The 72,089-nt window shown below is 30.2% G+C and overlaps 1 protein-coding gene across 1 annotated transcript; it reads left to right on the forward strand.

Moving 5' to 3' along the window:
* The first annotated feature begins 10,902 nt into the window (after positions 1–10,902).
* On the forward strand, positions 10,903–35,734 carry LOC143251521 (neprilysin-1-like). The gene is made up of 11 exons (XM_076502796.1): positions 10,903–11,058; positions 19,818–19,853; positions 21,595–21,756; positions 25,731–25,814; positions 26,589–26,794; positions 27,106–27,285; positions 27,526–27,612; positions 31,230–31,354; positions 32,153–32,375; positions 34,050–34,148; positions 35,597–35,734. The coding sequence occupies exons 1-11, from the start codon at positions 10,905–10,907 to the stop codon at positions 35,732–35,734; spliced, it is 1,494 nt and encodes a 497-aa protein (XP_076358911.1). The 5' UTR covers positions 10,903–10,904.
* Positions 35,735–72,089: the final 36,355 nt, after the last annotated feature.

Here is a 72,089-nt window from a genome sequence, read left to right on the forward strand (position 1 = left end):
GAAGTGTTCTTCTGTTAACGATATGAGAACAGTATGATCTGAAGTGTTCTTCTGTTAACGATATGAGAACAGTATGATGTGAAGTGTTCTTCTGTTAACGATATGAGAACAGTATGATGTGAAGTGTTCTTCTGTTAACGATATGAGAACAGTATGATGTGAAGTGTTCTTCTGTTAACGATATGAAAACAGTATGATGTGAAGTGTTCTTCTGTTAACGATATGAAAACAGTATGATGTGAAGTGTTCTTCTGTTAACGATATGAGAACAGTATGATGTGAAGTGTTCTTCTGTTAACGATATGAGAACAGTATGATCTGAAGTGTTCTTCTGTTAACGATATGAGAACAGTATGATCTGAAGTGTTCTTCTGTTAACGATATGAGAACAGTATGATGTGAAGTGTTCTTCTGTTAACGATATGAGAACAGTATGATGTGAAGTGTTCTTCTGTTAACGATATGAGAACAGTATGATGTGAAGTGTTCTTCTGTTAACGATATGAAAACAGTATGATGTGAAGTGTTCTTCTGTTAACGATATGAAAACAGTATGATGTGAAGTGTTCTTCTGTTAACGATATGAAAACAGTATGATGTGAAGTGTTCTTCTGTTAACGATATGAGAACAGTATGATCTGAAGTGTTCTTCTGTTAACGATATGAGAACAGTATGATCTGAAGTGTTCTTCTGTTAACGATATGAGAACAGTATGATGTGAAGTGTTCTTCTGTTAACGATATGAGAACAGTATGATGTGAAGTGTTCTTCTGTTAACGATATGAGAACAGTATGATCTGAAGTGTTCTTCTGTTAACGATATGAGAACAGTATGATCTGAAGTGTTCTTCTGTTAACGATATGAGAACAGTATGATGTGAAGTGTTCTTCTGTTAACGATATGAGAACAGTATGATGTGAAGTGTTTTTCTGTTAACGATATGAGAACAGTATGATGTGAAGTGTTCTTCTGTTAACGATATGAGAACAGTATGATGTGAAGTGTTCTTCTGTTAACGATATGAAAACAGTATGATGTGAAGTGTTCTTCTGTTTACGATATGAGAACAGTATGATGTGAAGTGTCTTCTGTTAACGATATGAGAACAGTATGATCTGAAGTGTTCTTCTGTTAACGATATGAGAACAGTATGATCTGAAGTGTGTTATTTTGTTAACAGTATGATCTGAAGTGTGTTATTTTGTTAACAGTATGATCTGAAGTGTTCTTCTGTTAACGATATGAGAACAGTATCATTTGAAATATAAAGGTTGTAATTTAAGATTATATGTTTGAGAACAAATCCAGATTGGACTATCCACTCTGTCCACTGCAGGAAATCGAACCTCGTATTTTATTAATGGAAGTCTGTAAACTTATAGCTATCGCACTGGGGGACCGTTCCTTAATATAAGCGTCGGTTGTCTTGTGATTAAACAGTGCATACAGATAATGTTAAGAGGTGTAATTCGTACTATAAAGTGTTTACAAGCTACCCACTTAACTCACAAAGAATATGGAATTTCGAAACAACTGTTTGTGGTACATTAGATGTGTTTCTGCACAGCGCTTCGTTTCTAACGGTGAAACATGTTTTACCGTTAGAGACGGTACGTTCTACAGAAATAAAATACTTATTATTACTCTATACATGCTGTAGAATTTGAGGTAACAAGCCCAGTGGTTATTACTTACATCCTTGTGCAAATTAATTGAAACAAATGGTCATTTTACAATATTTTCAACATGGCGGCCGGTGTAGGCTCGGTGAATCCATGATTTCCTTTAATAGTCATTTTCTCACACATACGGCGTCATTAGCTGTGTTTTTTGCAGTACAGTGATCTATTTTGGGATATATGATGAAATTTTGAGCAATATTACGTCATTTAAAATTGCGTTAGAAGGGCAAGGAGACCAGTCAAAAAACAACTTCTTACCAACTCAATGAAGAAAAACGGTATCAATGGGGTCTGAAGTACAAGAACTGGATGCAAGAACAATGGAGGAAGGTGTTATTCAGTGACGAGACTCATTTCTTCGCAAAGGGTCAAAGAAGTCTGCATGTTCGCAGATCTTCAGGAGAGAAACTTTGAGAATCTCACATAAATCAGTTCGTAAAACATCCCTTGAAGAAAATATTTTGGGGTTTTTCAGCTACTATGGCGTCGGAGGCTTATACATCGTAGAAGGTATGATGCGAGGACCACAGTACATCGAAGATTTGCAGAGGCGAGTCGTTCCAGAATTAAAAAGAGATTTCCAAACGGATTTAGTATTTTTCAGCAAGATCTGGCTCCATGCCACACATCGAAACTTGTGAAGAATTTTATGACTACAACACGAATAAAGGTGCTGGACTGGCCTGGAAACTCTTCGGACCTAAATTCTTTTGAAAATCCTTGGGCGATTTGTAAAGAAAGACTTCGGTGAAAAAGACTGTACTAGGAAAAGATAAGCTAATTAAGGCCATAATTGAGGTGTGGTACCGCGATCCAGAAATTAGTAAAAATTGTAGTCAACTCGTGGACTCGATGCCAAAGCGGATTAATGATCTTCTGAAAAATAAAGGCGGTCATATCATGTATTAATTTGTGAGTAATTTTTGGATTCTCAGAAATAAAACGCAAAAAAATTGAAAAAATTGTAATTTTCCGTCTTGTTTCAATTAATTTGCACAAGGGTGTATTTCACAAACAACAATACCAAATTTCGTAAGTTTTCTAGTGAAGCTCTCAGAGCATAACCTCAGTTGACTTTGGTTTTAAATGCAGTATATATTGTTTCACCTTTTCACCTGAAAATTAGCTTTAAAGGAACATACCTCATCCTTCAGTTAGCAACAAACAATTAGAAATGGAGATCTCTCACAGATACGGCACCTGATGGCTGAACGATAAGTTTGTGGAGTAATAACGCTAAAAAATCAAGGTTTTGATACCTTCATTGAGTACAGCATGGTTAGCCCATTTTGTAATTCTATGCTTCTGTGCTAATATATATATAACTCCTGGAAATAGGAGGATTCGCTTTGTCTATATGAAGGTGTAAAGTTGTCTCAAACTGAGGGAGAATATTTCCTTTTATTGAGAAAGGTGTTTACACGTGTTACCTGAAGACCTTGGAGGGGGATTCAATACACATCATTTTACACGTGTTACCTGAATACCTTGGAGGGGGAATCAATACACATCATTTTACACGTGTTACCTGAAGACCTTGGAGGGGGATTCAATACACATCATTTTACACGTGTTACCTGAAGACCTTGGAGGGGGAATCAATACACATCATTTTACACGTACTACCTGAATATCTTGGAGAGGGATTCAATACACATCATTTTACACGTGCTACCTGAACACCTTGAAGGGGGATTCAATACACATCATTTTACACGTGCTACCTGAACACCTTGGAGGGGGAATCAATACACATCATTTTACACGTGCTACCTGAACACCTTGGAGGGGGAATCAATACACATCATTTTACACGTGTTACCTGAATACCTTGGAGGGGGATTCAATACATATCATTTTACACGTGTTACCTGAAGACCTTGGAGGGGGATTCAATACACATCATTTTACACGTGCTACCTGAATATCTTGGAGATGGATTCAATACACATCATTTTACACGTGCTACCTGAAGACCTTGAAGGGGGATTCAATACACATCATTTTACACGTGCTACCTGAACACCTTGGAGGGGGAATCAATACACATCATTTTACACGTGCTACCTGAATATCTTCGAGAGGGATTCAATACACATCATTTTACACGTGCTACCTGAAGACCTTGAAGGGGGATTCAATACACATCATTTTACACGTGCTACCTGAACACCTTGGAGGGGGAATCAATACACATCATTTTACACGTGCTACCTGAATATCTTGGAGGGCGAATCAATACACATCATTTTACACGTGTTACCTGAAGATCTTGGAGGGGGATTCAATACACATCATTTTACACGTGCTACCTGAATACCTTAGAGGGGAATCAATACACATCATTTTACACGTGTTACCTGAATACCTTGGAGGGGGATTCAATACACATAATTTTACACGTGTTACCTGATTAGCTTGGAGGGAATCAATACACATCATTTTACGTGCTACCTGAATACCTTGGAGGGGATTCAATACACATCATTTTACACGTGCTACCTGAATACCTCGGAGGGGAATCAATACACATCATTTTACACGTGCTACCTGAATATCTTGGAGGGGGAATCAATACACATCATTTTACACGTGCTACCTGAATATCTTGGAGGGGAATCAATACACATCATTTTACACGTGCTACCTGAATATCTTGGAGGGATTCAATACACATCATTTTACGTGCTACCTGAAGACCTTGAAGGGGATTCAATACACATCATTTTACACGTGCTACCTGAACAACTTGGAGGGGGAATCAATACACATCATTTTACACGTGTTACCTGAATACCTTGGAGGGGGAATCAATACACATCATTTTACACGTGTTACCTGAAGACCTTGGAGGGGATTCAATACACATCATTTTACGTGCTACCTGAATATCTTGGAGATGGATTCAATACACATCATTTTACACGTGCTACCTGAAGACCTTGAAGGGGGATTCAATACACATCATTTTACACGTGCTACCTGAACACATTGGAGGGGGATTCAATACACATCATTTTACACGTGCTACCTGAAGATCTTGAAGGGGGATTCAATACACATCATTTTACACGTGCTACCTGAAAACCTAGGAGGGGGATCAATACACATCATTTACACGTATTACCTGAATACCTTGGAGGGGGAATCAATACACATCATTTTACACGTGCTACCTGAAGACCTTGGAGGGGGATTCAATACACATCATTTTACGTGCTACCTGAATACCTTGAGGGGAATCAATACACATCATTTTACACGTGTTACCTGAATACCTTGGAGGGGATTCAATACACATCATTTTACACGTGTTACCTGAATACCTTGGAGGGATTCAATACACATCATTTTACACGTGCTACCTGAATACCTTGGGGGATTCAATACACATCATTTTACACGTGTTACCTGAATACCTCGGAGGGGGAATCAATACACATCATTTTACACGTGCTACCTGAATATCTTGGAGGGGGGAATCAATACACATCATTTTACACGTGCTACCTGAATATCTTGGAGGGCGAATCAATACACATCATTTTACACGTGCTACCTGAATACCTTGGAGGGGGAATCAATACACATTATTTTACACGTGTTACCTGAATATCTTGGAGGGGGATTCAATACACATCATTTTACACGTGCTACCTGAATACCTTGGAGGGGGATTCAATATACATCATTTTACACGTGCCACCTGAATACCTTGGAAAGGGATTCAATACACATCATTTTACACGTGTTACCTGAATACCTTGGAGGGGGATTCAATATACATCATTTTACACGTTCCACCTGAATACCTTGGAAAGGGATTCAATACACATCATTTTACACGTGTTACCTGAATATCTTGGAGGGGGAATCAATACACATCATTTTACACGTGTTACCTGAATACTTTGGAGGAAGATTCAATACATATCATTTTACACGTGCTACCTGAATATCTTGGAGGGGGAATCAATACACATCATTTTACACGTGTTACCTGAATACCTTGGAGGGGGAATCAATACACATCATTTTACACGTGCTACCTGAATACCTTGGAGGGGGATTCAATACACATCATTTTACACCTGCTACTTGAATATCTTGGAGGGGGAATCAATACACATCTTTTTACACGTGCTACCTGAATACCTTGGAGGGGGAATCAATACACATCGTTTTACACGTGCTACCTGAATACCTTGGAGGGGGGATTCAATACAGATCATTTTACACGTGCTACTTGAATCTTGGAGGGGTGAATCAATACATATCAATTTTTTCACGCTTGGAACGCGTGCTAATGACAGCTGATGCATTGCGTATTTATAAGATGTATATTATTCTGTGTTTCTATCACTGAACCTTGTCGATAAATCAGTTTACAGTTTTGATACCTCTTATGACAAGTGAATAAAGACATTGTTCGGAAACTCACGTGAACCGTTTCAGTCACTTTTCAAAATAATTCATATTAAAATATTTAAAATTCATTTTATTTATATGATTTTCAGTGCGATTGGGATGTAGTTCAAAGAACCAATTTGCTTCTAACTTCACACTTCTTTTCTCCCGTTTGACTGAAAATAATTTATTTATTATTTTCTTCTTAGTTTATGTCTTAAGTCAGAAGTATTAGTTAGCGTATTATTTTTCAGATAAAAATCGAAAGCAGTTTCCACTTTTGTCCTATTTTGTTTTTACTTCTCCCAACAGTTTTTAGCGATCATTCTGAACGCTACAAATCGGATTTCGATCCACGTGGTGGGCACAGCACAGATAGCCCATTGTTAAAGTTTATTATTAAGAAACATTTTAAGTAAGTATTCTAACGTTTGTAGAGTAGGCCCGGCATGGCCAAGCGCGTTAAAGCGTGCACTCCTAATCTGAGGGTCGGGGTTCGCATCCAGGTCGCGCCAAACATGCTCGCCCTTTCAGCCGTGGGGGCGTTACAAAGTGACGGCCATTCCCACTATTCGTTGATAAAAGAGTAGCCCAAGAGTTGGCGGTGGGTGGTGATGACTAGCTGCCTTCCCTCTAGTCTTACACTGCTACATTAGGGACGGCTAGCACAGTTAGCCCTCGAGTAGCTTTGTGCGAGATTCCAAAACAAACAAACAATTTGTAGAGTATGTGATATATAACATTTCTGAAAAAAAAAAAACAGATTTGGTGAAAGAACCAACTAAGATTACTATATGTTGTTTTAATTATAATATATAAACTTAACGAAATAATAAGAGAAAGTCGAAGGTGGAGCTGGCTTTACGTTGAGAAGAATCTGACATGTCACTCGAGTACTTATTTTATCGACTTTACGCTTTTAGCGCCCCTATCGGATAATTTATTAATTTCTTTATATTGAAGTCCAGTCGGACTGTAGAATCGAGATCTTTTGAATCAGGAACTTAAATAAAAACTGTGCGGCCTTGATCGTGGGCGTGTTATAAGAGTGGCAGTCAAATCACACTGTTCGGTCTGAAAAGAGTAATCCAAGAGATAGCGGTTTGTGATTTTCGCCATCTGTCGTCCCTCTAGTTTATTACTTCAATATTAGGGACGGTTAACGCATATACATTGTACCTTCGAACACAAAAAAAAAACCCAAAACAAGTACACTCTGTACTCGATTTATGTACACGGAAATGGCTTTCGATTGACCTTCAGATTTACATACTGGTTTGCATAATTTATGAATTATATTTTTATTACTTCTGTGGTAAAATGTCAAGATTACGATTTTAGCAAAACTGACATTTTGTTTAGTTTATTCCATGATAATAAAGTAAAAATTATTATAAAAGTTTTGGTTAATTTTTACGCAATTTCAATATTTTTGTCTCTAGTGGCTAGATCATGAACTGATAATTAATTTCATTAAGAGTTATGAGCAGTTCTTTTTCTGTTTTATTGTTTCACACAGAATTCGCCAGAGAAGAACCATAGATGTGTTACCTATCGGTAAATTTTGAACAAAAGCTCACAGGCGCGAAAATGAAGGATTCCTGTATCAAAACAGAAAGTAAAAATCGAAATCTTTTGACAATATTCATATCGTCTTTAGGGTGTTTAATAAAGGCTTAGTGGGTTTGTGTTCTGAGACGAAGATTGCTATATTGATTTTTGCTGGAAAATACAATGGGAAAGTGAGATGGGGCAGTTTTTACGAAACACCTGACAGAACGACACCTGCAGCCACATTTCAGTAAAGTGCATTTGTTGTAATATAGAAGACATGTCAAGTACACTTAGTGTCTATATATGTTGAATGTGTATCAAATCATTTTCATTTTCATCATTAGACGAAATCATTTTATGGTAATCTATATAATGTTTATCCAATTTCAACTTTAATAACATTTCTTGAAGGTTTAGAATGAGCTATTGAATATACTATCCATGATTTAACTTACTGTATATGACCTGTAGGATTCTAGTTATATTTATATATATACGCATACCAGGAGACAACTTTCTGTGTATGATCTATAGGAATCTACTTATATAGATTCACACACACCAAGAGTCAAACCTTCCTGTATATGATCTATAGGATTGTACTTATATATAGTCATGTGAAAAAGTTAGGACACCCTATGAAAGCCTGTGTATTTTTGTAACATTTTTGGACATATAGATATTTAATCTCAATTTCGACAACACTGAGAGATTATAGGAATACAACTAAACAATTAAAACTGAAGAAAAGACTTTTCAAGGTTTTCTGTAAATGTAATTCTACAAAAATGCATATTCTAACTGAGGAAAAAGTTAGGACATCCTACCCCCTAATAGCTAGTGTTACCCCCTTTGGCTGAAATAACTGCAGTGAGATGCTTCTTGTAGCCATTTACCAGTCTCTGACATCGGTCTGAAGGAAGTTTGCCCCACTTCTCAATGCAGAATTCTCTCAGCTGTGAGATGATTGAGGGGTTTCTTGCATATACAGCCCATTTCAAGTCACCCACAGCATCTCAATGGGATTAAGATCTGGGCTTTGACTCGGCCATTCCAGGGCTCTCCATTTCTTAGTTTTTAGCCAGTTCTTGGTGGATTTACTGGTATGTTTTGGGTCATTGTCATGTTGGAGGGTCCAGTTCTGCTTCAGCTTTAATTTTCTTACAGATGGACTCACATGATCCTAAAGCACCCTCTGATACACAGTAGAATTCATGATGGATTCTATGATTGTGAGCTGTCCAGGCCCTGCTGCAGCAAGGCAGCCCCAAGCCATGACACTTCCACCTCCATGCTTCACAGTTGGTATGAGGTTCTTTTCCTGGAATCTATATTTGGTTTACGCCAAACATGTCCTCTGTTCTGGTGTTCAAATAATTCAATTTTGGACTCATCTTTCCAAAGAACATTATTTCAGAAGTCCTGGTCTTTGTCTACATTCTCTCTGGCAAACTTCAGTCTGGCCTTGATGTTTCTGTTAGAGAGCAAGGTTTTCCTCTTGCACACCTTCCATCCAAGTTAAACTTGTGCAGTCTTTTCTGATTGTAGAGGCATGCACTTTCACATCAACAGTAGCCAGAGCCTGCTGTAGGTCCCGTGATGACATGTTAGGGTGTTTGGAGACCTCTTTTAGCATCTTGCAGTCTGCTCTCGGTGTGAACTTGCTTGGACGACCAGACCTGGGCATGTTGGCAGTTGTTTTGAAAGCCCTCCACTTGTTGACTATTTTCCGCACAGTGGAATGGCTGATATCAAAATCTTTTGAGATCTTTTTAAATCCCTTACCAGACTCATAAGCTGCTACAATTTTCTTTATGAAGGCCTCAAACAGCCCTTTTGCTATCACAATGGTGCTCACTCTCACTTCAACAGTCAAGAGCACACTAAACTAAATGTCTGAGGTTTAAATAGTGCAAGCCTCATTCAGAATGCTGAGTAACAATCTTCTAATCATGTGCACCTGGTGTGATACACCTGTGTGTGAGTTGAGCCGTTTTAAGTGGGAATAAATGTGGGGGTGTCCTAACTTTTTCCTCAGTTGGAATATGCATTTTTGTAGAATTACATTTACAGAAGAACTTGAAAAGTCTTTTCTTCAGTTTTAATTGTTTAGTTATATTCCTATAATCTCTCGGTATTGTTAAAATTGAGATTAAATATCTATATATCCAAAGATGTTACAAAAATACACAGGCTGTGTATATATATACCAGGAGTCAACTTACTGTATATGATCTATAGGACTCTACTTGTGTATATATACACCAAGAGTCAACTTACTGTATATGATCTATTGGACTCTACTTGTATATATATATACACCAAGAGTCAAATTACTGTATATGATCTATAGGACTCTACTTGTATATATATACACCAAGAGTCAACTTATTGTGTATATTATACAAGATTTATTTCATTGTTTGTCATTTTGGATTCAGTTTAATATTTGTGTTATGCCGTATTGTGCACCACATGTGTATCTTATGGTTGCATTATAAACAGTATACTTGATGTATGTTTAATATCTGGTTTTGACTCATATATTCGAATACCTTAGTATATACTGTCAGCTAACCCGGAGAATATTATTAGTACAAGAAAATGTATCGTGTCCAAAATTAACATAAAATTGTGTAAGTACAGGTTTTACACGTTTCTCTATAATAGATGGCAGTAGTTACCTTAAAATTGACTTTTAACGTGGGGATATAAGTTGGGTTTGAGGCTTAAAAGACTTTCTTCATGTTTCCATTAAATTAACTTATATAAAACAGAGATAGTTTGTTGTACGTATAGAAATACATTACAAATAATGAAAAGGTCTGAAGTTAATCCTTATTGTTCTTCAGATACAAAGCTCTGACGAAGAGTATTTGAAATTAAAATCATTCATTTAGTTTGTTATTTATTTCATATCCAGAAAGAATCAAGAATTACTTTGCGTTGGTGACCATAAAGACATTGGAAGATAAAACGCTGTTTTAAAATAAGTGACTCCGTCAACAGTAATTTTTAACACCTCACGGCAACATATGGAGTCTTCCAATCATTCGTCTCCACCACAATCCGATGACGAGCTCTTAGCGAATGGAAGTATTGGCCAAACACTGAGAAGATCCTCGTCCAATAAGCTGGTGGATCAGCGGCAAGAAACAGTTGTTACAGCCAATAAGCCCTTGCAGAACAGAGAAGGATCTCAGAAGTTGAACATTATCGAAAATCCAGCAAATTTAGAAGATGCGGAAAGACACTGAGAATGGACATGGGGACAATACAACTACATATATCTGATCCTACTGTCCTTCGTCGAAGGACACGTCTTGGCCGATACCTTGTTTTGGCTGTAGTCCTCCTTCTAGCCTTATGTACAATTTTTGTTTACTTGGTGGTCACCGTACCTCAGGAAAAAGGTGAGATTTTGAACTTGTTCTCATGTTTTCCATACTGTGTTTCGGAAATACAAGTTAGCAGGTGTAAAACATATAAGATTTTATTATTATGATGATATTTTCACATTCGTTACCCTTTCGTATCATTTTCTGTAATGTGATGTCCATTCTAAAACGACATACCATTTTAGTTACTCTAAGTCCATTCACTAACAATTTGGTTAAAAATCCTCCATTTACCACCATGACGTAGTGTTTTCGTTAACATTTTTTATCTTTACTACCATAACATGGTGTTTTGATTAACAATCCTCCATTTACTAATATTATATGTAGTTTAGTTGAACACTTTTCTATCTGTTACCGTAAAGTAGTGTTTGGTAAACATTTTTTTATTTACGACCCCAATATAATGTTCGGGCTAATATTCCTCCATTTACTACCATAGTATGTTACGTTGGTTAACATTACTCCATTTACGACCATATTATGGTGTATTGGTTAACATTACTCCATATATTACCATATTATGGTGTTAGGGTTAACATTTCTCCATATATTACCATATTATGGTGTTAGGGTTAATATTTCTCCATATATTACCATATCATGGTGTTTTGGTTAACATTTCTCCATATATTACCATATTGTGGTGTATTGGTTAACATTACTCCATATATTACCATATTATGGTGTATTGGTTAACATTACTCCATATATTACCATATTATGGTGTATTGGTTAACATTACTCCATATATTACCATATTATGGTGTAGTGGTTAACATTATTCCATATATTACCATATTATGGTGTAGTGGTTAACATTACTCCATATATTACCATATTATGGTGTATTGGTTAACATTACTCCATATATTACCATATTATGGTGTAGTGGTTAACATTACTCCATATATTACCATATTATGGTGTATTGGTTCACATTACTCCATATATTACCATATTATGGTTACCCTTCTTCCTACTACCTTCCCTTGACCTCAGATGTTGATTTCTCTTTCTTTCCTTCTTTGTAACTTCCTCTATTGTGTACCAACCTGTATTGTGTACCAACCTGTGTTGTGTACTAACCTGTGTTGTGTACTAACCTGTATTGTGTACCAATCTGTGTTGTGTACTAACCTGTATTGTGTACCAACCTGTGTTGTGTACTAATCTGTATTTTATACTAACCTGTATTGTGTACCATCCTGTGTTGTGTACTAACCTGTATTGTGTACCAACCTGTGTTGTGTACTAACCTGTGCTGTGTACTAACCTGTATTGTGTACCAACCTGTGTTGTGTACTAATCTGTATTTTATACTAACCTGTATTGTGTACCAACCTGTATTGTGTACCATCCTGTGTTGTGTACTAACCTGTATTGTGTACTAACCTGTGTTGTGTACTAACCTGTATTGTGTACCATCCTCCATCTCCTCTTTGCCCATAACGTGACTTTAATTTTTGTGTGTTCCCCAAGTACACCAGACTTTCTTTCTTCTTCTGTCTTATGGTGTCATACTTCCTCTGTGTTATGGTGTCATACTTTAAACTTTTAATTTTTAGATCAAGTATCTTAACAATTTCTTCTAAAAAAATGTTTTTACCCTGATCTTCGGGGCTTACAGACATGGCCAAGCGTGTTAAGGCGTGCGACTCGTAATCTGAGGGTCGCGGGTTCGCATCCCCGTCGCGCCAAAGATGCTCGCCCTTTCATCTGTGGGGCATTATAATGTGACGGTCAGTCCCACTATTCGTTGGTGAAAGAGTAGCCCAAGAGTTGGCGGTGGGTGGTGATGACTAGCTGCCTTCCCTCTAGTCTTACACTGCTAAATTAAGGACGGCTAGCGCAGATAGCCCTCGAGTAGCTTTGTGCGAAATTCAAAAACAAACAAACAAACGGGGCTTACAGAAAGCTTCCTTGTTCATGAATCTGTTCATTCAGTACTGGATCAAACATTTTCTTCAAATCCTGTTTATGGGATGACCAACTGTAGATGTGACGCTTTTTTAATATTTGGATTTTTCTTTTGGATAAATATTTGTCCCTGAAAGTCTTCTTCTGGAAACTTTTTCATTATATAACAAAATGGCCCTCGTGACTTCTGTTGATACAATTGTCTTTCGATCGTCTATACTTTTTGGTTACGAACCAATGTCAAATCTGTCAAATTTCATCCATCTTGTTATTATTTTCGTTACTTGTTTCTTTAGAATGTGAAAAAAAAACCTTTTCTGCTATTTCGGTGTCTTTTGATCTAATTGGTCCTTACTTGCTTCCAAAACATTGGTAACTTTGTGTGTTTATTTTTTGCGAAATGTTATGCAATAGGATGCTTGCGCTCTGACCATCACGATGAACCGAACCTTTGGATTTTAAAGCAAAAGTCCGTAAACGTTCCGCTGATTTTCAGAAGGGCATTTGTTGTAGAAAAAAGGTTTAAGAACGATATTGGCAAATGACTCCAAAACAGGTTTTTGAGCTTTAACCACCACGGGAATCGAACTCAGAATTTAAGGTTATCAGCTTACCTCTGAACAACTGTGAGATTGTATGAAGATCTGCCAAGTGTTATTAACTGTATTTTCTTTCTGTTTACTGAGTTTTGTCTGATTGTTTTATCGCTGTTATCCCTATATTTTTATTTTATTAGCCCTTCACTCATTTCTATATAATATTTATTAAAATTATTAACTAATTTCGAATATTGAATAATTTAGTAGTGATTTCATTTCTCCTGACGAAAATATATATTTTCATTTCGATAAATCCGCGTTTTGAATTATTTGCTTTTTGTCTCTTTTGAATCACTTGCTAGCTGTTTACGCGCACGCTTTATTTATAACAGTTCCCCCACCACGGAATGCTTATCGTTATGTGGGTAGTTGTCTCTTACCTCCAATGAAATAGTGTACAATAACAGTTACAGATATATTACGTAGCTTGTGTGGCCTGTGTGGCATGTATGAAAAACACTTTAAACAAAGTAAATATTTGTATATTATACATGAAACACATACTGTTATTAATGATTTCCAACTTACATTTGATCAATCACTACCTTCCCCTTTACCGATTTAATAAAATGAATCAGACACGAGATTGGAATCAATATTTTATATTAAATATACAGAAGATTTAACTCAAACATGAAAGCAGATGTATTAATGACTGCCCTGGTTATTTTCGTAATCCGGACGTAAGTTTTAAATATCATTCTACGACGGTAGGTTGTAATCCGGACGTAAGTTTTAAATATCATTCTACGACGGTAGGTTGTAATCCGGACGTAAGTTATAAATATCATTCTATGACGGTAGGTTGCATTCCGGACGTAAGTTTTAAATATCATTCTATGAGGGTAGGTTGTAATCCGGACGTAAGTTTTAAATATCATTCTACGACGGTAGGTTGTAATCCGGACGTAAGTTATAAATATCATTCTATGACGGTAGGTTGTATTCCGGACGTAAGTTTTAAATATCATTCTATGAGGGTAGGTTGTAATCCGGACGTAAGTTTTAAATATCATTCTATGACGATACGTTGTAATCCGGACGTAAGTTTTAAATATCATTCTACGACGGTAGGTTGTAATCCGGACGTAAGTTTAAAATATCATTCTATGAGGGTAGACTTCATTCCAGACGTAAGTTGAAAGTTTCATTTTGTAACGGTAGACTGTAACCTGAACGTAACTTTTAACTATTCTGTGACGGTAGACTGTAACCTGAACGTAACTTTTAACTATTCTGTGACTGTAGACTGTAACCTGAACGTAACTTTTAACTATTCTGTGACGATAGACTGTAATCTGAACATGAGTTTAATATATCATTTTAAGACAGGTTTTATGAATAATGGATATTCACGGAATGGCGAAAAAAATTTGGTTTCTCTCATTGATTTTAAGGAAGCAATAGGCTCTGATCTATGGAAATGTTAGATACTGTTCAAGGATTACCAGAGTCAATAGACTCTGATCTATGGAAATGTTAGATACTGTTCCAGGATTACCAGAGTCAATAGGCTCTGATGTATGGAAATGTTAGATACTGTTCAAGGATTACCAGAGTCAATTGGCTCTGATCTATGGAAATGTTTGATACTGTTCAAGGATTACCAGAGTCAATAGACTCTGATCTATGGAAATGTTAGATACTGTTCCAGGATTACCAGAGTCAATAGGCTCTGATGGATGGAAATGTTAGATACTGTTCCAGGATTACCAGAGTCAATAGGCTCTGATGTATGGAAATGTTAGATACTGTTCAAGGATTACCAGAGTCAATTGGCTCTGATCTATGGAAATGTTTGATACTGTTCAAGGATTACCAGAGTCAATAGACTCTGATCTATGGAAATGTTAGATACTGTTCCAGGATTACCAGAGTCAATAGGCTCTGATGTATGGAAATGTTAGATACTGTTCAAGGATTACCAGAGTCAATTGGCTCTGATCTATGGAAATGTTAGATACTGTTCCAGGATTACCACAGTCAATAGGCTCTGATGGATGGAAATGTTAGATACTGTTCAAGGATTACCAGAGTCAATAGGCTCTGATCTATGGAAATGTTAGATACTGTTCCAGGATTACCACAGTCAATAGGCTCTGATGGATGGAAATGTTAGATACTGTTCAAGGATTACCAGAGTCAATAGGCTCTGATCTATGGAAATGTTAGATACTGTTCAAGGATTACCAGTGTCAATAAGCTCTGATCTATGGAAATGTTAGATACTGTTCAAGGAGTACCAGAGTCAATAGGCTCTGATCTATGGAAATGTTAGATGCTGTTCAAGGATTACCAGAGTCAATAGACTCTGATCTATGGAAATGTTAGATACTGTTCCAGGATTACCAGAGTCAATAGGCTCTGATGTATGGAAATGTTAGATATTGTTCAAGGATTACCAGAGTCAATAGGCTCTGATCTATGGAAATGTTAGATACTGTTCAAGGATTACCAGAGTCAATAGGTTCTGATCTATGGAAATGTTAGATACTGTTCAAGGATTACCAGAGTCAATAGGCTCTGATCTATGGAAATGTTAGATACTGTTCAAGGATTACCAGTGTCAATAAGCTCTGATCTATGGAAATGTTAGATACTGTTCAAGGATTACCAGAGTCAATAGGCTCTGATCTATGGAAATGTTAGATACTGTTCAAGGATTACCAGAGTTAATTGGCTCTGATCTAGGGAAATGTTAGATACTGTTCAAGGATTACCAGAGTCAATAGGCTCTGATGTATGGAAATGTTAGATACTGTTCAAGGATTACCAGAGTCAATAGGCTCTGATTTATGGAAAAGTTAGATACTGTTCAAGGATTACCAGAGTCAATAGGCTCTGATCTATGGAAAAGTTAGATACTGTTCAAGGATTACCAGAGTCAATAGGCTCTGATCTATGGAAAAGTTAGATACTGTTCAAGGAGTACCAGAGTCAATAGGCTCTGATCTATGGAAAAGTTAGATACTGTTCAAGGAGTACCAGAGTCAATAGGCTATTGCATAACGGATTAAAGCTAAGCCTAATGTTCATTAAAATTTATATTTTTAAGCTTAAACCTAATGTTAATTGAAATGAGTATATTTTTCAAATTAACAGTTATAATGTCAGGTGCAAAATCGAAATTCATCTTCGTCACATCTTGTCAAGGCTAAAATACTCATCTTTCATTTGGTTGGTATATTTGAAATTTGTTCGTATGACTGATTTTCTCAAAATATCAACGACACAATTGTTCAGTAACTAACATGTACAATGGCATAACTACCATGTGGCTACCATGTATTTATATATGCTTCAGCAAACACATCACTTCTACAATTGTTTTAGAGATATGTAATATATATTTCATGTGTAAACCTAAAACACAAATAAAATGTACAGCAAATATTAAGTCATTTGTTAGTCAGGCCACGTTTTGAGTTTAACTCAGGGAATGATAGTTGGTTTAACAAAATAGAATTTTTAATTTGAAATTGAAAAGGTCTAACAGCGTACCAAATGTGGCAAAAAATCCATAGAAGTTAAACATGTATTTTTTCGTACTTTGTTTGTTTGTTTGTTTTAATTTCGCGCAAAGCTACTCGAGGGCTATCTGCGCTAGCCGTCCCTAATTTAGCAGTGTAAGACTAGAGGGAAGGCAGCTAGTCATCACCACCTACCGCCATCTCTTGGGCTGCTCTTTTTCCAATGAATAGTGGAATCGACCGTCACTCACATTATAACGCCCCCACGGCTGAAAGGGCGAGCATGTTTGGTGCGACAGGAATTCGAACCGCGACCCTCGGATTATGAGTCGAACGCCTTAACACGCTTGGCCATGCTGGGCCCGTCGTACTTTCAATGTGAAGAAAAGGAAGAGAAAAAGAGAAATTGAATCAGAATTTGAGATTTTATATCTCGTATATTTCTCAACAAATTGCCTTGTGAATTGGTATGTGACGTAAAGGAGGTCTACTAGTGCACGTCTATTAAAATATGTGATAGTTTGGATTAACACAGGTCAAGCTATAAACGGTGGAAAATCACGAAACTGACACTCTTGGTAATAATACAGTATGTCTGACTCGTTTGTTTAGACTGCGCTACACATTGCCATGTGTCTTTATAACTTTCGTTCGTATTTTATGTAACTGGTGATGTCCTGCGTTATAGGAGAAATACAGAGAATATTTTCACATTAGATGTACGATCGTTCCTTGTTTTAACCCTAGTTCTTACTATTCTAGTTTCGTCATTCATCAGTATTAACCGTATTCATATTTGCATTATACGATACGTTGTATTATATTCATTTGATTTTTTTTATCTTGTAGCTTGAGGACTTATAAAGCTTAAATTCAGGGTTTGATCCATGTCGTGGGCACTGCACGGATAGCCTTTGCGCTTAACGAGACGAAGAAAAGAGATTATTGGTGCGCATTTCTTTTTCGTTTTGTTTTCGTCACTAGTTTCAGAAAGTGCATTTTGTGGTGGATTTCCTGAAAATAAACACTAAAGATATGGAACTCAGTTACACGCCCTAGACATATATAAAACACCACCGTGCATTTATTGTACTTTCAATATTTTCTTTCCTTAAGGCAATATTTACCTTAGGAGAAAATTAGCATACGTCAATTTTACGTTAGTTAATGTCGTAACTGAACCTTGTCCGAGCACTGTTCACAGAGATATCCGAATTTAATATTTAACGAGGAAACTGTTTGCTTAAAATGTCCTAAAACGTTTTTATTCATGAAACTGTTTTAAAAAATGTCAGAACTCAGTCTTTATCGAGAAAACTCTTAATAGAATTTGTTCTAACTCAACTTTTATCGAGAAAACTTTGAACAGAATATGTCCTAACCCAATATTTGCCGAGGAAACTCTCAACAAAATTAGTCCTAACTCAACCTTTATGGAGGAAACTGTTAACAGAATTAGTCCTAGCTCAGTCTTTCCTGAGGACTCTGTCTACTGGAAATATCCTAACTTAGAACGTAAGTTTAGTATATTCGGCAACTCTTCAAAGTTTGAGCAAGTCAGCAGTGATTGTTTAATTCTTCTATTCTATGTACAAATAAGGAGTGCTCTAGTATAAAACTAAAAGTAACATTTTTAAAGATATTACTATAGTACTTATCAATTGATAATTATATCACTTTTCAGTTAATAACTATAGCACTTGTCAGATGATAATTATATCACTTTCTAGTTAATAACAATAGCACTTGTCAGTTGATAATTATATCACTTTCTAGTTAATAACTATAGCACTTGTCAGATGATAATTATATCACTTTCTAGTTAATAACTATAGCACTTGTCAGATGATAATTATATCACTTTCTAGTTAATAACTATAGTACTTGTCAGTTGATAATTATATCACTTTCTAGTTAATAACTATAGTACTTGTCAGATGATAATTATATCGCTTTCTAGTTAATAACTATAGCACTTGTCAGATGATAATTATATCACTTTCTAGTTAATAACAATAGCACTTGTCAGTTGATAATTATATCACTTTCGAGTTAATAACTATAGTACTTGTCAGATGATAATTATATCACTTTCTAGTTAATAACAATAGCACTTGTCAGTTGATAATTATATCACTTTCTAGTTAATAACTATAGTACTTGTCAGATGATAATTATATCACTTTCTAGTTAATAACTATAGCACTTGTCATATGATAATTATATCACTATCTAGTTAATAACAACAGGACTTCTCAGTTACTTGAAGATTTTATTGGGTTTTAATAAGTCCTTAATAAGTATGTAAGTTGATGATAAATTACATAGAGTTATATGAATCTAGTTACAGAATAATTCGAATGCTCTCAGAACGCTTAGTTGTTGTTTTCTTAACGAAGTGAACACTGCCTGAGATGTATAATTGTTTTATTTCAATATAATATACATGCACTCAAAATTACGCCCTTATTTGAAGAAAAAATAAAGTTGAAACTAAAACATAAACATGCCATACATTTGTTGGAATTTATTATACGATATAATTCCAAGAAAATGAGAAATACATATTTCTGATGTGACTATTTTTTAAGTTATATGAAATCAAACTTAAACCCATCAAAATATGCAAGTTGTTTCCTGACTGTAGTAATGGTATTGTTAGTCTATTTCAACTAAATCCGTTTTGTGATAGTGTTTCTGACTCTAAATATTTAATACTGGTAGATTTGAAAAGAGTAGTGTTTGTGAATATTTGAGATTAAACTTTCTGGTCTGTCTTTTCCAGATGACGTGTGTCTTACTGCACAGTGCGTCAAAACAGGTAAGAGGAAAACCGAATCTAAAGAAAACATGAATTCGAAATAAACTTAGGAAAGAAAGAGCAAAGCGTTAGAAACTGAATTTATAGAGTTACTACCAAATGTCAGTCTTAGCTTATAATTAGAATTTCAAGAGCTAATTCTTAAAGCAAGTGTGAAATTTTTTAGAAGATATAAAAACGTTTCAGATCTGAGACCACAAACCTATAGTTCGCAATGCTAGGAATTGAGTTTACATATTAAATGGCAAGAGAATCATAACTGAAAAAAGAAATCAACGTTAATTTTTTTCGACATAAATCAAAATAACGTTTTATAAAAACATTTTATTAATTATTATGCGAGTACTACTTTTATACACTATAGGATTAGGTTATGCAGATAAATCTGAATGTATGGGGAGGGAATTTTGTTGTGAATTCATCAATTTTTATACACGTAGAATCAGCTTCCATGGGTGATCCTGTCTGACTAGAGCATTTGAACCTATAAGTTTGACAAGAACCACTGTTTTAGAGCATGTTGAACCTATGAGTTTAACAAGAACCACCGTTTAAAGCATGTTGAACCTATGAGTTTAACAAGAACCACCGTTTAGAGCATGTTAAACCTATACTTTTAACGAGAACCACTGGTTTTTAAAGCATGTTGAACCTATACGTTTGACAAGAACCACTGTTTAGAGCATGCTGAACGTATAATTTTGACAAGAACCATTGTTTTAGAGCATGTTGAACCCATAAGTTTGACAAAAACCACTGTTTTAGAGCATGTTAAACCTATACGTTTGACAAGAACCACTGTTTAGAGCATGTTGAACGTATAATTTTGATAAGAACCATTGTTTTACAGCATGTTGAACCCATAAGTTTGACAAAAACCACTGATTTGAGCATGTTGAACTTATAAGTTTGTTTATTATCGTAAAGTTAGTAACCATGATTTTGTAGAGCCAGGTTCTTTTTGTGCGTGCTTACTTTAAGTTCCAGTTGATTATAGAACCTTGGATTGTAGGTAAATCATATGGATATAAATATATATATTTATATATTACAGAGCTCTTTATTTACCAAGTTGAATGTGTGTTTTAGTTAGTGTATTTAACGTTTCGCTCAAAAAAGACAAAATAAGTTTGGATCGCTGTATAGCTTAAATATTACATACTCGAAGCGGACCAACTTCCAATCGGAACGATAGTAGACTTTATCGCAGTATAAAGTTGGTTTGGTACTGGGATCGAGAATAAGATTTATACAAATATCGTAGAGAAAGTTAGTTGTGTACTGGGGACGAGAATAAGATTTATACAAGTATCGTATACAAAGTTAGTTGTGTACTGGGGACGAGAATAGGATTTATACAAGTATCGTATACAAAGTTAGTTGTGTACTGGGGACGAGAATAAGATTTATACAAGTATCGTATACAAAGTTAGTTGTGTACTGGGGACTAGAATAAGATTTATACAAATATCGTATACAAAGTTAGTTTTGTACTGGGGACGAGAATAAGATTTATACAAATATCGTATACAAAGTTAGTTTTGTACTGGGGACGAGAATAAGATTTATACAAGTATCGTATACAAAGTTAGTTTTGTACTGGGGACGAGAATAAGATTTATACAAGTATCGTATACAAAGTTAGTTGTGTACTGGGGACGAGAATAAGATTTATACAAATATCGTATACAAAGTTAGTACAAATCATTTACAACAAGGAGAAAATTTTATGGGGTTTCAGCTGCTTCTCTCCTGATGGCCATGGATCAGAAAACCGATCCTTGCGAAGATTTCTTTCAGTATGCATGCGGCACATGGAACAAACGTCACGTGATCCCAGAAGATAGAAGTAGCATTAGCACGTTTGAAGTTCTAGCCGATGAACTACAGATTGTATTAAAAGGTATATTTTGAAAGTTTGATTAATTTCTGAAAAAAACAGTTTTTCTTACTTTAACAGTGAATTGTTACGCTAGTGATTTTTACAGTCTAGGTTTAGCAATGACTTAATAATTGAATCCCAAGGTAGTAACACAACCAGTTTGATGACATGCTGGAAACTACAAGTTTAACACGATAGGAGCTTTAACCATTTAAAGCCAAGCTAGAGATTTCATCAACTTCTCTCGAATTAATTATTTTAACAGTTTAAAGCTAAGCTGGTAATTTTAACAGGTTAATGATTTTAACTATTTTAAAGCAAATCTAGTGATTTTCACTGTTTCTTGCCAAGCTAAAACATACCCTCTAAAATGTGATTTACTTTATATACATATATAAAACATAACCTTAGAACTGTGGTTTACTTTACACACATATAAAACATACCCTTAGAACTGTGGTTTACTTTACACACATATAAAACATACCCTTAGAACTGTGGTTTACTTTACACACATATAAAACATACCCTTTGAACTGTGGTTTACTTTATACACATATAAAACATACTCTTTGAACTGTGGTTTACTTTACACACATATAAAACATACCCTTAGAACTGTGGTTTACTTTACACACATATAAAACATACCCTTTGAACTGTGTCAAAATCTTGTACCTCAGACATTTATATTATTACAACAAGAAGCGTCACCTGTAACCTGAGAAATTTATATTGTCAATACATACATGGAAAATATGGCTGAAAGAAAGCTGATATAATGTAATGTTAGTAGTAATGTTGTTTTCTAAAACCGTTGTTTTCAACGATATATTCCATTTTTCTTTAATGTTAGTTTTATTAGCAGTATTGGTTAAAATGTTTAATATATATTATTATATATGTAATTTTGCGTTTCTTGTATATATGTAGTAAAACTTGTCTAAGCCGAAAACCGCATAGGGCGTAAACCTGTACAAACCGCGAATATTAAAATTTTGCAGCATTATCTTAAGATTTCTCTTATAAAACGCCCTCTATATGGCGGAACCTGCGTAACGCGAACGGAAAACTATCTTTCCCCTAACTCATCTGTCAACAAGTAGAATTAAAACATGAGTATGACGAAAAAAATGTTTTTGATTAAATATTAATTTCTTATTTAATTAATAATTTCTTGAAATATTAATAAATTATTGTTTAATTAATAATTTGTTCAAATATTAATAAATTCTCGGACATTTTGCTACACTAAGTATTGGTTAAAGATATTCTGTTATTTTTTCTGCCGTTATTATTTTTACAGTTAAATTATATTCATGATTTGTAGAAATATATTTGTCTTTTAAATACAAAATTCTATTCTTTAAATAATTCTCAGGAAAAACATAAATTCCTATCTTCTCCAATTTTAAAATTGAGGGAAAATTTACCATGTGTAATAAGTAAAAGTGAAAATTCGCGCTGTTTCAAAAATTTAAGGAAGAATCAAATTCCTGTGGAATGGAAAGTAAATAATAGAGCGTGAAGTGTTATTCGAGGAATTTTTGAACAAATTAAACAAAAGAATGAAACAAGAAAATAGGAATATTTTACTTTTCCTGGATAATGCAACTTGTCAACCAAAAGTTCAACTTTCAAATGTTTGTTTAGTCTTTCTACCTCCATGTACAACATCAGTTCTACAGCCACTAGATAATGGAATTATACAGTGTATGAAATTGAAATACGGTAAACTGATGCTTTAACATATTATTGCAAACATGGACGACTGTAAGAGAGCTTTTGAAATGATCATGAACATTGACCTGTTAGATGAAATTGCATTTTTAAGTCATTCAAATGCATAAAAGATGAATATCTAATAAAGTGCTTTCGAAAGTGTGTATTTATTCTTGATAAAGGCAGAAATTGTGGGAAGTTGTTGTTATGACGTTTCTAGTGAAATCCAAACTGTGATTGAGAAGATTGATGCAGATGATTCTGTGAATGTTGACAAGAATGTTTTAACAGAAACTGATGAAATTGATTTAAAATCTATAATAGAATCACAAGATGGTAACAGTGTGAGAGATTCAGAAGATGAACAAAATGGAAAAGATAGTGAAGAAATGGAAATCCTACTTCATCGCAAGTGTTAAGTTATATCAACACTATAAAATTGTATGCGAAAATGAAAGGGGAATATGAACTTCATGAAAAGGTCATAGAATTGGCTTTCTCTTTTAACCACATGATAAAGGCAATTAAAAAACGAAACAGTTGAAATTGGATACTTTCTTCAAATAAATTTGATTAAAAATTTGTTTACTTGTGTATATTTTGAACGTCCTATTTTTGTTCTTATTCTAATAAATATAGCATAAACAGTATAATAATTTTATTCACAAACGTCTTGAGTCAAGCAATATAACGTTCCGTTAAAAAATTACATATAATTAAGGAAATCCATGTTCACTATGTCTGAGCCGGAAAACTTGCTTAATCCGGATATTTTACTTGGTCCCGTGCGATTCAGCCTTATACAGGTTTTACTGTATTTAGTTTAAAGGTTGCATTACATTGTTAACTTAGTATATGGAATTAAGATTAAGGTAAAGCTTCTCAGTTGGCCAAACTTTCTGAAATATTTTTGGGATCAAAGCCAGAAAAGTGGATATTAACAAGGCAATCCAACATTAATATTGTAATAATTATAAGTTTTTATTCTATGTATTACACATTTCAAGCTAGTCCGAATTACTACATTATTTACACTATTTACCTGGTTAATTGTCGTTCTGATCTCTCGAGACAGTTTGATTAGAAGTTTTTGCTAATTGTCTCTGGGGTATCTGACACGCGTTTTAACATTGTCTGTAAGGTACCTGACACAGATGTTTTAACATTGTCTGTAAGGTACCTGACACAGATGTTTTAACATTGTCTGTAAGGTACCTGACACAGATGTTTTAACATTGTCTGTAAGGTACCTGACACAGATGTTTTTAACATTGTCTGTAAGGTACCTGACACAGATGTTTTTAACATTGCCTCTAAGGTACCTGACACAGTTGTTTTTAACATTTCTGTAAGGTACCTGACACAGATGTTTTTAACATTGTCTGTAAGGTACCTGACACAGATGTTTTTAACATTGTCTGTAAGGTACCTGACACAGATGTTTTTAACATTGCCTCTAAGGTACCTGACACATTATTACTTCTAGTGTTCATGTTTCAAGTTACGGACGTATATATGATACAAACACACATTTACACAATACCAACGTGAACCAATGACTTATGGGTTAATGTTACTGTAATTTGTTATCACATAACAACCGAAAGGTTACCTTCATGGCTTCCAAATACAACAAAACTTCTAGACTAAAGATTACTTTAATGGTTTCCAATAACAATAACACTTCTAGACTAAAGATTACCTTAATGACTACCAATGATAATAACACTTCTAGACTAAAGATTATGTTAATGGATTCCAATGACAATAACACTTCTAGACTAAAAATTACCTTAATGGCTTCCAATGACAACAACACTTCTAGACTAAATATTACTTTAATAGCTTTCAATGACAACGACACTTCTAGACTAAAGATTACCTTAATGGCTTCCAATGACAAGAACACTTCCAGACCAAAGATTACTTTTATTTTTAGCTGGTTTTCATAGCTCTTAATTCAATTGTTTTGAATGTTTGTAATTATCACAAGTGTACAACTCTTTTGTTTGTGTAGAAGCATTTTTACTGAAATACAACTCTTTAGTTAACTCCATTTTGGATGACAGCATAGATTTGTATGGTTGATTGGTTGGCATTTAGTGGGGCAGAACATTTGGACTATCTGCGCTAGATCTGTACGGAAACAGAAAAACTCTTTTTTTAGTACTGATTAATGTTATTTAAAAATATCATCTGTTTTGAATATTTACTTAAAGAAGTTACTGTTTTTTTTTAATGTTAAATGAATATTTAATATTTTAACATTTCAGGCCTATTGGAGGAAGCAGCAAATCCATACGACAACAGCGCCACCATTAAAGCAAAAACATTTTACAAATCTTGTATAAACACAAGTGAGTAATAATACTATGTTTGATGACATAATTTTGACACTTTATCAAACGAGGTGACAGAGAAACAAAACCCTCGCAAGTCTGACCAGTAAATATTTAGAAACGTATTTTAACAGCTTTTTATCATCATTCCAAGTGTGATTTGCTGACATCTACTTTTATTATTTCATCGTTTATATTTTATGTAACTAAAGATATAATTTGACGTGCTAACTATCTATCCATATTTTATCCAACTTACGTTGGATATAAACATTTAGTAAGGACTTTCTTAGATTCTAAGACAATGCTCCCTATATCTTCATATAAGAAAATGAATTTGTTTTTTGTGTAATGAAATTGGACAGGAAATAATGCGTTGTATGTAACCCTTCGCTTTTATATATGTACTAGTTACTCACTTTCTCCAGCAAAGGTGTTTTGTGTGTCTTTCTTATAGCAAAGCCACATCTGGCTATCTGCTCAGCCCACCGAGGGGAATCGAACCGCTGATTTTAGTGTTGTAAATCCGGAGACATACCGCTGTACTAGCGGAGGGCGCTCCAGCAAACCTATCAAATATATGTTGATCTTTCAATACATAAAAACTGGTATAATATAATTAAGAAATGTGCCAAAAAATCAAATTTCACAGACGAAACTTTTGTCGTAGGTAAAAGATGTAAATATGTGTAGGTAATGTCAGCTCGTATCCAACACTTCTGTTCCACTGATGTTTGTCTGTATCAACTTTCGTGTTTGTAGATCGTACATAGTTTTCCTCACGTATTTCAGATCACATCGATGCTATTGGAGACAAACCACTTCGCGAGGTCTTAAAGACAATTGGAGAGTGGCCTGTAACAAACAGTAAATGGAAAGCCCCTTCTTGGCCAATTGAGGAACTACTTGGTGTCCTCCGGGGAAACTACAATCTTGGGATTGTAGTCGAACAGTGGGTTGGTCCTGACGATAAGGATTCGTCAGTGAACATTATACAGGTCTGTTACTTCTGAGAAAAACAAACAAAAATGTAAAGGATGTGACAAAATGTTGACTTAAGAAAACTGAGCAAATCAACTTGTTTTTTAAATACAATAATTGGATTTTGCATTTATTAGATATTGTATAATATATATTTATAATATATTGTATAATATATATTTATAATATATTGTATAATATATATTTATAATATATAGCTTTTTCTCTTCTGTACACTTTATTCTCAAACTGAGATAAAATTACTAAATTCGAAGATTTAATTTTGCTCTTACATTTTACATTTTTTTCTCGTTTCTTCTTCTTGTAGCTTGATCAAACGCCATTAGGTCTCCCAAGTCGCGAGTATTATCTCAAAGCCAGTAGTGAGCGAGAAAGAAAGGCTTACCATAAACTGATGGTAGAGGTCGCTGTTCTACTTGGAGCTGAAAAGAAGTATGCCGTAACAGAAATGTTGGATGTTTTGAACTTGGAAATCAGACTTGCCAATGTAAAGACGCTTAATACATTAGTAGATTCGTGTGTTTTTAAAACTTTCCACTAAATGAAAGCAATGACAAATGTTTTCAGTGACCGAATTGTTTCTTTGTTTCTTTAGTATTGTAGTCTAATAACTTTCACAAACAATTTTAACGGAAGTTCCGATAATAGCTCATCGATACTGTTAGAGTAAATTAAACATTTTCAATGAAGTGATACAAACCTGCTTATTTCTTACCTTGCTTTTCAGGCTTCAATGCCCGAAGCAGACCGCCATGATGCTGGCGCCATCTACAACAAGTTGACAATTCAGGAAATGAAGAACATTGTTCCAAAAGTGAGTAAATATTCGATAAAGAAAATTATGGCGTTTTACAAATACGCGTTTTAACCGTTTAAAACGTAACTACAAAAACTCTCAACCCTTTGGAATAGATCAAACTGACTAATTATCCGTATTCAACTTCTTTATGGACTGACTATATGTGGACTAAAAAAACGTACACATTTTCGGTTCTTTACTGCCATTCCTTATTTGTAACTACTGACCACCACAGTACCTACCATCCACCACCCACATTAAAGGTTGCTCTTCTTATAACACACCCACAGCTTAAATTGTGGGGAACATTTTGTGGTATTACATGGACTGGAGCCTGACTCTCTCTCTATACTTCAACTAGAATATAAATAAAATGTTTTAATTGGATATACTGCCTACAATTTTAACAATTAATACTTCAACTAGAATATATATAAAATGTTTTAGTTAGTATATTGTCTACAATTGTAACAATTAATACTTCAATTAGAATATAAATAAAATGTTTTAATTGGTTATATTATCTACAATTTTAACAATTAATACATCAACTAGAATATAAATAAAATGTTTTAATTGGTTACATTGTCTACAATTTTAACAAATAATACATCAACTAGAATATAAATAAAATGTTTTAATTGGATATATTGTCTACAATTGTAACAATTAACACTTCAACTAAAATATAAATAAAATATTTTAATTGGTTATATTGTCTACAATTGTAACAACTAATACTTCAACTAGAATATAAATAAAATGTTTTAATTGGTTATATTGTCTACAATTTTAACAATTAATACATCAACTAGAATATAAATAAAATGTTTTAATTGGTTATATTGTTTACAATTTTAACAAATAATACATCAACTAGAATATAAATAAAATATTTTAATTGGTTATATTGTCTACAATTGTAACAACTAATACTTCAACTAGAATATAAATAAAATGTTTTAATTGGTTATATTGTCTACAATTTTAACAAATAATACATCAACTAGAATATAAATAAAATGTTTTAATTGGTTATATTGTCTACAATTTTAACAATTAATACACCAACTAGAATATAAATAAAATGTTTTAATTGGATATATTGTCTACAATTGTAACAATTAATACTTCAACTAAAATATAAATAAAATGTTTTAATTGGTTATATTGTCTACAATTGTAAGAACTAATACTTCAACTAGAATATAAATAAAATGTTTAAATTGAATATATTGTCTACACTTTTAACAATTAATATTTCAACTAGAATATAAATAAAATGTTTTAATTGGTTATATTGTCTACAATTTTAACAATTAATACTTCAACTAGAATATAAATAAAATGTTTTAATTGGTTATATTGTCTACAATTGTAACAATTAATACTTCATTTGAATAAAATAAAATGTTTTAATTGGTTATATTGTCTACAATTTTAACAATTAATACTTCAACTAGAATATAAATAAAATGTTTTAATTGGTTATATTGTCTACAATTTTAACAATTAATACTTCAACTAGAATATAAATAAAATGTTTTAATTGGATATATTGTCTACAATTTTAACAATTAATACTTCAACTAGAATATAAATAAAATGTTTTAATTGGTTATATTGTCTACAATTTTAACAATTAATACTTCAACTAGAATATAAATAAAATGTTTTAATTGGTTATATTGTCTACAATTTTAACAATTAATACTTCAACTAGAATATAAATAAAATGTTTTAATTGGTTATATTGTCTACACTTTTAACAATTAATACTTCAACTAGAATATAAATAAAATGTTTTAATTGGATATATTGTCTACACTTTTAACAATTAATACTTCAACTAGAATATAAATAAAATGTTTTAATTGGTTATATTGTCTACAATTTTAACAATTAATACTTCAACTAGAATATAAATAAAATGTTTTAATTGGTTATATTGTCTACAATTTTAACAATTAATACTTCAACTAGAATATGAATAAAATGTTTTAATTGGTTATATTGTCTACAATTGTAACAATTAATACATCAACTAGAATATAAATAAAATGTTTTAATTGGTTATATTGTCTACAATTGTAACAATGAATACATCAACTAGAATATAAATAAAATGTTTTAATTGGTTATATTGTCTACAATTGTAACAATTAATACATCAACTAGAATATAAATAAAATGTTTTAATTGGTTATATTGTCTACAATTGTAACAATTAATACATCAACTAGAATATGAATAAAATGTTTTAATTGGGTTTTTAGTTTACATTCTTTCACCTGCAACAGGTTTGAAATGCTCGAATTTCCTTCATAATGTTTGATTAATTATATAAAGTTTCAGGTCACTTCTTTAAATTACAGAACTGTGAAAAAGTGTTAGGACAGGAGAATATTTTGCCATTCTTTGCCTTTTATGGAGCGACTTATTCCATACCATTACAGAATATAAATTTCAACACCATGGTAATATTTCACTGACTCTTTTTGAGAACTGAATGAACCATGGTGAGAATACTTATTATTTTATACAATTCCCATATACTTGTACCAAGGGTACATCATAAGGACTCTGCTTCAATGGACATACTTATAAAACATGGGGTCTCAAATAGATGTCATGATACTTCATACAGTGTGTTAATTATGTGGAAAGAAACAAGCATATGGTACTGATATATTCTAGAAGAAATCAATTTTATTGCACTTCAGAATATATCAAGGTTTGTTGTCATGCCAGAGCCCATAAAACATAATGAACTGTCAGTAAATCAAAGAGTTCGCATAAACTCTTCAAGTGATTCTGGTTGGACTCTCTCATAAATTGCTGCATACTTAAAATGCTCCCTAAACACTGTCACGTACACGTTAGATCGTGAAACTGAGACAGGTAAATTTAAAAATAGGAAAGTAAGGGGCAGATCACCTAATCTCAATCATACTAATATTAAGTATCTTCATTTATGCAACCTTTGGGAGAGAAGGAAAACTGTCACTGATAGATTAATGAACCAGCGCAGGAAACATCTGATGCTTATCTATTATGATATAAGCAGTGATTTGTGTGTTATATTGGTAAAGGACTCTACTACCAAGAATATAATGACCCTTATTCAACATGTGCATAATTTATTTAGCTAAAAAAAAGTTGCTGGAGTCACTTAAATGATGCAATCGCCTCGAGCCCCAATTTTAACTCAATTGAACAGATGTGGGATTCGATAGATGAAAAAAAATAACAAATTAAAAGTTATTTCCAAATAATTTTTTTGGAATGTACTAGAGACATCTGGAGGAAAATCCTGAAAGGATACTTTGATTAAATATATTGTAAAAATACCAGAGATAAAAGGGGACACACAAAATATTAACTGTTTATTGAACTCTCCCACTGAGTTTCTGTTCCACCAAACATGAATATTAATAACATTTTGATGTTTTCCTGTGATTTACCTTCCGTTGTTCTTTGAAAGTGACCTAAAATCTAATTTCTGACTTTGTCCTAACACTTTTGCAGCGTACTGTGAACTGAGTGCCTGATATTTAATTTTGTTGTTGTAGTTAATGTGAAAGAGATACAATTAAAATCATTGTTGCTCTGTTACTGTTTCCTTTCTTCAGTTTTCGTGGCTAAACTACCTCAACACCGTCTTACCAATTAAAGTTGACGAACTGGAACCAGTCGTTGTCTATGCACTTCCTTATTTCAGACAGATGGATGAAATCCTAGCTGAAACCCCTCGAAGGTAACGTACCCAAAGAACTAAACCCGATAACAGGATACCACCAAACAAGCGATAATAAAGCTTTAGTCTATACTTTTCTATCGTAGCAGACTTTACAAGATGACGTCGTAACTCCCTGTTAGAAATATATCAAACAAAGACGTATGATGAATATGCTTTATGTATATGTGACTCGTAAGTAGTGTATCTGTGTGTATGGAAAGAAATAGTCTACTTAATAATATGTAATTCATTGTTATGAATTTCTGGACCGTAATGTACCCATGCTAGTAATGAAAGGTTTATATTCGGAAAGAGACAATAATTTTACACATACAGGGTGAGACCAAGGTGACTACACAATAGTGTAGTTTAGAAAACAGTTTTATTTCCAAGGTCTTATTCTAAAACAACTAATAATTAAATGAATGTTAGCCGCCTTTCTAATATATTCCTTAATACAAATGGAATCCTAATTATTACCCCACCATGAATATAAACTACAAATCTCGATTCTAATTTAACTGTTTGAATATGAAAACTACTAGATTGCCCTCTATCGAAATTAATTTTAATTTTACTAAAATGATTAAAATGAGCTCAACAACAAATAAACATAATTATATAAATATAAATATAATTATATAAATATATTTTATGTTTGAGTGTGTTTGACTTCCACATCAGATGTTTATTATAATAAATGTATTTATTAAATAAATTAAATTATTAACATCAATCTAATATCCTTCTGATTAGCTTTCAAAGTGACCAATAAGTGCAGATTAATATGACGAATTATAAATGATATCGTTCCAGAGTCATACATAACTACGCCATATGGCGTTTGGTCAACGATATTATACCTTACCTCAGCGGGGAATACGCGCAGAAGCTTTCGGAGTTTCGAAGAGTTCTGTTAGGGGTCTCTGCTAACAGAGTGAGATGGAGCCAGTGTGTGGACTTAGTAAATAAGAAGTTAGGAATGGCCCTAGGAGCAATGTTCATTCGGGACAACTTTGACCCGTCCAGTAAAGAAACGGTAATTAAAAAATCAATGTTGTGTTGCAATTACAATCAGAACAAAATTAATCGACTTTTGTTCGTGTTATGAAAATGATGGTAAATATTTGTGTTCTTTGTGTCATAGTTTGTCTTCCAGCCATCTTGACCTTCAGGGGCATAGCAGTATGTCTGCGGACTTATACCCCTAGAAGGCTCGGCACGGCCAGGTGGTTAAGGAACTCGACTCGTAATCCGAGGGTCGCGAGTTTGAATCCCCATCACACCAAACATGCTCGCCTTTTCAGCCGTGGGGACGTTATAATGTTATGGTGAATCCCACTATTCGTTGGTAAAAGAGTAGCGCAAGAGTTGGCGGTGGGTGGTAATGACTAGCTGCCTTCCCTTTTGTCTTACATTGCCAAATTAGGGACTGCTAGCGCAGATATCCCTCGAGTAGCTTTGTGCGAAATTCATAACAAACCAAACCAACACATCTCTAGAAACTGGATTTCGATACTGCGGTGAGCAAACCACAAGATGGCCGGTATGGGTATTAGAAATTTTATTTAAATAAAATACAGAACAACGTTTTGACCTTCTTAGGTCATCTTCAGATTAAACTAAGAAGGTCGAAACGTTGTTCTGTGTTTTATTTTGATAAAAGTGTTAATATCCATACCAGCAGTCTTGAGATACGTTTGTGTTTCAAGTGGGTTTCTCGTCATCACGAAGACCACAAAGAACCCATTGTTTAGGTTTGTGCTTAATTACAAACAAACGAGCCATCTTGTCGACCCTGAAGGAAGAATATATAAACACAATGTTTGTTTGGATGCTGTTTAAAAAAACAACAACACCTAGCATCGAAAACCTATTTTAACATATTAAAAAAAAAACATATCCAGGGCTTTTACTAAACACAGTTCTAGATTTGTTTGTGTTTAAATTTCGCGCAAAGCTACACGAGGACTGTATGCGCTAGCCGTCCCTAATTTAGCACTGTAAGACCAGAGGGAAGGCAGCTAGTCATCATCACTTATCGCCAACTCTCGGACTACTCTTTTACCAACGAATTGTGGGATTGACCGAACATTACAATGCCCCCCCCCAGCTGAAAGGGCGAGCATGTTTGGTGTGACGAGGATTTGAACCCGCGACCCTCGGATTACGAACTGAGCGCCTTAACCGCCCGGCCATGCCGAGCCCACAGTTTTAGAACATTCAGCGACAAAGTTTCGTGTAAACATAACAGTACACGTTTTTCTGATTTATTGAAAATCTAAATTGTGGTTATTTATGTTGTGGTTTTTTGTTTTTACTGTTTGAATCTACACAGGTGAGTGCACACATATATTATGATACTTGTTCAAGCCATAAACAAAAACACATTAAAATCAAACGAGATTTTAATGTCTTTTGTTTACGGTTTAAAATATTTATGGTTGTAATAAATCAGAGGTTGGGATTTGCTGTTTTTAACTCAGTTCTTTCTCATGATTTTATTTACTTGTTTAGCTTCGTTTCAATGTAATTATTTAATGTCACTAATATATATATAGGTTACGATGCTTAAACAAATTATCGAAATAAGTTTGAAATAAAATACACTTTTTCCAAATTTTAGAGATTTATTGTCTCTCATAGTGCACGCGTGTGTCTCTTCCACTTGACTTGTCACCATAGCAACTGTTTTTTTTTTTTTTATATCGAGGCTCTGGAAATGATTCACAACATCAGAGAAGCATTTAATGAGCTTCTTGAAGATACAGACTGGATGGATGACGCCACTCGTGCTGTAGCCAAACAAAAGGTGTGATTTCTGATTACGTATATTCTCGTTTCTTGGTGACGACTACTATCTAACTAAGGCTTAGTTGGTTTTAGTTTTAGTTTTGATTTTAATTTCACATAATGATGAACGAATGAGTGAACTATCTGCACTAGGTGTCCGTAATTTAGCAGTGATAAAATAGAGCGAATGCAACAAGTTCACACCGCACACTCTTTACCAACGAATAGTGAGATTTACCCCGTCACATTATAACACTTACACGGCTGAAAAAGCAAACATGTTCGGTGAAGGGGATTGCGAATCGACGCCCCCTAACGTTCACGTTAAGCCTAGCTGTGTCTCGTAAATATTCGATATTCATCGATTTGAAGTGATATTAATTAACAGGTCATATCTGATGTTTTCAGATTAAAGTCATTCAAATTCATTCAAATTGCCGTAGTTTAAAAAAAAAAATTTAACTCCAGATTCAAAGCGTGAGAACTACCACTTTATGAAGAGTTTGAACGAAACGGGTCTCGATGTTTCTTTGTTTGTTTTAATTTAGCGCAAAGCTACACGAGGGCTATCTGCGCTAGTCGTCCCTAATTTAGCAGTGTAAGACTAGAGAGAAGGCAACTAGTCATCACCACCTATCGCCAACTCTTGGGTTACTTTTTTACTAACGAATAGTGGGATTGTCCGTCAAATTATAACGCCCCCACGGCTGAAAGAACGAGAATGTTTGTTGTGACGGGGATTCAAACCCGTGATCCCCCAGATTACGAGTCGAACGCCTTAACCACCTGGCCATGCTGAGCACATGTTTCGAAGATAACGCGCGACTGGAAATTCCGACACAACTGTAACTTGAAACAGTTTAATAAATAATACGAGTGTTTCTTCGTGAAGCCTGGGCACCATTAAGTACGAAACCATATCATTCTCGGTTAGAATATGTGAATGACTCATAATAAGTTTGGTTTGCTGTAATATACTTTCAATAGGTAATTTTACCCAAACGTCACCACTTGATTATAAAGCCAAATTTAGCTTCCTAATGTTATAAATTTCACTGGTGGTATGTCCCAGTCTACATATAACAGTAATCTCTATAATTCTAAAATTCTGTTCTTCCTATAGCAACGGAATAAAGACGCTGTAAAGCGACAGTAATTGGCCATTAAGGGTGTAACCAAGTCGTTTACGCCCATTCCTTTATATGGTTTACGTGTTCGTTGAAACATATATTTATCACCAGGTGGCAGCTTGTGTTCGATTTTCATCTTGTTTATCGCTGTTAAGTATCCACGTTCTAAAGGATTTGATCTCGTCCATCATAAGATATTCAAATACAAATACAGATATTTATCGTGTAAATCTGACATTAAATATGTTTATTTATTTTGTGGAATTTAATGGTTTAGATCATCATACTTGAAATGCCACATCAAAAGTTAAAACTTTAACACGTTGTTCAATAACAGGCTAACGCTATGAATGAAAGGATAGGCTATCCAGAATTCTTGACGAATCCTGTTGAGTTGTCCAAAGAATACATACGGTGGGTAAATAGTCTCTTTATTATTTCATATTTAAGTCTCACAAATGTGACATTGTTTTAGTATTTAGATAATACAGTAGTGTTGATATTGGTGATATGAGTGGTATCAGAATTGAAGTAAATCCTGTAATAAACAACAAAAAACTATTAAATCCTTAAATGTGTGTCACGATATCGTTTATTTAATAAAGAATGATCGGACTTAGATAAGTAATAACATGGACATACACCATACAATAGTGTTATATTTATATAGATAAGTAGTTACATGGACATACGACAGACAATAGTGTTATATTAGATAAGTAATTGAATAGATAAGTATCCAGAATTAGTGACGAATCCTGTTAGATAAGTAGTTACATGGACGACAGACAAAGTGTTATATTTATATAGTTAACATGGACATACGATACAGACAATAGTGTTATAATTATTAGATAAGATAGTTACATGGATAGTTACACCAGACAATAGTGTTATATTTATATAGATAAGTAGTTACATGGACATACACCAGACAATAGTGTGTTATATTTATATAGATAAGTAGTTACATGGACATACGACAGACAATAGTGTTATATTTATATAGATAAGTAATTACATGGACATACACCAGACAATAGTGTTATATTTATATAGATAAGTAGTTACATGGACATACGACACACAATAGTGTTATATTTATATAGATAAGTAGTTACATGGACATACACCATACAATAGTGTTATATTTATATAGATAAGTAATAACATGGACATACATCATACAATAGTGTTATATTTATATAGATAAGTAGTTACATGGACATACGACAGACAATAGTGTTATATTTATATAGATAAGTAATTACATGGACATACACCAGACAATAGTGTTATATTTATATAGATAAGTAATTACATGGACATAACACCATACAATAGTGTTATATTTATATAGATAAGTAGTTACATGGACATACACCAGACAATAGTGTTATATTTATATAGATAAGTAGTTACATGGACATACGACAGACAATAGTGTTATATTTATATAGATAAGTAGTTACATGGACATACAACAGACAATAGTGTTATATTTATATAGATAAGTACTTACATGGACATACGACAGACAATAGTGTTATATTTATATAGATAAGTAATTACATGGACATACGACAGACAATAGTGTTATATTTATATAGATAAGTAATTACATGGACACACACCAGACAATAGTGTTATATTTATATAGATAAGTAGTTACATGGACATACACACAGACAATAGTGTTATATTTATATAGATAAGTAGTTACATGGACATACGACAGACAATAGTGTTATATTTATATAGATAAGTAATTACAATAGTGTTATATTTATATAGATGGACATGGACATACAACAGACAATAGTGTTATATTTATATAGATAAGTAGTTACATGGACATATAGATAAGTATTACATGGACATACACCAGACAATAGTGTTATATTTATATAGATAAGTAGTTACAGACATACACCAGACAATAGTGTTATATTTATATAGATAAGTAATTACATGGACATACACCATACAATAGTGTTATATTTATATAGATAAGTAGTTACATGGACATACACCAGACAATAGTGTTATATTTATATAGATAAGTAGTACATTACAATAGTGTTATATTTATATAGATAAGTAGTTACATGGACACCAGACAATAGTGTTATATTTATATAGATAAGTAGTTACATTACATAGATAAGACATGGACGACAGACAATAGTGTTATATTTATATAGATAAGTAATTACATGGACATACACAATAGTGTTATATTTATATAGATAAGTAATTACAGACAATAGTGTTATATTTATATAGATAAGTAGTTACATGGACATACACCAGACAATAGTGTTATATTTATATAGATAAGTAGTTACATGGACATACAACAGACAATAGTGTTATATTTATATAGATAAGTAATTACATGGACATACAACAGACAATAGTGTTATATTTATATAGATAAGTAGTTACATGGACATACAACAGACAATAGTGTTATATTTATATAGATAAGTAGTTACATGGACATACAACAGACAATAGTGTTATATTTATATAGATAAGTAGTTACATGGACATACACCAGACAATAGTGTTATATTTATATAGATAAGTAATTACATGGACATACACATGGACATACCACCAGACAATAGTGTTATATTTATATAGATAAGTAGTTACATGGACATACGACAGACAATAGTGTTATATATTAAGTATACAGACATACACCATATAGTATAAGTAGTTACATTACATGGACATACACACCAGACAATAGTGTTATATTTATATAGATAAGTAGTTACATGGACATACAGACAGACAATAGTGTTATATTTATATAGATAAAGTAGTTAGTTACATGGACATGGACATACATGGACATACACCAGACAATAGTGTTATATACATTATATAGATAAGTAGATTACATGGACATACACACAGACAATAGTGTTATATTTATATAGATAAGTAGTTACATGGACATACAACAGACAATAGTGTTATATTTATATAGATAAGTAGTTACATGGACATACAACAGACAATAGTGTTATATTTATTTATATAGATAAGTTATATTTATATAGATTACATGGACATACAACAGACAATAGTGTTATATTTATATAGATAAGTAGTGTTACATGGACATACAACAGACAATATTGTTATATTTACATAGATAAGTAGTATCATGGACATACACCAGACAATAGTGTTATATTTATATAGATAAGTAGTTACATGGACATACACCAGACAATAGTGTTATATTTATATAGATATAAGTAGTTACATGGACATACACAGACAATAGTGTTATATTTTATATAAGATAAGTACACCAGACAATAGTGTTATATTTATATACATAAGGACATACACACAGACAATAGTGTTATATTTATATAGATAAGATAAGTTACATGGACATACAACAGACAATAGTGTTATATTTATATAGATAAGTAGTTACATGGATATACACCAGACAATAGTGTTATATTTATATAGATAAGTAATTACATGGACATACAACAGACAATAGTGTTATATTTATATAGATAAGTAGTTACATGGACATACACCAGACAATAGTGTTATATTTATATAGATAAGTAGTTACATGGACATACACCAGACAATAGTGTTATATTTATATAGATAAGTAGTTACATGGACATACAACAGACAATAGTGTTATATTTATATAGATAAGTAGTTACAGACAATAGTGTTATATTTATATAGATATGGACATACAACAGACAATAGTGTTATATTTATATAGATAAGTAATTACATGGACATACAACAGACAATAGTGTTATATTTATATAGATAAGTAGTTACATGGACAAACAACAGACAATAGTGTTACATTTATATAGATAAGTAGTTACATGGATATACAACAGACAATAGTGTTATATTTATATAGATAAGTAGTTACATGGACATATAGATAAGTAGTTACACAGACAATAGTGTTATATTTATATAGATAAGTAATTACATGGACATACAACAGACAATAGTGTTATATTTATATAGATAAGTAGTTACATGGACATACACCAGACAATAGTGTTATATTTATATAGATAAGTAGTTACATGGACATACAACAGACAATAGTGTTATATTTATATAGATAAGTAGTTACATGGACATACAACAGACAATAGTGTTATATTTATATAGATAAGTAATTACATGGACATACAACAGACAATAGTGTTATATTTATATAGATAAGTAGTTACATGGACATACACCAGACAATAGTGTTATATTTATATAGATAAGTAATTACATGGACATACAACAGACAATAGTGTTATATTTATATAGATAAGTAGTTACATGGACATACACCAGACAATAGTGTTATATTTATATAGATAAGTAGTTACATGGACATACATGGACATACACAATAGTGTTATATTTATATAGATAAGTAGTTACATGGACATACAACAGACAATAGTGTTATATTTATATAGATAAGTAATTACATGGACATACACAGACAATAGTGTTATATTTATATAGATAAGTAGTTACATGGACATACAATTACAGACAATACAATAGTTATATTTATATAGATAAGTAGTTACATGGACATACAACAGACAATAGTGTTATATTTATATAGATAAGTAGTTACATGGACATACAACAGACAATAGTGTTATATTTATATAGATAAGTAGTTACATGGACATACAACAGACAATAGTGTTATATTTATATAGATAAGTAGTTACATGGACATACACCAGACAATAGTGTTACATTTATATAGATAAGTAATTACATGGACATACAACAGACAATAGTGTTATATTTATATAGATAAGTAGTTACATGGACATACATACAGACAATTACATGACATTATATTATATTTATATAGATAAGTAGTTACATGGACATACAACAGACAATAGTGTTATATTTATATAGATAAGTAGTTACATGGACATACAACAGACAATAGTGTTATATTTATATAGATAAGTACTTACATGGACATACGACAGACAATAGTGTTATATTTATATAGATAAGTAGTTACATGGACATACACACAGACAATAGTGTTATATTTATATAGATAAGTAATTACATGGACATACACCAGACAATAGTGTTATATTTATATAGATAAGTAGTTACATGGACATACAACAGACAATAGTGTTATATTTATATAGATAAGTAGTTACATGGACATACAACAGACAATAGTGTTATATTTATATAGATAAGTAGTTACATGGACATACACCAGACAATAGTGTTATATTTATATAGATAAGTAGTTACATGGACATACACAGACAATAGTGTTATATTTATATAGATAAGTAATTACATGGACATACACCAGACAATAGTGTTATATTTATATAGATAAGTAGTTACATGGACATACAACAGACAATAGTGTTATGGACATTTATATATATAGATAAGTAGTTACATGGACATACAACAGACAATAGTGTTATATTTATATAGATAAGTAGTTACATGGACATACATGGACATACATAACAGACAATAGTGTTATATTTATATAGATAAGTAGTTACATGGACATACAACAGACAATAGTGTTATATTTATATAGATAAGTAATTACATGGACATACAACAGACAATAGTGTTATATTTATATAGATAAGTAGTTACATGGACATACACCAGACAATAGTGTTATATTTATATAGATAAGTAGTTACATGGACATACACAATAGTGTTATATTTATATAGATAAGTACAGACAATAGTGTTATATTTATATAGATAAGTAGTTACATGGACATACAACAGAGACAATAGTGTTATATTTATATAGATAAGACATAGTTACATGGACATACAACAGACAATAGTGTTATATTTATATAGATAAGTAGTTACATGGACATACAACAGACAATAGTGTTATATTTATATAGATAAGTAGTTACATGGACATACAACAGACAATAGTGTTATATTTATATAGATAAGTAGTTACATGGACATACAACAGACAATAGTGTTATATTTATATAGATAAGTAGTTACATGGACATACACCAGACAATAGTGTTATATTTATATAGACAGTAGTTACATGGACATACACCAGACAATAGTGTTATATTTATATAGATAAGTAGTTACATGGACATACAACAGACAATAGTGTTATATTTATATAGATAAGTAGTTACATGGACATACATACCAGACAATAGTGTTATATTTATATAGATAAGTAGTTACATGGACATACAACAGACAATAGTGTTATATTTATATAGATAAGTAGTTACATGGACATACAACAGACAATAGTGTTATATTTATATAGATAAGTAGTTACATGGACATACAACAGACAATAGTGTTATATTTATATAGATAAGTAGTTACATGGACATACAACAGACAATAGTGTTATATTTATATAGATAAGTAGTTACATGGACATACAACAGACAATAGTGTTATATTTATATAGATAAGTAGTTACATGGACATACACCAGACAATAGTGTTATATTTATATAGATAAGTAGTTACATGGACATACAACAGACAATAGTGTTATATTTATATAGATAAGTAGTTACATGGACATACAACAGACAATAGTGTTATATTTATATAGATAAGTAGTTACATGGACATACAACAGACAATAGTGTTATATTTATATAGATAAGTAGTTACATGGACATACAACCAGACAATAGTGTTATATTTATATAGATAAGTAATTACATGGACATAGACAGTGTTACAATATTACATGTTATATTTATATAGATAAGTAATTACATGGACATACAACAGACCATTTATACAATAGTGTTATAATAGTGTTTTATATAGATAAGTAGTTACATGGACATACACCAGACAATAGTGTTATATTTATATAGATAAGTAGTTACATGGACATACACCAGACAATAGTGTTATATTTATATAGATAAGTAATTACATGGACATACACCAGACAATAGTGTTATATTTATATAGATAAGTAATTACATGGACATACACCAGACAATAGTGTTATATTTATATAGATAAGTAGTTACATGGACATACAACACACAATAGTGTTATATTTATATAGATAAGTAGTTACATGGACATACACCATACAATAGTGTTATATTTATATAGATAAGTAGTTACATGGACATACACAGACAATAGTGTTATATTTATATAGATAAGTAGTTACATGGACATACACCAGACAATAGTGTTATATTTATATAGATAAGTAGTTACATGGACATACATACAGACAATAGTGTTATATTTATATAGATAAGTAGTTACATGGACATACACCAGACAATAGTGTTATATTTATATAGATAAGTAATTACATGGACATACGACAAGAAAATAGTGTTATATTTATATAGATAAGTAGTTACATGGACATACAACAGACAATAGTGTTATATTTATATAGATAAGTAGTTACATGGACATACACAGACAATAGTGTTATATTTATATAGATAAGTAATTACATGGACATACAACAGACAATAGTGTTATATTTATATAGATAAGTAATTACATGGACATACACCATACAATAGTGTTATATTTATATAGATAAGTAGTTACATGGACATACACCAGACAATAGTGTTATATTTATATAGATAAGTAGTTACATGGACATACACCAGACAATAGTGTTATATTTATATAGATAAGTAGTTACATGGACATACAACAGACAATAGTGTTATATTTATATAGATAAGTAGTTACATGGACATACAACAGACAATAGTGTTATATTTATATAGATAAGTAGTTACATGGACATACGACAGACAATAGTGTTATATTTATATAGATAAGTAATTACATGGACATACAACAGACAATAGTGTTATATTTATATAGATAAGTAGTTACATGGACATACAACAGACAATAGTGTTATATTTATATAGATAAGTAGTTACATGGACATACACCAGACAATAGTGTTATATTTATATAGATAAGTAGTTACATGGACATACATGGACAGACAATAGTGTTATATTTATATAGATAAGTAGTTACATGGACATACACCAGACAATAGTGTTATATTTATATAGATAAGTAGTTACATGGACATACACCAGACAATAGTGTTATATTTATATAGATAAGTAGTTACATGGACATACGACAGACAATAGTGTTATATTTATATAGATAAGTAGTTACATGGACATACAACAGACAATAGTGTTATATTTATATAGATAAGTAGTTACATGGACATACAACAGACAATAGTGTTATATTTATATAGATAAGTAGTTACATGGACATTACATGGAGATAGTAGTTACAGACAATAGTGTTACATTTATATAGATAAGTAATTACATGGACATACAACAGACAATAGTGTTATATTTATATAGATAAGTAGTTACATGGACATACAACAGACAATAGTGTTATATTTATATAGATAAGTAATTACATGGACATACAACAGACAATAGTGTTATATTTATATAGATAAGTAATTACATGGACATACAACAGACAATAGTGTTATATTTATATAGATAAGTAATTACATGGACATACAACAGACAATAGTGTTATATTTATATAGATAAGTAATTACATGGACATACACCACACAATAGTGTTATATTTATATAGATAAGTAGTTACATGGACATACACCAGACAATAGTGTTATATTTATATAGATAAGTAGTTACATGGACATACAACAGACAATAGTGTTATATTTATATAGATAAGTAGTTACATGGACATACACCAGACAATAGTGTTATATTTATATAGATAAGTACTTACATGGACATACGACAGACAATAGTGTTATATTTATATAGATAAGTAGTTACATGGACATACAGACAATAGTGTTATATTTATATAGATAAGTAGTTACATGGACATACACCAGACAATAGTGTTATATTTATATAGATAAGTAATTACATGGACATACAACAGACAATAGTGTTATATTTATATAGATAAGTAGTTACATGGACATACACCAGACAATAGTGTTATATTTATATAGATAAGTAGTTACATGGACATACACCAGACAATAGTGTTATATTTATATAGATAAGTAATTACATGGACATACACAGACAATAGTGTTATATTTATATAAATAAGTAGTTACATGGATATACAACAGGCAATAGTGTTATATTTATATAGATAAGTACTTACATAGACATACGACAGACAATAGTGTTATATTTATATAGATAAGTAGTTACATGGATATACACCAGACAATAGTGTTATATTTATATAGATAAGTAATTACATGGACATACACCAGACAATAGTGTTATATTTATATAGATAAGTAGTTACATGGACATACAACAGACAATAGTGTTATATTTATATAGATAAGTAGTTACATGGACATACAACAGACAATAGTGTTATATTTATATAGATAAGTAGTTACATGGACATACACCAGACAATAGTGTTATATTTATATAGATAAGTAGTTACATGGACATACGACAGACAATAGTGTTATATTTATATAGATAAGTAGTTACATGGACATACGACAGACAATAGTGTTATATTTATATAGATAAGTAATTACATGGACATACACCAGACAATAGTGTTATATTTATATAGATAAGTAGTTACATGGACATACAACAGACAATAGTGTTATATTTATATAGATAAGTAATTACATGGACATACGACAGACAATAGTGTTATATTTATATAGATAAGTAGTTACATGGACATACGACAGACAATAGTGTTATATTTATATAGATAAGTAATTACATGGACATACAACAGACAATAGTGTTATATTTATATAGATAAGTAGTTACATGGACATACGACAGACAATAGTGTTATATTTATATAGATAAGTAGTTACATGGACATACACCAGACAATAGTGTTATATTTATATAGATAAGTAGTTACATGGACATACACCAGACAATAGTGTTATATTTATATAGATAAGTAGTTACATGGACATACGACAGACAATAGTGTTATATTTATATAGATAAGTAGTTACATGGACATACACCAGACAATAGTGTTATATTTATATAGATAAGTAATTACATGGACATACACCAGACAATAGTGTTATATTTATATAGATAAGTAGTTACATGGACATACACCAGACAATAGTGTTATATTTATATAGATAAGTAATTACATGGACATACACCAGACAATAGTGTTATATTTATATAGATAAGTAATTACATGGACATACACCAGACAATAGTGTTATATTTATATAGATAAGTAATTACATGGACATACGACAGACAATAGTGTTATATTTATATAGATAAGTAATTACATGGACATATGACAGACAATAGTGTTATATTTATATAGATAAGTAGTTACATGGACATACACCAGACAATAGTGTTATATTTATATAGATAAGTAATTACATGGACATACACCAGACAATAGTGTTATATTTATATAGATAAGTAATAACATGGACATACGACAGACAATAGTGTTATATTTATATAGATAAGTAGTTACATGGACATACAACAGACAATAGTGTTATATTTATATAGATAAGTAATTACATGGACATACACCAAACAATAGTGTTATATTTATATAGATAAGTAGTTACATGGACATACACCAGACAATAGTGTTATATTTATATAGATAAGTAATTACATGGACATACACCAGACAATAGTGTTATATTTATATAGATAAGTAGTTACATGGACATACAACAGACAATAGTGTTATATTTATATAGATAAGTAATTACATGGACATACGACAGACAATAGTGTTATATTTATATAGATAAGTAATTACATGGACATACACCAGACAATAGTGTTATATTTATATAGATAAGTAATTACATGGACATACACCAGACAATAGTGTTATATTTATATAGATAAGTAGTTACATGGACATACACCAGACAATAGTGTTATATTTATATAGATAAGTAGTTACATGGACATACACCAGACAATAGTGTTATATTTATATAGATAAGTAATTACATGGACATACACCAGACAATAGTGTTATATTTATATAGATAAGTAATTACATGGACATACACCAGACAATAGTGTTATATTTATATAGATAAGTAATTACATGGACATACACCAGACAATAGTGTTATATTTATATAGATAAGTAATTACATGGACATACACCAGACAATAGTGTTATATTTATATAGATAAGTAGTTACATGGACATACACCAGACAATAGTGTTATATTTATATAGATAAGTATGGACATTACATGGACATAGTAATTACATGGACATACACAATAGTGTTATATTTATATAGATAAGTAGTTACATGGACATACACCAGACAATAGTGTTATATTTATATAGATAAGTAGTTACATGGACATACACCAGACAATAGTGTTATATTTATATAGATAAGTAATTACATGGACATACACCAGACAATAGTGTTATATTTATATAGATAAGTAATTACATGGACATACGACAGACAATAGTGTTATATTTATATAGATAAGTAGTTACATGGACATACACCAGACAATAGTGTTATATTTATATAGATAAGTAGTTACATGGACATACACCAGACAATAGTGTTATATTTATATAGATAAGTAGTTACATGGACATACGACAGACAATAGTGTTATATTTATATAGATAAGTAGTTACATGGACATACACCAGACAATAGTGTTATATTTATATAGATAAGTAATTACATGGACATACACCAGACAATAGTGTTATATTTATATAGATAAGTAGTTACATGGACATACAGTGGACAATAGTGTTATATTTATATAGACATACACATAGACCAGACAATAGTGTTATATTTATATAAATAAGTAGTTACATGGACATACACCAGACAATAGTGTTATATTTATATAGATAAGTAATTACATGGACATACGACAGACAATAGTGTTATATTTATATAGATAAGTAATTACATGGACATACGACAGACAATAGTGTTATATTTATATAGATAAGTAATTACATGGACATACACCAGACAATAGTGTTATATTTATATAGATAAGTAATTACATGGACATACACCAGACAATAGTGTTATATTTATATAGATAAGTAATTACATGGACATACAACAGACAATAGTGTTATATTTATATAGATAAGTAATTACATGGACATACACCAGACAATAGTGTTATATTTATATAGATAAGTAATTACATGGACATACACCAGACAATAGTGTTATATTTATATAGATAAGTAATTACATGGACATACACCAGACAATAGTGTTATATTTATATAGATAAGTAGTTACATGGACATACGACAGACAATAGTGTTATATTTATATAGATAAGTAATTACATGGACATACACCAGACAATAGTGTTATATTTATATAGATAAGTAGTTACATGGACATACGACAGACAATAGTGTTATATTTATATAGATAAGTAATTACATGGACATACGACAGACAATAGTGTTATATTTATATAGATAAGTAGTTACATGGATATACACCAGACAATAGTGTTATATTTATATAGATAAGTAGTTACATGGACATACGACAGACAATAGTGTTATATTTATATAGATAAGTAATTACATGGACATACGACAGACAATAGTGTTATATTTATATAGATAAGTAGTTACATGGACATACACCAGACAATAGTGTTATATTTATATAGATAAGTAGTTACATGGACATACACCAGACAATAGTGTTATATTTATATAGATAAGTAATTACATGGACATACACCAGACAATAGTGTTATATTTATATAGATAAGTAATTACATGGACATACACCAGACAATAGTGTTATATTTATATAGATAAGTAATTACATGGACATACACCAGACAATAGTGTTATATTTATATAGATAAGTAATTACATGGACATACACCAGACAATAGTGTTATATTTATATAGATAAGTAATTACATGGACATACACCAGACAATAGTGTTATATTTATATAGATAAGTAATTACATGGACATACACCAGACAATAGTGTTATATTTATATAGATAAGTAATTACATGGACATACGACAGACAATAGTGTTATATTTATATAGATAAGTAATTACATGGACATACGACAGACAATAGTGTTATATTTATATAGATAAGTAATTACATGGACATACACCAGACAATAGTGTTATATTTATATAGATAAGTAGTTACATGGACATACACCAGACAATAGTGTTATATTTATATAGATAAGTAATTACATGGACATACACCAGACAATAGTGTTATATTTATATAGATAAGTAATTACATGGACATACACCAGACAATAGTGTTATATTTATATAGATAAGTAGTTACATGGACATACAGTAGACAATAGTGTTATATTTATATAGATAAGTAATTACATGGACATAGACCAGACAATAGTGTTATATTTATATAGATAAGTAGTTACATGGACATACGACAGACAATAGTGTTATATTTATATAGATAAGTAATTACATGGACATACACCAGACAATAGTGTTATATTTATATAGATAAGTAGTTACATGGACATACGACAGACAATAGTGTTATATTTATATAGATAAGTAGTTACATGGACATACACCAGACAATAGTGTTATATTTATATAGATAAGTAATTACATGGACATACACCAGACAATAGTGTTATATTTATATAGATAAGTAGTTACATGGACATACACCAGACAATAGTGTTATATTTATATAGATAAGTAGTTACATGGACATACGACAGACAATAGTGTTATATTTATATAGATAAGTAGTTACATGGACATACGACAGACAATAGTGTTATATTTATATAGATAAGTAATTACATGGACATACACCAGACAATAGTGTTATATTTATATAGATAAGTAATTACATGGACATACACCAGACAATAGTGTTATATTTATATAGATAAGTAGTTACATGGACATACGACAGACAATAGTGTTATATTTATATAGATAAGTAATTACATGGACATACGACAGACAATAGTGTTATATTTATATAGATAAGTAGTTACATGGACATACGACAGACAATAGTGTTATATTTATATAGATAAGTAATTACATGGACATACACCAGACAATAGTGTTATATTTATATAGATAAGTAATTACATGGACATACAACAGACAATAGTGTTATATTTATATAGATAAGTAATTACATGGACATACACCAGACAATAGTGTTATATTTATATAGATAAGTAATTACATGGACATACACCAGACAATAGTGTTATATTTATATAGATAAGTAGTTACATGGACATACAACAGACAATAGTGTTATATTTATATAGATAAGTAATTACATGGACATACACCAGACAATAGTGTTATATTTATATAGATAAGTAATTACATGGACATACACCAGACAATAGTGTTATATTTATATAGATAAGTAATTACATGGACATACAACAGACAATAGTGTTATATTTATATAGATAAGTAGTTACATGGACATACACCAGACAATAGTGTTATATTTATATAGATAAGTAATTACATGGACATACGACAGACAATAGTGTTATATTTATATAGATAAGTAATTACATGGACATACACCAGACAATAGTGTTATATTTATATAGATAAGTAATTACATGGACATACACCAGACAATAGTGTTATATTTATATAGATAAGTAGTTACATGGACATACGACAGACAATAGTGTTATATTTATATAGATAAGTAATTACATGGACATACGACAGACAATAGTGTTATATTTATATAGATAAGTAGTTACATGGACATACAGCAGACAATAGTGTTATATTTATATAGATAAGTAGTTACATGGACATACACCAGACAATAGTGTTATATTTATATAGATAAGTAGTTACATGGACATACAACAGACAATAGTGTTATATTTATATAGATAAGTAATTACATGGACATACGACAGACAATAGTGTTATATTTATATAGATAAGTAGTTACATGGACATACGACAGACAATAGTGTTATATTTATATAGATAAGTAATTACATGGACATACACCAGACAATAGTGTTATATTTATATAGATAAGTAGTTACATGGACATACACCAGACAATAGTGTTATATTTATATAGATAAGTAGTTACATGGACATACGACAGACAATAGTGTTATATTTATATAGATAAGTAATTACATGGACATACGACAGACAATAGTGTTATATTTATATAGATAAGTAATTACATGGACATACACCAGACAATAGTGTTATATTTATATAGATAAGTAATTACATGGACATACACCAGACAATAGTGTTATATTTATATAGATAAGTAATTACATGGACATACACCAGACAATAGTGTTATATTTATATAGATAAGTAATTACATGGACATACACCAGACAATAGTGTTATATTTATATAGATAAGTAATTACATGGACATACGACAGACAATAGTGTTATATTTATATAGATAAGTAATTACATGGACATACACCAGACAATAGTGTTATATTTATATAGATAAGTAGTTACATGGACATACACCAGACAATAGTGTTATATTTATATAGATAAGTAATTACATGGACATACGACAGACAATAGTGTTATATTTATATAGATAAGTACTTACATGGACATACACCAGACAATAGTGTTATATTTATATAGATAAGTAATTACATGGACATACACCAGACAATAGTGTTATATTTATATAGATAAGTAGTTACATGGACATACACCAGACAATAGTGTTATATTTATATAGATAAGTAATTACATGGACATACACCAGACAATAGTGTTATATTTATATAGATAAGTAATTACATGGACATACACCAGACAATAGTGTTATATTTATATAGATAAGTAGTTACATGGACATACACCAGACAATAGTGTTATATTTATATAGATAAGTAGTTACATGGACATACGACAGACAATAGTGTTATATTTATATAGATAAGTAATTACATGGACATACGACAGACAATAGTGTTATATTTATATAGATAAGTAATTACATGGACATACGACAGACAATAGTGTTATATTTATATAGATAAGTAGTTACATGGACATACACCAGACAATAGTGTTATATTTATATAGATAAGTAATTACATGGACATACACCAGACAATAGTGTTATATTTATATAGATAAGTAGTTACATGGACATACACCAGACAATAGTGTTATATTTATATAGATAAGTAATTACATGGACATACACCAGACAATAGTGTTATATTTATATAGATAAGTAGTTACATGGACATACACCAGACAATAGTGTTATATTTATATAGATAAGTAATTACATGGACATACACCAGACAATAGTGTTATATTTATATAGATAAGTAGTTACATGGACATACACCAGACAATAGTGTTATATTTATATAGATAAGTAATTACATGGACATACACCAGACAATAGTGTTATATTTATATAGATAAGTAGTTACATGGACATACGACAGACAATAGTGTTATATTTATATAGATAAGTAATTACATGGACATACACCAGACAATAGTGTTATATTTATATAGATAAGTACTTACATGGACATACGACAGACAATAGTGTTATATTTATATAGATAAGTAATTACATGGACATACACCAGACAATAGTGTTATATTTATATAGATAAGTAGTTACATGGACATACACCAGACAATAGTGTTATATTTATATAGATAAGTAATTACATGGACATACGACAGACAATAGTGTTATATTTATATAGATAAGTAATTACATGGATATACACCAGACAATAGTGTTATATTTATATAGATAAGTAGTTACATGGACATACACACACAATAGTGTTATATTTATATAGATAAGTAGTTACATGGACATACACCAGACAATAGTGTTATATTTATATAGATAAGTAATTACATGGACATACACGACAGACAATAGTGTTATATTTATATAGATAAGTAATTACATGGACATACGACAGACAATAGTGTTATATTTATATAGATAAGTAGTTACATGGACATACGACAGACAATAGTGTTATATTTATATAGATAAGTAATTACATGGACATACGACAGACAATAGTGTTATATTTATATAGATAAGTAGTTACATGGACATACGACAGACAATAGTGTTATATTTATATAGATAAGTAGTTACATGGACATACGACAGACAATAGTGTTATATTTATATAGATAAGTAATTACATGGACATACACCAGACAATAGTGTTATATTTATATAGATAAGTAATTACATGGACATACGACAGACAATAGTGTTATATTTATATAGATAAGTAATTACATGGACATACGACAGACAATAGTGTTATATTTATATAGATAAGTAATTACATGGACATACACCAGACAATAGTGTTATATTTATATAGATAAGTAATTACATGGACATACGACAGACAATAGTGTTATATTTATATAGATAAGTAATTACATGGACATACACCAGACAATAGTGTTATATTTATATAGATAAGTAGTTACATGGACATACGACAGACAATAGTGTTATATTTATATAGATAAGTAATTACATGGACATACGACAGACAATAGTGTTATATTTATATAGATAAGTAATTACATGGACATACACCAGACAATAGTGTTATATTTATATAGATAAGTAATTACATGGACATACACCAGACAATAGTGTTATATTTATATAGATAAGTAGTTACATGGACATACAACAGACAATAGTGTTATATTTATATAGATAAGTAATTACATGGACATACACCAGACAATAGTGTTATATTTATATAGATAAGTAATTACATGGACATACACCAGACAATAGTGTTATATTTATATAGATAAGTAATTACATGGACATACGACAGACAATAGTGTTATATTTATATAGATAAGTAGTTTACATGGACATACACAGACAATAGTGTTATATTTATATAGATAAGTAATTACATGGACATACACCAGACAATAGTGTTATATTTATATAGATAAGTAGTTACATGGACATACACCAGACAATAGTGTTATATTTATATAGATAAGTAATTACATGGACATACGACAGACAATAGTGTTATATTTATATAGATAAGTAGTTACATGGACATACACCAGACAATAGTGTTATATTTATATAGATAAGTAATTACATGGACATACACCACAGACAATAGTGTTATATTTATATAGATAAGTAATTACATGGACATACACCAGACAATAGTGTTATATTTATATAGATAAGTAATTACATGGACATACACGCAGACAATAGTGTTATATTTATATAGATAAGTAGTTACATGGACATACACCAGACAATAGTGTTATATTTATATAGATAAGTAGTTACATGGATATACACCAGACAATAGTGTTATATTTATATAGATAAGTAATTACATGGACATACACCAGACAATAGTGTTATATTTATATAGATAAGTAATTACATGGACATACACCAGACAATAGTGTTATATTTATATAGATAAGTAGTTACATGGACATACACCAGACAATAGTGTTATATTTATATAGATAAGTAATTACATGGACATACACCAGACAATAGTGTTATATTTATATAGATAAGTAGTTACATGGACATACAACAGACAATAGTGTTATATTTATATAGATAAGTAATTACATGGACATACGACAGACAATAGTGTTATATTTATATAGATAAGTAATTACATGGACATACACCAGACAATAGTGTTATATTTATATAGATAAGTAGTTATATGGATATACACCAGACAATAGTGTTATATTTATATAGATAAGTACGTACATAGACATACGACAGACAATAGTGTTATATTTATACAGATAAGTAATTACATGGACATACGACAGACAATAGTGTTATATTTATATAGATAAGTAGTTACATGGACATACACCAGACAATAGTGTTATATTTATATAGATAAGACAATAGTGTTATATTTACATAGGACATACATGGACATAGACAATAGTGTTATATTTATACAGATAAGTAATTACATGGACATACGACAGACAATAGTGTTATATTTATATAGATAAGTAGTTACATGGACATACAGCAGACAATAGTGTTATATTTATATAGATAAGTACGTACATAGACATACGACAGACAATAGTGTTATATTTATATAAATAAGTAGTTACATGGATATACAACCAGACAATAGTGTTATATTTATATAGATAAGTACTTACATAGACATACGACAGACAATAGTGTTATATTTATATAGATAAGTAGTTACATGGACATACACCAGACAATAGTGTTATATTTATATAGATAAGTAGTTACATGGACATACACCAGACAATAGTGTTATATTTATATAGATAAGTAGTTACATGGACATACGACAGACAATAGTGTTATATTTATATAGATAAGTAATTACATGGACATACAACAGACAATAGTGTTATATTTATATAGATAAGTAATTACATGGACATAATGCAGACAATATTGTTATATATATACAGATAAGTAGTTACATGGACATACAGACAGACAATAGTGTTTTATTTATATAGATAAGTAATTACATGGACATACACCAGACAATAGTGTTATATTTATATAGATAAGTAGTTACATGGACATACAACACACAATAGTGTTATATTTATATAGATAAGTAGTTACATGGACATACACCATACAATAGTGTTATATTTATATAGATAAGTAATAACATGGACATACACCATACAATAGTGTTATATTTATATAGATAAGTAAGTTACATGGACATACACCAGACAATAGTGTTATATTTATATAGATAAGTAATTACATGGACATACGACAGACAATAGTGTTATATTTATATAGATAAGTAATTACATGGACATACACCAGACAATAGTGTTATATTTATATAGATAAGTAATTACATGGACACACAGACCAGACAACAATAGTGTTATATTTATATAGATAAGTAGTTACATGGACACACACCAGACAATAGTGTTATATTTATATAGATAAGTAGTTACATGGACATACAACAGACAATAGTGTTACATTTATATAGATAAGTAATTACATGGACATACGACCAGACAATAGTGTTATATTTATATAGATAAGTAGTTACATGGACACAACACCAGACAATAGTGTTATATTTATATAGATAAGTAGTTACATGGACATACACCAGACAATAGTGTTATATTTATATAGATAAGTAGTTACATGGATATACGAATCAGACAATAGTGTTATATTTATATAGATAAGTATTTACATGGACATACAACAGACAATAACAGTGTTATATTTATATAGATAAGTAATTACATGGACATACACACAGACAATAGTGTTATATTTATATAGATAAGTAGTTACATGGACATTCACCAGACAATAGTGTTATATTTATATAGATAAGTAATTACACGGACATACAACAGACAATAGTGTTATATTTATATAGATAAGTAGTTACATGGACATACAACAGACAATAGTGTTATATTTATATAGATAAGTAATTACATGGACATACAACTGACAATAGTGTTATATTTATATAGATAAGTAATTACATGACACATGACAAGCAGACAATAGTGTTATATTTATACATAGATAAGTAATTACATGGACATAGACCAGACAATAGTGTTATATTTATATAAATAAGTAGTTACATGGATATACAACAGACAATAGTGTTATATTTATATAGATAAGTACTTACATGGACATACAACAGACAATAGTGTTATATTTATATAGATAAGTAATTACATGGACATACACCAGACAATAGTGTTATATTTATATAGATAAGTAAGTTACATGGACATACACAGACAATAGTGTTATATTTATATAGATAAGTAGTTACATGGACATACACCAGACAATAGTGTTATATTTATATAGATAAGTAGTTACATGGACATACAACAGACAATAGTGTTATATTTATACAGATAAGTAGTAATCACATGGACATACATCAGACAATAGTGTTATATTTATATAGATAAGTAGTTACATGGACATACACCATACAATAGTGTTATATTTATATAGATAAGTAGTTACATGGACATACACCAGACAATAGTGTTATATTTATATAGATAAGTAATTACATGGACAGACAGACAATAGTGTTACATTTATATAGATAAGTAATAACATGGACATACGACAGACAATAGTGTTATATTTATATAGATAAGTAGTTACATGGACATACAACAGACAATAGTGTTATATTTATATAGATAAGTAATTACATGGATATACACCAGACAATAGTGTTATATTTATATAGATAAGTACTTACATAGACATACGACAGACAATAGTGTTTTATTTATATAGATAAGTAATTACATGGACATACACCAGACAATAGTGTTATATTTATATAAATAAGTAGTTACATGGATATACAACAGACAATAGTGTTATATTTATATAGATAAGTACTTACATAGACATGCGACAGATAATAGTGTTATATTTATATAGATAAGTAATTACATGGACATACGACAGACAATAGTGTTATATTTATATAGATAAGTAATTACATGGATATACACCAGACAATAGTGTTATATTTATATAGATAAGTAGTTACATGGACATACAACAGACAGTACTATTATATTTATATAGATAAGTAGTTACATGGACATACAACAGACAGTACTATTATATTTATATAGATAAGTAGTTACATGGACATACAACAGACAGTACTATTATATTTATATAGATAAGTAGTTACATGGACATACAACAGACAGTACTATTATATTTATATAGATAAGTAGTTTCCCAAACATACAACAGACAGTACTATTATATTTATATAGATAAGTAGTTACATGGACATACAACAGACACTACTATTATATTTATATAGATAAGTAGTTACATGGACATACAACAGACAGTACTATTATATTTATATAGATAAGTAGTTACATGGACATACAACAGACAGTACTATTATATTTATATAGATAAGTAGTTACATGGACATACAACAGACAGTACTATTATATTTATATAGATAAGTAGTTACATGGACATACAACAGACAGTACTATTATATTTATATAGATAAGTAGTTACATGGACATACAACAGACAGTACTATTATATTTATATAGATAAGTAGTTACATGGACATACAACAGACAGTACTATTATATTTATATAGATAAGTAGTTACATGGACATACAACAGACAGTACTGTTATATTTATATAGATAAGTAGTTACATGGACATACAACAGACAGTACTATTATATTTATATAGATAAGTAGTTACATGGACATACAACAGACAGTACTATTATATTTATATAGATAAGTAGTTACATGGACATACAACAGACAGTACTATTATATTTATATAGATAAGTAGTTACATGGACATACAACAGACAGTACTATTATATTTATATAGATAAGTAGTTACATGGACATACAACAGACAGTACTATTATATTTATATAGATAAGTAGTTACATGGACATACAACAGACAGTACTATTATATTTATATAGATAAGTAGTTACATGGACATACAACAGACAGTACTATTATATTTATATAGATAAGTAGTTACATGGACATACAACAGACAGTACTATTATATTTATATAGATAAGTAGTTACATGGACATACAACAGACAGTACTATTATATTTATATAGATAAGTAGTTACATGGACATACAACAGACAGTACTATTATATTTATATAGATAAGTAGTTACATGGACATACAACAGACAGTACTATTATATTTATATAGATAAGTAGTTACATGGACATACAACAGACAGTACTATTATATTTATATAGATAAGTAGTTACATGGACATACAACAGACAGTACTATTATATTTATATAGATAAGTAGTTACATGGACATACAACAGACAGTACTATTATATTTATATAGATAAGTAGTTACATGGACATACAACAGACAGTACTATTATATTTATATAGATAAGTAGTTACATGGACATACAACAGACAGTACTATTATATTTATATAGATAAGTAGTTACATGGACATACAACAGACAGTACTATTATATTTATATAGATAAGTAGTTACATGGACATACAACAGACAGTACTATTATATTTATATAGATAAGTAGTTACATGGACATACAACAGACAGTACTATTATATTTATATAGATAAGTAGTTACATGGACATACAACAGACAGTACTATTATATTTATATAGATAAGTAGTTACATGGACATACAACAGACAGTACTATTATATTTATATAGATAAGTAGTTACATGGACATACAACAGACAGTACTATTATATTTATATAGATAAGTAGTTACATGGACATACAACAGACAGTACTATTATATTTATATAGATAAGTAGTTACATGGACATACAACAGACAGTACTATTATATTTATATAGATAAGTAGTTACATGGACATACAACAGACAGTACTATTATATTTATATAGATAAGTAGTTACATGGACATACAACAGACAGTACTATTATATTTATATAGATAAGTAGTTACATGGACATACAACAGACAGTACTATTATATTTATATAGATAAGTAGTTACATGGACATACAACAGACAGTACTATTATATTTATATAGATAAGTAGTTACATGGACATACAACAGACAGTACTATTATATTTATATAGATAAGTAGTTACATGGACATACAACAGACAGTACTATTATATTTATATAGATAAGTAGTTACATGGACATACAACAGACAGTACTATTATATTTATATAGATAAGTAGTTACATGGACATACAACAGACAGTACTATTATATTTATATAGATAAGTAGTTACATGGACATACAACAGACAGTACTATTATATTTATATAGATAAGTAGTTACATGGACATACAACAGACAGTACTATTATATTTATATAGATAAGTAGTTACATGGACATACAACAGACAGTACTATTATATTTATATAGATAAGTAGTTACATGGACATACAACAGACAGTACTATTATATTTATATAGATAAGTAGTTACATGGACATACAACAGACAGTACTATTATATTTATATAGATAAGTAGTTACATGGACATACAACAGACAGTACTATTATATTTATATAGATAAGTAGTTACATGGACATACAACAGACAGTACTATTATATTTATATAGATAAGTAGTTACATGGACATACAACAGACAGTACTATTATATTTATATAGATAAGTAGTTACATGGACATACAACAGACAGTACTATTATATTTATATAGATAAGTAGTTACATGGACATACAACAGACAGTACTATTATATTTATATAGATAAGTAGTTACATGGACATACAACAGACAGTACTATTATATTTATATAGATAAGTAGTTACATGGACATACAACAGACAGTACTATTATATTTATATAGATAAGTAGTTACATGGACATACAACAGACAGTACTATTATATTTATATAGATAAGTAGTTACATGGACATACAACAGACAGTACTATTATATTTATATAGATAAGTAGTTACATGGACATACAACAGACAGTACTATTATATTTATATAGATAAGTAGTTACATGGACATACAACAGACAGTACTATTATATTTATATAGATAAGTAGTTACATGGACATACAACAGACAGTACTATTATATTTATATAGATAAGTAGTTACATGGACATACAACAGACAGTACTATTATATTTATATAGATAAGTAGTTACATGGACATACAACAGACAGTACTATTATATTTATATAGATAAGTAGTTACATGGACATACAACAGACAGTACTATTATATTTATATAGATAAGTAGTTACATGGACATACAACAGACAGTACTATTATATTTATATAGATAAGTAGTTACATGGACATACAACAGACAGTACTATTATATTTATATAGATAAGTAGTTACATGGACATACAACAGACAGTACTATTATATTTATATAGATAAGTAGTTACATGGACATACAACAGACAGTACTATTATATTTATATAGATAAGTAGTTACATGGACATACAACAGACAGTACTATTATATTTATATAGATAAGTAGTTACATGGACATACAACAGACAGTACTATTATATTTATATAGATAAGTAGTTACATGGACATACAACAGACAGTACTATTATATTTATATAGATAAGTAGTTACATGGACATACAACAGACAGTACTATTATATTTATATAGATAAGTAGTTACATGGACATACAACAGACAGTACTATTATATTTATATAGATAAGTAGTTACATGGACATACAACAGACAGTACTATTATATTTATATAGATAAGTAGTTACATGGACATACAACAGACAGTACTATTATATTTATATAGATAAGTAGTTACATGGACATACAACAGACAGTACTATTATATTTATATAGATAAGTAGTTACATGGACATACAACAGACAGTACTATTATATTTATATAGATAAGTAGTTACATGGACATACAACAGACAGTACTATTATATTTATATAGATAAGTAGTTACATGGACATACAACAGACAGTACTATTATATTTATATAGATAAGTATACATGGACATACAACAGACAGTACTATTATATTTATATAGATAAGTAGTTACATGGACATACAACAGACAGTACTATTATATTTATATAGATAAGTAGTTACATGGACATACAACAGACAGTACTATTATATTTATATAGATAAGTAGTTACATGGACATACAACAGACAGTACTATTATATTTATATAGATAAGTAGTTACATGGACATACAACAGACAGTACTATTATATTTATATAGATAAGTAGTTACATGGACATACAACAGACAGTACTATTATATTTATATAGATAAGTAGTTACATGGACATACAACAGACAGTACTATTATATTTATATAGATAAGTAGTTACATGGACATACAACAGACAGTACTATTATATTTATATAGATAAGTAGTTACATGGACATACAACAGACAGTACTATTATATTTATATAGATAAGTAGTTACATGGACATACAACAGACAGTACTATTATATTTATATAGATAAGTAGTTACATGGACATACAACAGACAGTACTATTATATTTATATAGATAAGTAGTTACATGGACATACAACAGACAGTACTATTATATTTATATAGATAAGTAGTTACATGGACATACAACAGACAGTACTATTATATTTATATAGATAAGTAGTTACATGGACATACAACAGACAGTACTATTATATTTATATAGATAAGTAGTTACATGGACATACAACAGACAGTACTATTATATTTATATAGATAAGTAGTTACATGGACATACAACAGACAGTACTATTATATTTATATAGATAAGTAGTTACATGGACATACAACAGACAGTACTATTATATTTATATAGATAAGTAGTTACATGGACATACAACAGACAGTACTATTATATTTATATAGATAAGTAGTTACATGGACATACAACAGACAGTACTATTATATTTATATAGATAAGTAGTTACATGGACATACAACAGACAGTACTATTATATTTATATAGATAAGTAGTTACATGGACATACAACAGACAGTACTATTATATTTATATAGATAAGTAGTTACATGGACATACAACAGACAGTACTATTATATTTATATAGATAAGTAGTTACATGGACATACAACAGACAGTACTATTATATTTATATAGATAAGTAGTTACATGGACATACAACAGACAGTACTATTATATTTATATAGATAAGTAGTTACATGGACATACAACAGACAGTACTATTATATTTATATAGATAAGTAGTTACATGGACATACAACAGACAGTACTATTATATTTATATAGATAAGTAGTTACATGGACATACAACAGACAGTACTATTATATTTATATAGATAAGTAGTTACATGGACATACAACAGACAGTACTATTATATTTATATAGATAAGTAGTTACATGGACATACAACAGACAGTACTATTATATTTATATAGATAAGTAGTTACATGGACATACAACAGACAGTACTATTATATTTATATAGATAAGTAGTTACATGGACATACAACAGACAGTACTATTATATTTATATAGATAAGTAGTTACATGGACATACAACAGACAGTACTATTATATTTATATAGATAAGTAGTTACATGGACATACAACAGACAGTACTATTATATTTATATAGATAAGTAGTTACATGGACATACAACAGACAGTACTATTATATTTATATAGATAAGTAGTTACATGGACATACAACAGACAGTACTATTATATTTATATAGATAAGTAGTTACATGGACATACAACAGACAGTACTATTATATTTATATAGATAAGTAGTTACATGGACATACAACAGACAGTACTATTATATTTATATAGATAAGTAGTTACATGGACATACAACAGACAGTACTATTATATTTATATAGATAAGTAGTTACATGGACATACAACAGACAGTACTATTATATTTATATAGATAAGTAGTTACATGGACATACAACAGACAGTACTATTATATTTATATAGATAAGTAGTTACATGGACATACAACAGACAGTACTATTATATTTATATAGATAAGTAGTTACATGGACATACAACAGACAGTACTATTATATTTATATAGATAAGTAGTTACATGGACATACAACAGACAGTACTATTATATTTATATAGATAAGTAGTTACATGGACATACAACAGACAGTACTATTATATTTATATAGATAAGTAGTTACATGGACATACAACAGACAGTACTATTATATTTATATAGATAAGTAGTTACATGGACATACAACAGACAGTACTATTATATTTATATAGATAAGTAGTTACATGGACATACAACAGACAGTACTATTATATTTATATAGATAAGTAGTTACATGGACATACAACAGACAGTACTATTATATTTATATAGATAAGTAGTTACATGGACATACAACAGACAGTACTATTATATTTATATAGATAAGTAGTTACATGGACATACAACAGACAGTACTATTATATTTATATAGATAAGTAGTTACATGGACATACAACAGACAGTACTATTATATTTATATAGATAAGTAGTTACATGGACATACAACAGACAGTACTATTATATTTATATAGATAAGTAGTTACATGGACATACAACAGACAGTACTATTATATTTATATAGATAAGTAGTTACATGGACATACAACAGACAGTACTATTATATTTATATAGATAAGTAGTTACATGGACATACAACAGACAGTACTATTATATTTATATAGATAAGTAGTTACATGGACATACAACAGACAGTACTATTATATTTATATAGATAAGTAGTTACATGGACATACAACAGACAGTACTATTATATTTATATAGATAAGTAGTTACATGGACATACAACAGACAGTACTATTATATTTATATAGATAAGTAGTTACATGGACATACAACAGACAGTACTATTATATTTATATAGATAAGTAGTTACATGGACATACAACAGACAGTACTATTATATTTATATAGATAAGTAGTTACATGGACATACAACAGACAGTACTATTATATTTATATAGATAAGTAGTTACATGGACATACAACAGACAGTACTATTATATTTATATAGATAAGTAGTTACATGGACATACAACAGACAGTACTATTATATTTATATAGATAAGTAGTTACATGGACATACAACAGACAGTACTATTATATTTATATAGATAAGTAGTTACATGGACATACAACAGACAGTACTATTATATTTATATAGATAAGTAGTTACATGGACATACAACAGACAGTACTATTATATTTATATAGATAAGTAATTACATGGACATACAACAGACAGTACTATTATATTTATATAGATAAGTAAGTAGTTACATGGACATACAACAGACAGTACTATTATATTTATATAGATAAGTAGTTACATAGACATACAACAGACAGTACTATTATATTTATATAGATAAGTAGTTACATGGACATACAACAGACAGTACTATTATATTTATATAGATAAGTAGTTACATGGACATACAACAGACAGTACTATTATATTTATATAGATAAGTAGTTACATGGACATACAACAGACAGTACTATTATATTTATATAGATAAGTAGTTACATGGACATACAACAGACAGTACTATTATATTTATATAGATAAGTAGTTACATGGACATACAACAGACAGTACTATTATATTTATATAGATAAGTAGTTACATGGACATACAACAGACAGTACTATTATATTTATATAGATAAGTAGTTACATGGACATACAACAGACAGTACTATTATATTTATATAGATAAGTAGTTACATGGACATACAACAGACAGTACTATTATATTTATATAGATAAGTAGTTACATGGACATACAACAGACAGTACTATTATATTTATATAGATAAGTAGTTACATGGACATACAACAGACAGTACTATTATATTTATATAGATAAGTAGTTACATGGACATACAACAGACAGTACTATTATATTTATATAGATAAGTAGTTACATGGACATACAACAGACAGTACTATTATATTTATATAGATAAGTAGTTACATGGACATACAACAGACAGTACTATTATATTTATATAGATAAGTAGTTACATGGACATACAACAGACAGTACTATTATATTTATATAGATAAGTAGTTACATGGACATACAACAGACAGTACTATTATATTTATATAGATAAGTAGTTACATGGACATACAACAGACAGTACTATTATATTTATATAGATAAGTAGTTACATGGACATACAACAGACAGTACTATTATATTTATATAGATAAGTAGTTACATGGACATACAACAGACAGTACTATTATATTTATATAGATAAGTAGTTACATGGACATACAACAGACAGTACTATTATATTTATATAGATAAGTAGTTACATGGACATACAACAGACAGTACTATTATATTTATATAGATAAGTAGTTACATGGACATACAACAGACAGTACTATTATATTTATATAGATAAGTAGTTACATGGACATACAACAGACAGTACTATTATATTTATATAGATAAGTAGTTACATGGACATACAACAGACAGTACTATTATATTTATATAGATAAGTAGTTACATGGACATACAACAGACAGTACTATTATATTTATATAGATAAGTAGTTACATGGACATACAACAGACAGTACTATTATATTTATATAGATAAGTAGTTACATGGACATACAACAGACAGTACTATTATATTTATATAGATAAGTAGTTACATGGACATACAACAGACAGTACTATTATATTTATATAGATAAGTAGTTACATGGACATACAACAGACAGTACTATTATATTTATATAGATAAGTAGTTACATGGACATACAACAGACAGTACTATTATATTTATATAGATAAGTAGTTACATGGACATACAACAGACAGTACTATTATATTTATATAGATAAGTAGTTACATGGACATACAACAGACAGTACTATTATATTTATATAGATAAGTAGTTACATGGACATACAACAGACAGTACTATTATATTTATATAGATAAGTAGTTACATGGACATACAACAGACAGTACTATTATATTTATATAGATAAGTAGTTACATGGACATACAACAGACAGTACTATTATATTTATATAGATAAGTAGTTACATGGACATACAACAGACAGTACTATTATATTTATATAGATAAGTAGTTACATGGACATACAACAGACAGTACTATTATATTTATATAGATAAGTAGTTACATGGACATACAACAGACAGTACTATTATATTTATATAGATAAGTAGTTACATGGACATACAACAGACAGTACTATTATATTTATATAGATAAGTAGTTACATGGACATACAACAGACAGTACTATTATATTTATATAGATAAGTAGTTACATGGACATACAACAGACAGTACTATTATATTTATATAGATAAGTAGTTACATGGACATACAACAGACAGTACTATTATATTTATATAGATAAGTAGTTACATGGACATACAACAGACAGTACTATTATATTTATATAGATAAGTAGTTACATGGACATACAACAGACAGTACTATTATATTTATATAGATAAGTAGTTACATGGACATACAACAGACAGTACTATTATATTTATATAGATAAGTAGTTACATGGACATACAACAGACAGTACTATTATATTTATATAGATAAGTAGTTACATGGACATACAACAGACAGTACTATTATATTTATATAGATAAGTAGTTACATGGACATACAACAGACAGTACTATTATATTTATATAGATAAGTAGTTACATGGACATACAACAGACAGTACTATTATATTTATATAGATAAGTAGTTACATGGACATACAACAGACAGTACTATTATATTTATATAGATAAGTAGTTACATGGACATACAACAGACAGTACTATTATATTTATATAGATAAGTAGTTACATGGACATACAACAGACAGTACTATTATATTTATATAGATAAGTAGTTACATGGACATACAACAGACAGTACTATTATATTTATATAGATAAGTAGTTACATGGACATACAACAGACAGTACTATTATATTTATATAGATAAGTAGTTACATGGACATACAACAGACAGTACTATTATATTTATATAGATAAGTAGTTACATGGACATACAACAGACAGTACTATTATATTTATATAGATAAGTAGTTACATGGACATACAACAGACAGTACTATTATATTTATATAGATAAGTAGTTACATGGACATACAACAGACAGTACTATTATATTTATATAGATAAGTAGTTACATGGACATACAACAGACAGTACTATTATATTTATATAGATAAGTAGTTACATGGACATACAACAGACAGTACTATTATATTTATATAGATAAGTAGTTACATGGACATACAACAGACAGTACTATTATATTTATATAGATAAGTAGTTACATGGACATACAACAGACAGTACTATTATATTTATATAGATAAGTAGTTACATGGACATACAACAGACAGTACTATTATATTTATATAGATAAGTAGTTACATGGACATACAACAGACAGTACTATTATATTTATATAGATAAGTAGTTACATGGACATACAACAGACAGTACTATTATATTTATATAGATAAGTAGTTACATGGACATACAACAGACAGTACTATTATATTTATATAGATAAGTAGTTACATGGACATACAACAGACAGTACTATTATATTTATATAGATAAGTAGTTACATGGACATACAACAGACAGTACTATTATATTTATATAGATAAGTAGTTACATGGACATACAACAGACAGTACTATTATATTTATATAGATAAGTAGTTACATGGACATACAACAGACAGTACTATTATATTTATATAGATAAGTAGTTACATGGACATACAACAGACAGTACTATTATATTTATATAGATAAGTAGTTACATGGACATACAACAGACAGTACTATTATATTTATATAGATAAGTAGTTACATGGACATACAACAGACAGTACTATTATATTTATATAGATAAGTAGTTACATGGACATACAACAGACAGTACTATTATATTTATATAGATAAGTAGTTACATGGACATACAACAGACAGTACTATTATATTTATATAGATAAGTAGTTACATGGACATACAACAGACAGTACTATTATATTTATATAGATAAGTAGTTACATGGACATACAACAGACAGTACTATTATATTTATATAGATAAGTAGTTACATGGACATACAACAGACAGTACTATTATATTTATATAGATAAGTAGTTACATGGACATACAACAGACAGTACTATTATATTTATATAGATAAGTAGTTACATGGACATACAACAGACAGTACTATTATATTTATATAGATAAGTAGTTACATGGACATACAACAGACAGTACTATTATATTTATATAGATAAGTAGTTACATGGACATACAACAGACAGTACTATTATATTTATATAGATAAGTAGTTACATGGACATACAACAGACAGTACTATTATATTTATATAGATAAGTAGTTACATGGACATACAACAGACAGTACTATTATATTTATATAGATAAGTAGTTACATGGACATACAACAGACAGTACTATTATATTTATATAGATAAGTAGTTACATGGACATACAACAGACAGTACTATTATATTTATATAGATAAGTAGTTACATGGACATACAACAGACAGTACTATTATATTTATATAGATAAGTAGTTACATGGACATACAACAGACAGTACTATTATATTTATATAGATAAGTAGTTACATGGACATACAACAGACAGTACTATTATATTTATATAGATAAGTAGTTACATGGACATACAACAGACAGTACTATTATATTTATATAGATAAGTAGTTACATGGACATACAACAGACAGTACTATTATATTTATATAGATAAGTAGTTACATGGACATACAACAGACAGTACTATTATATTTATATAGATAAGTAGTTACATGGACATACAACAGACAGTACTATTATATTTATATAGATAAGTAGTTACATGGACATACAACAGACAGTACTATTATATTTATATAGATAAGTAGTTACATGGACATACAACAGACAGTACTATTATATTTATATAGATAAGTAGTTACATGGACATACAACAGACAGTACTATTATATTTATATAGATAAGTAGTTACATGGACATACAACAGACAGTACTATTATATTTATATAGATAAGTAGTTACATGGACATACAACAGACAGTACTATTATATTTATATAGATAAGTAGTTACATGGACATACAACAGACAGTACTATTATATTTATATAGATAAGTAGTTACATGGACATACAACAGACAGTACTATTATATTTATATAGATAAGTAGTTACATGGACATACAACAGACAGTACTATTATATTTATATAGATAAGTAGTTACATGGACATACAACAGACAGTACTATTATATTTATATAGATAAGTAGTTACATGGACATACAACAGACAGTACTATTATATTTATATAGATAAGTAGTTACATGGACATACAACAGACAGTACTATTATATTTATATAGATAAGTAGTTACATGGACATACAACAGACAGTACTATTATATTTATATAGATAAGTAGTTACATGGACATACAACAGACAGTACTATTATATTTATATAGATAAGTAGTTACATGGACATACAACAGACAGTACTATTATATTTATATAGATAAGTAGTTACATGGACATACAACAGACAGTACTATTATATTTATATAGATAAGTAGTTACATGGACATACAACAGACAGTACTATTATATTTATATAGATAAGTAGTTACATGGACATACAACAGACAGTACTATTATATTTATATAGATAAGTAGTTACATGGACATACAACAGACAGTACTATTATATTTATATAGATAAGTAGTTACATGGACATACAACAGACAGTACTATTATATTTATATAGATAAGTAGTTACATGGACATACAACAGACAGTACTATTATATTTATATAGATAAGTAGTTACATGGACATACAACAGACAGTACTATTATATTTATATAGATAAGTAGTTACATGGACATACAACAGACAGTACTATTATATTTATATAGATAAGTAGTTACATGGACATACAACAGACAGTACTATTATATTTATATAGATAAGTAGTTACATGGACATACAACAGACAGTACTATTATATTTATATAGATAAGTAGTTACATGGACATACAACAGACAGTACTATTATATTTATATAGATAAGTAGTTACATGGACATACAACAGACAGTACTATTATATTTATATAGATAAGTAGTTACATGGACATACAACAGACAGTACTATTATATTTATATAGATAAGTAGTTACATGGACATACAACAGACAGTACTATTATATTTATATAGATAAGTAGTTACATGGACATACAACAGACAGTACTATTATATTTATATAGATAAGTAGTTACATGGACATACAACAGACAGTACTATTATATTTATATAGATAAGTAGTTACATGGACATACAACAGACAGTACTATTATATTTATATAGATAAGTAGTTACATGGACATACAACAGACAGTACTATTATATTTATATAGATAAGTAGTTACATGGACATACAACAGACAGTACTATTATATTTATATAGATAAGTAGTTACATGGACATACAACAGACAGTACTATTATATTTATATAGATAAGTAGTTACATGGACATACAACAGACAGTACTATTATATTTATATAGATAAGTAGTTACATGGACATACAACAGACAGTACTATTATATTTATATAGATAAGTAGTTACATGGACATACAACAGACAGTACTATTATATTTATATAGATAAGTAGTTACATGGACATACAACAGACAGTACTATTATATTTATATAGATAAGTAGTTACATGGACATACAACAGACAGTACTATTATATTTATATAGATAAGTAGTTACATGGACATACAACAGACAGTACTATTATATTTATATAGATAAGTAGTTACATGGACATACAACAGACAGTACTATTATATTTATATAGATAAGTAGTTACATGGACATACAACAGACAGTACTATTATATTTATATAGATAAGTAGTTACATGGACATACAACAGACAGTACTATTATATTTATATAGATAAGTAGTTACATGGACATACAACAGACAGTACTATTATATTTATATAGATAAGTAGTTACATGGACATACAACAGACAGTACTATTATATTTATATAGATAAGTAGTTACATGGACATACAACAGACAGTACTATTATATTTATATAGATAAGTAGTTACATGGACATACAACAGACAGTACTATTATATTTATATAGATAAGTAGTTACATGGACATACAACAGACAGTACTATTATATTTATATAGATAAGTAGTTACATGGACATACAACAGACAGTACTATTATATTTATATAGATAAGTAGTTACATGGACATACAACAGACAGTACTATTATATTTATATAGATAAGTAGTTACATGGACATACAACAGACAGTACTATTATATTTATATAGATAAGTAGTTACATGGACATACAACAGACAGTACTATTATATTTATATAGATAAGTAGTTACATGGACATACAACAGACAGTACTATTATATTTATATAGATAAGTAGTTACATGGACATACAACAGACAGTACTATTATATTTATATAGATAAGTAGTTACATGGACATACAACAGACAGTACTATTATATTTATATAGATAAGTAGTTACATGGACATACAACAGACAGTACTATTATATTTATATAGATAAGTAGTTACATGGACATACAACAGACAGTACTATTATATTTATATAGATAAGTAGTTACATGGACATACAACAGACAGTACTATTATATTTATATAGATAAGTAGTTACATGGACATACAACAGACAGTACTATTATATTTATATAGATAAGTAGTTACATGGACATA

This window comes from Tachypleus tridentatus, chromosome 6, assembly GCF_004210375.1.
Source record: "Tachypleus tridentatus isolate NWPU-2018 chromosome 6, ASM421037v1, whole genome shotgun sequence".
Classification (NCBI taxonomy): Eukaryota; Metazoa; Arthropoda; class Merostomata; order Xiphosura; family Limulidae; genus Tachypleus; species Tachypleus tridentatus.

Bases quoted from the DNA above. Each gene is read 5' to 3' on its own strand.
- LOC143251521 (XM_076502796.1), top strand. From the start codon at position 10,905: ATGGACATGGGGACAATACAACTACATATATCTGATCCTACTGTCCTT. The intron at 19,854-21,594 runs GTAAGAGGAAAA...ATGGGGTTTCAG, and splicing joins TGCACAGTGCGTCAAAACAG to CTGCTTCTCTCCTGATGGCC. The intron at 31,355-32,152 runs GTAACGTACCCA...ATATCGTTCCAG, and splicing joins CTAGCTGAAACCCCTCGAAG to AGTCATACATAACTACGCCA.